The sequence below is a fragment of the Giraffa tippelskirchi genome, chromosome 1, assembly GCF_054371585.1.
Source record: "Giraffa tippelskirchi isolate mGirTip1 chromosome 1, T2T-mGirTip1v1.2.pri, whole genome shotgun sequence".
In the NCBI taxonomy this organism is placed as follows: domain Eukaryota; kingdom Metazoa; phylum Chordata; class Mammalia; order Artiodactyla; family Giraffidae; genus Giraffa; species Giraffa tippelskirchi.
In genome coordinates this window covers 54,160,342-54,212,329 of record NC_137275.1, presented here as the reverse complement: position 1 = coordinate 54,212,329, position 51,988 = coordinate 54,160,342, and the positions used below count along the sequence as shown (strand labels likewise).

General features: G+C 38.5%; 1 protein-coding gene and 1 long non-coding RNA gene across 4 annotated transcripts; one reads left to right on the top strand and one right to left on the bottom strand.

The window, feature by feature from the left end:
* Positions 1–7,245: 7,245 nt before the first annotated feature.
* On the top strand, positions 7,246–18,653 carry LOC145519891 (uncharacterized). Its single transcript, XR_014064003.1, has 4 exons — positions 7,246–7,510; positions 7,767–7,836; positions 8,669–8,885; positions 16,904–18,653. It is a non-coding gene; the product is annotated as an uncharacterized LOC145519891 (long non-coding RNA).
* TMEM156 (transmembrane protein 156) lies at positions 13,265–51,685 on the bottom strand. Of its 3 annotated transcripts, none has more exons than XM_081524615.1 (7): positions 51,521–51,685; positions 38,590–38,859; positions 35,676–35,936; positions 32,427–32,546; positions 30,412–30,495; positions 16,022–16,127; positions 13,265–13,825 (listed from the first exon to the last, which is right to left on the bottom strand). In XM_081524615.1, exons 1-7 carry the CDS (start codon positions 51,606–51,608, stop codon positions 13,813–13,815), a joined length of 942 nt encoding a protein of 313 aa, XP_081380741.1. In that variant the 5' UTR covers positions 51,609–51,685; the 3' UTR covers positions 13,265–13,812. The 3 variants fall into 3 exon arrangements, with proteins under 3 accessions (XP_081380741.1, XP_081380839.1, XP_081380923.1); XM_081524713.1 differs by having other exon boundaries at positions 16,022–16,124; XM_081524797.1 differs by lacking the exons at positions 13,265–13,825; positions 16,022–16,127 and adding an exon at positions 27,222–28,042.
* Positions 51,686–51,988: the final 303 nt, after the last annotated feature.

Sequence of the window (51,988 nt, the reverse complement as noted above, 5' to 3'; positions counted from 1 at the left end):
GGTGTCTCAATCTTCTCTCACTGCAGTGATTCAAAAATGTACTCACTGATAATCGGGAAGGAAAAAAAAAGAATTTTCCTGAGAAGTGGGTTAACCATTAATAAACCTTTTTTTTTTTTAACCCTAAGAACTTCCTAAACCTTTTCATTTACTATTGTGCATTGGAACTCTTCAAAAGGGGGCTTGAAGGTGCAGCTTCTCTCTAAGTTGAACAGGGAAGCCTATATCTGCAGCAAAAATTAACAGCCACCTTCAGTGGTGTTCCTCTGGATACAATCTCGCTTCCCTCTCTTCCAATAACTCTGTATGTAATGCATCATTCTTTCAGTTGTGCAGTAGTATTTAAGGGCTACCTGCTTAAACTTTAATTGGTTAAGCAGTTACAAGCTCAAATTATAGAGTGTGAAAAATATCACAATAGATCACAGTATTGTCAGTTTTCCCCTGCAGAACCCTGACATTCTCAAGTTTAACAAAACCCGTCTCTCTCCCACGTTAATTGCCACAGTGTCCTTGAAACAGAATAGCATGGTTATTACTATGTCAAAGAGAGCATGCTTCCATCTCCTGCATGTCAGGAGCGTGTGTGTGTGCATGTGTGTGTGTGTGTATGTTGGAGGACACGTAGATCTTAAAGTAAACCCCTCTTTTCTGTACACAACTGCCCAAGTGCCTTCATATATGTTCTTTCCACTCTATCCAACTTCTCCTCTAAGTCTCATATTGTGTCCCTTCCTCCATAAAGTATTCTCTCATTTCTTCCTCCTTGATTTCAGTGCCCTTGTCTGGGCTCCAGTAGCATTCCATTCATTAAGTTCACAAACACTGGATAATTTCTACATCAGATACCAGTACTTGTTAATGGTGCTCAGATACTAGCTTGTTTGGGGCACAGTTAGGCCAACCTGGTCCTCAGGGAGGGGGCACTATACACCCAGGGCTCATACCACCAGTTCCCAAGAGAGGCAAGACGCCTCCTCCCACTTCATTCTGCCTACTGCTCCTCCAGCACCGCCCATGCATGCAAACCAGCAAATTCTCAGGAATACAGCCTGTGTGAATTCTGCCACTAAAACATGCCATTTAAAGAGATCCTTTTTTGCTCACATTGATCAAATTATTCTATTAAAAAAGCAACAACTACTACTGAATAATGAACTTTTCTTCTAACATTAGTCTGTAATTAGTCTGTAATTAAGAGAGCTTGAATAAAATAGACAATTTTTAAAACACCCTTTTTTTCTACTGAATTTTTCACTCTGAATAAAGAATAATGTAAAAAAAACTCACTATGATGTAAACATTAAGCACTGTCAGTTTGTTTTGACATAGTGGAACTTTGTTTTGATAAATTGCTTAAAAATAAAACTTACTTTGTCTGTTTGCCAAAATAGGATGAGGAATGGAGATGATTTCCTGTTTCTCTGTAACAAATTTCAAGTAGAAAAATGTATTTTAAATCCAGTAAGCAGAAAAGGACTTTCTGGGCACTTAGTTCATAGCATTTTCTAATCAATATTTGGCTGTTTTTGCATTGTAATTAGTACTTTTCACCACAGGGGATCTTGAGATGAGTTCAAAGAATTTAACTCTTAAATAATCTATTAAATGATTCACTTTTGATCCTATTTGATGAGCATCCGGAGCAAAAAGCTTCCCTCTGTGCGATTCATCTCACAACTACCAAATAATCAAGTTCTTTAGATGTATTTGGTTGCATGGGTAGAGATAAGAAAAGCATTTGTTGTGTAGGAGTACTTGCAGTTAGTTCAATGATGTTCATAAGTGTATGATCCAAGCATCATTGGGACACAAGAGAGTCATGCTACAGAACCACCCCCCCCCAGAAGTGTGTACAAAAAAGTATTGGACAATCTACTTTTCCTAAGAAAATGAATCTACTTTTATCTCCATAGCGAGAGTTAATAATTAAGATGTAACAGAGTGTTAAGGGCATGGACTTTGAACTTAGACCACCTGGTTCAAATCTCAACTCTGCCACTTAAAGCTGTGTATCCTTAAGCAAGTTATTTAACCTCTCTGTGCCTTAATTTCTTCATCTGTAGATTGGGATCCCGATAAGAGTACTTACTTTCTGATATTGTGAGATAAACGAATTAGCTAGTACATTTTTAATGCCTGAAGTAGTGGCGGTGATAAGTTTAGTTGCTAAGGTCTTGTCCGACTCTTTGCAACCCTATGGACTGTATAGCCCTCCAGGCTCCTCAGTCCATGGGATTTCCCAAGCAAGAATACTGGAGTGAGTTGCTATTTCCTTTTCCAGGGGATCTTCCCCTTCCAGGGATTGAACATGGGTCTCCTGCATTGCAGGTGGATTCTTTACCAACTGAGCCACCAGGGAAAACCTCTTCCCAATTCCTACCCTAACATTGGGCTATTTTGGCAGCAGTTGTCTAAGCTATGGTTTCCCTAAGGTGACTGTAAAAATAGAGCATTTACATATCTTTTACTGGGAATTGAGGAAGACTTTCTCCAAATGCACACAGCTAGAAGCTAAAGTTAAAATGGGAGATAATCACTTTCAGAACCCTAACCCATATGTTTCCCTAGAGCAAACCACTTCCTTTCCAAACATGAATTTCTTTATAGATAGTTGAAAATAGTTAAGGCTCCATATAAGGAAATAAACTGATGCCTGTCTTTGCCAGATGCCAAATCTCTGAAAGGACTATCTCTGAAACAAAATTTTTAACTCCTCAAAGCAAATTATGAATTTAGGGGAGAAATGAAAATTTTAAGGTCACCATTCTGTATTAAGTATGAGCGAAAGAGGAGAAAGGCAGGCTGTGGTTTATATTAAAAAGAAATGAAAATAAAAAGCAGGCCGCACTACCCTGGGCAAAGGAGACCCTGTCTTATTCCTAGTTCTGTCACTGACAAGCTCTGTGATGTGACCTTGAGAGAAACCCTCAACCTCTGGGAGATTCAATTTCCTTAGCTATAAAATGAGGGCACTGACCAGATGATTTCTAAGATTTCTTACAGCTCAGACATCCTATGATTTTATGAAATAAAATAGATGTTAGGTGTTGTATATAGCAGGCTACTGAAGCAGGAAATGATCTTTTTGCAAGGATGTTACTGGTAGCTCGTGGAATCGAAGGGAAGGCTGGAGAACCAGACTCGGGATCAAGGCAGTTTGGAGGGGGTAGGTGGATCCTAGGGGGTCTAAAAGCAGAAATGACGCAACTGCCAGAATGAAGAACTCAAATAATATTTTCCATTCTCATGTCACTGTAAATTCAAAGTCCTGAGAAGGTGGGTCAGATTGGTCTAGCTCAGGTCACATGTCACCCCTTGGCTGATGGGCAAGAAACCTCAATTTACAGCCTTGCCAAGACATCGTTCAATGGACAAGACATAATTCCTAAGAGGAAAGTGGCATAAGATGACAAAAGAAAGATAATGACAACCATGAAACTCTTCACTACAAACACTGTGCCTGCCTTTGTACTATCACACACTGATAATCACCTTTCTATGTAGAAATAGTTGGGCTATTTTCACAGTCCATCTGAAAATAGACATATCTTTGAAGGAAATGATGCCCCTATGACAACCCTGTGGACACCCATCATGAAATGCTGGACGAGGTCACATGCTGATGAAGAGCCTTAGTGTGCCTCAAAAGGTTGTCCCAAGGGGGAAGCCTGTGTTTTGTTTTCAATCAGTTTCTCTCTGCACATCTCCTTGGGATTAGGAGCATTCCAAGAGGCACTCATCAGTCGTTTCCTCTTCTCCCAGGTTTACAGAGACCTGTTTTCATTCTGACAGTCAATTTATCTCCCTACCTAAATAACCAGGCCAATCTGAGTCCTTCTAAACCCTGGTACTCAGTTGGTAAAGAATCCACCTGCAACGCAGGTGACCCCAGCTCGATTCCTGGGTCGGAAAGATGCTCTGGAAAAGGGAACAGCTACCCACTCCAGTTTTCTTGGGCTTCTCTGGTGGCTCAGCAGTAAAGAATCCATCTGCAATGCAGGGCTCGATCCCTGGGTTGGGAAGATCCCCTGGAGAAGGGAACGGCTACCCACTCCAGTATTCTGGCCTGGAGAATTCCATGGACTGTATAGTCCATGGGGTTGCAAAGAGTCAGACACGACTGAGCGACTTTCACTTTCAAACCAATCATAATGGTCTCAATCCCCCTGTGCTGTCATCGTTGGGTTTAAGGGTATGTCTGTGACCTGATTGCCGCCTGGCCTGGAAAGACTGTGACTTAGCATGCACACTTGTGACCCAACTCTAGATACTCAGACATGAGGAGAAATCTTTCCAGAAGGGGGCTTCCTATAACAGCTTTTCACTTTTAAAAAGGACAGAGTGGTGGAAGAACACGCTTCCACCTTTGGGATCACCATTTAGTACAAACTGTCCTTGAAACTATGAGAGGGGAAGCCTGAAGACAATGCCAACAAGTAGAAGACAGCAGAGAGGAAAAGGAGGAAAGAACCAGGGTGCTCAATGAGGTGAGTTCTTGAGTTCACCAACTTGGGAAACACCCTACTCAGAATTCTATTGGGTAAGACAATATGTCTTCTTATAATTTATGTCACTTCAAGTTGGTCCTGCTATTATTTGCAGATGAAACGTATCTCAAATGATAACCTATAATATATTCTTTCAATAAGCAATAAATTTACCTCCATATTTCCCTCTGGTAACAGCCTTAACTCTCGGGGTGCGGGAGGGAATAACTCATCCAGAAGATTTTGTGAAGTATTATTTTTGCCAAAATGGACTGTTTTGCCCAATGCCCTTTCATGCACACTTCATCTTGTCCTTAAAATTAAAAAAACTTCTAGACCACTCTGTCTTTACTAAAGTAATGATTCCTAGTTCATAGAGGATTTTAAAATGCATCTGTTTGTTGTCATACCTCTCCGTTAATCAATAACATACCTATTTAGATTTTTCAAATGTAAGAACTTCCTTTCACCCATTATCCTAAGATTGCCACCCATCAGAATAACACCAATAGTTGGAAATGGTTAAGAAAGATGTAGGGACTTCCCTGGTGGTCCAGTGGCTAAGACTCTGCACTCCAAGTGCAGGGGGCCCTGGTTTGATCCTTGGTGAGGGAACTAGATCCCACACGCTGCGACTAAGAGTTTGTGTGCCACAACTGAGAGTCCACACACTGCAACTAAAGATCCTGCAAGTTGCGATTAAGACCTGGTACAGCAGTGTCCACAGGACTGGAAAAGGTCAGTTTTCATACCAATCCCAATGAAAGGCAATGCCAAAGAATGTTCAAACTACCGCACAATTGTACTCATCTCCCACGCTAGCAAAGTAATGCTCAAAATTCTCCAAGCCAGGCTTCAACAGTATGTGAACTGTGAACTTCCAGATGTTCAAGCTGGTTTTAGAAAAGGCAGAGAGGAACCAGAGATCAAATTGCCAACATCCGTTGGATCATAGAAAAAGCAAGAGAGTTCTAGAAAAACATCTACTTCTGCTTTATTGACTATTGCAAAGCCTTTAACTGTGTGGATCACAACAAACTGTGGAAAATTCTTCAAGAAATGGGAATACCAGACCACCTGACCTGCCTTCTGAGAAATCTGTATGCAGGCCAAGAAGCAACAGTTAGAATTTGACATGGAACAACAGACTGGTTCCAAACCAGGAAAGGATTATGTCAAGGCTGTATAGTGTCACCCTGTTTATTTAACTTATATGCAGAGTACATCATGAGAAACGCTGGGCTTGATGAAACACAAGCTGGAATCAAGATTGCCGGGAGAAATATCAATAAACTCAGATATGCAGATGACACCACCCTTATGGCAGAAAGTGAAGAAGAACTAAAGAGCCTCTTGATGAAAGTGAAAGAGGAGAGTGAAAAAGTTGGCCTAAAGCTCAACATTCAGAAAACTAAGATCATGGCATCTGGTCCCTCACTTCACGGCAAATAGATGGAGAGACAGCAGAAACAGTGACAGACTTTATTTTTTGGGGCTCCAAAATTACTGCAGATGGTGACTGCAGCCATGAAATGAAAAGACACTTGCTCCTTGGAAGGAAAGTTATAACCAACCTAGACAGCATATTAAAAAGCAGAGACATTACTTTGCCACAAAGGTCTGTCTAGTTAAAGCTATGGTTTTTCCATTAATCATGTATGGATGTGAGAGTTGGACTATAAAGAAAGCTGAGTGCCGAAGAATTGATGCTTTTGAACTATGGTGTTGGAGAAGACTCTTGAGAGTCCCTTGGACTGCAAGGAGATCCAACCAGTCCATCCTAAAGGAAATCAGTCCTGAATATTCACTGGAAGGACTGATGCCGAAGCTGAAACTCTCAATACTTTGGCCACCTGAGGTGAGGAACTAACTCATTGGAAAAGACCCTGATGCTGGGAAAGATTGAAGGCAGGAGAAGAAAGTGACGACAGAGGATGAGATGGTCAGATGGCATCACCAACTTGATAGACATGAGTTTGAGTAGACTCCAGGAATTGGTGATGGACAGGGAGGCCTGGGGTGCTGCAGTCCATGGAGTCACAAAGAGTTGGACATGACTGAGCAACTGAACTGAACAGCCAAACAAATAAATGTTTTTTTTTTATAAAAAGAAAGATGTAGACAGAAAAGAGAAGTAAAATAAAAATAGAGAAGGAAGTAAGCAAAATCAAATCATGAGAATCAACTGTCAGAAAATTGAGTCTGAGTCTTTATTCTAGCATATTTTATATGAAGGAAAGAAATACAGTTGGGAGAAAGATAGAGCTGTCTTCTGACAGAAGGAGCAAGGATGATGCAATTTATACAATATCTCTTTTAAAATTTGATTTTATTAAATTTCAAGTAGGTACAAAAGTGTATTTTAAAATATATGTAAGCTACATAGAATCACAACACAATGACTCCCATATATCCACTACCAAGTATACAAGAAAATATAGCGATGTGTTAGATGTCCCTGGCATGTAGATCCCCAGCCCCACTCCCTTTCCACATGCCTTCGAGGTTAACACTGTGCCAAATTTACAACCAATATCTGTCAAGCTCCATTGATGAGTAATGCAAGGGAGGAGCAGGTAGGGAGAAATGAGTACCTGTCACTGGGGACTCAGAAGCTGGAAAAGATGTAATTCCCAGTCTCCTCCCAGTCTGGTAGGGAAACAGACATGAGTACAATGGTTGTGGTGTGAGGCAGGATGTGAGAAGGACTTTGATAAGAGGACTAAGCCCTAGGGAAGCACAGAAAAGAAACATTATTCCAACTGGCATCAGCAGGGCTGCTCCATGGACATGATAGCCCGTCTGCCTTTGAAGGGTGGAGAGGATTTCTGCAGATGGAAGGAAAGGAAACAGTCAGAAAGGAAGCTGGAGGGAAAAGGTGGTCTGAAGAATGACTGCTCCATCCAGGATGACTAAGTATGCAGGGTGCAGGGAGAAGCAGAGCTTGAAACTCGGATGAAAGTAAAGCTTGAAGGGAATCCTATGGAAAATGAAAATTCTGGAAACCAAAGGCGGCAGCTGTAAGTTTGGGCAATTCTGTTTTCCACACAGAGATCCAGAAGGGTGCCCTGTGCCTCTCTTCTCTCTCTCTCTTCCCCTGCCGCACCCTCAGGCCACACCTGCATCAAATCATTGCCAAGTGCCACCAATTCTCCCCTGACACTCTCTCCTTTGTCCATCCCTCTTTCTTCCATGCTAATCCCACCGTGTCTGCTCGGTGTCTCAGCAATGTAGCCAGCCTTCCCGCCTGATGCCATGTTTCCTTGCTCCCTCCAGTTGACATCTGAATTCCTCTGGCTGGAGAGCTGGGGTCCCCGCTACTCAACAGGACACAGAGATCAAGGAGGTGAGTGTGGGGCACAGCTGGGAAGGGTCGCCTGCGGTGAGAACCTCAGACACACAGAGGATGAAGCTATAAGTCATAGGGAGGGGGCAAGAGGTGGGTCAAGGTCAGAAGTGAAACCAGTGGAAATGCAGGGTTTGCTAAAAGTCAGGCTCAGCAGTATAGATTGGAAGCCTGGAGTCACACCAGACACCCAGGAACACAGGTTCGTTTTTATTGGAGCCAAGTGGGCAGGGAGCTGAGCAGAACTGGCTGGCTGAAGGAGAGACAGGCAGGACCAACAAGCCCAGGGAAGTTCCATCAGAAGACTCCTTCAAGGTCAGAATTACTCAGGCTCCTCATACTCCCAGGAGAGAGGACACTGGTGCTCTGGGCAGGAGCCATTTTCTCAGGCACCCCCAAATGTCTTACACCCTTTGTCCCATCTTCACCCCGCAGTGTGAGTCCTGGGGGTAGCCCCAGCTTTGCAGCGCAAGAGACCTCAACTGGAGCTAGATATTAGTCCAGAGATGACATGCTAACTGGTTAGCTTCCTGGAGGTAATGATACCTCGAAAGTTTTTGTGAGGAGGAAATGAGTGTACGTGATATGTGCCTGGTGTATAGGGAGGCTCAAGAAATAGTTCTTCATCCAACAAATATTCATTAAGCGCCTACTTGTGAGCCAAGCATTCTACCAGCTGCCCGGGATAGTATGGTGAGCAGAACCAGTCTAGACAGGGAGACAGACCTTAATTAATAATCATGAAAATAATTGTAAATGACAGATATGAAAAGGGCTATGAGGGTTGAGCAAGCATAGATTTACTGAGAGATTAGGAAAACTCATCTTCCAGACCCTGCTCAGAAGTGGGCTTCTGGAGAAGCCTACCAGATCATCCTCAACTGGCAATGATTCTATTGGCCTGTTAATTCTCATCAGGAAGCATGCAGCCTATTAATGACACATTTTACCATGGCATCTAGTATTATAACTAGTGTCATGCATCTCCTGTCTCCTTCACATCATAAGCCTGCAGGCCATCTACATCTTTCAGCGCTTCACAGTTTCAGGTAAGTCTATTATTGTAATAAATAAGTGAAATCAGCTTTTAAAAGCTGCCACAATGTAACACAACTTGAAGCTTAATTTATGCTTTTTGTATGCCAAGTTCGCATTGATTTTCAAGTCATTTGTCAGAATGTAGTAGGTGATATGCAAGGAAACAATAATTTGGCTTCTCAGAAACCATATAATGTCCATACCTCAGAGAGTGTGACACACCTAAACTCCTGCTGAAATATTCCAAACCTGAGCCTGACTCACCTATTAATCAGGGAAATACAAACAAGAAAATGTATGATTAGTAGAATTCCATTTACCAAAACCTCAATCTCTAAATTTTACAATTAGAACCTCAGTTTGTGAGCTAACAACAACAACGACAACAAATAAAGTACAAAAAAAACCCTTTATGTGCTGAAACATTCATTTCTGTTAGATTGCTTAATATTGAATCAGACACTGCAGTTAAACTCTGAAAATCTACTTAGAGAAGCAATTTTAGCCATATATTGACATTAGAAGATTAAGTTCCACCTTAACTCTCTAAAGATATTTTTCTTTCCTACATTCTTTTTTATTTCCTTTCCATTATGGTTTATCTCACAATATTGAGTGTACTTGACTGAGCTACACAGTAGGACCTTGTTGCTTATCCATTCTATATGTAATAGTTTGCACCTACTAACTCCAAACTCCCAGTCCATCCCTCCCTACTCCCTCCCCTTTGTCACTCACAAGTCTGTTCTCTCTGTCTTTTTGTTTTGCAGATAAATTCGTTTGTGTCATATTTTAGATTCCACATATTACTGCTGTTGTTCAGTCACTAAGTTGTTTCCAACTCTTTGCCACCCCATGGACTGCAGCACGCCAGGCTTCCCTGTCGTTCACCATCTCCTGGAGTTTGCTCATACTCATGTCCACTGAGTCGATGGTGCCATCCAACCTTTTCATCTTCTGTTGTCCCCTTCTCTTGCCTTCAATCTTTCCCAGCATCAGGGTCTTTCCCAATGAGTCAGCTCTTTGCATCAAGTGGCCAAAATATTGGAGCTTCAGCTTCAGCATCCATCTTTCCAAGGTATATTCAGAGTTGATTTCCTTTAGGATTGACTGGTTTGATTTCCTTGCTAACCAACGAACTCTTAAGAGTCTTCTCCAGCACCACAGTTCCAAAGTAAGTGATAATATATGGTATTTGTCTTTCTCTGACTTCGCTTAGTATGATAATCTCCAGGCCCATCCATGTTGCTGCAAATGGCAATATTTCATTCTTTCTTATGGCTGAGTAGAATTCCATTGTATATATACAGCATATCTTCTTTATCCATTCATCTATTGATGGACATTTTGGTTGTTTCCATGTCTTGGCAATTGTGAGTAGAGCTGCTATGAACATTGGGGGTGCGTGTATCTTTTTGAATTGTAGTTTTGTCTGGGTGTATGCCCAGGAGTCGGATTTCTGGGTCATATGGATAGTTCTATTTTTAGTTATTTGAGGACTCTCCATACTTTTTTCCACAATGGCTGCACCAATTTACATTCCCACCAACACTGTAGGAGGATTCCTTTTTCTCTACAACCTCTCCAGCGTTTATGGTTTGTAGACTTTTTAATGATGGCCATTCTGACTGCTATGAGGAGAAACCTCATTGTAGTTTTGATTTACATTTCTCTAATAATTAGCAATGTTGAACATCTTTTCATGTGCCTATTGGCCATATGTACGCCTTCTTTGGAGAAATGTCTACCTTCTGCTCATTTTTCGATTGGGTTGTTTGTTTTTTGTTGTTGTTGAGTTGTATGAGCTGTTTGTATATTTTGGAAATTAAGCCCTTGTTGGTCACATAATTTTCAAATATTAATACTTTCTCCTATTCCATTGGTTGTCTTTTCTTTTGTTTATGCTTTTCTTTGCTGTGCAAAAGCTTATAAGTTTGATTAGGCCCCATTTATTTATTTTTGCTTTTATTTCTATTCCTTTAGGAGACCAACTTAAGAAAACATTGGTACAATTTATGTCAGAGAATATTTTGCCTATGTTCTCCTCTAGGAATTTCCATTGTGAGTTTATTTTTGTGTGTGGTATAAGGGTGTGTTCTAACTTCATTGATTTACATGCAGCTGTCCAACTTTCCCAGCATCACTTGCTGAAGAGGCTGTTTTTTTCCTATTGTGTATTCTTGCTTCCTTTATTGAAGATTAATTGACCATAGCTGTGTGAGTTTCCTTCTGGGCTGTCTATTCTGCTTCATTGATCCATATGTCTGCTTTTGTGCCAGTACCTGTTCAGTTCAGTCATTCAGTCATGTCCGACTCTTTGCAACCCCATGAATCGCTGCACACCAGACCTCCCTGTCCATCACCAACTCCCGGAGTTTACCCAAACCCATGTCCATCGAGTCGGTGATGCCATTCAACCATCTCATCCTCTGTCGTCCCCTTCTCCTCCCGCCCCCAATCCTTCCCAGCATTAGGGTCTTTTCCAATGAGTCAACTCTTCGCATGAGGTGGCCAAAGTATTGGAGTTTCAGCTTCAACATCAGCTCCTTCCAATGAACACCCAGGACTGATCTCCCTTAGGATGGACTGGTTGGATCTCCTTGCAGTCCAAGGGACTCCCAAGAGTCTTCTCCAACACCACTGTTCAAAAGCATCAATTCTTCGGCGCTCAGCTCTCTCCACTGTCCAACTCTCACATCCTTACATGACCACTGGAAAAACCATAGCCTTGACTAGATGGACCTTTGTTGGCAGAGTAATGTCTCTGCTTTTAAATATGCTATCTAGGTTGGCCATAACCTTTCTTCCAAAGAGTAAGCATCTTTTAATTTCATGGCAGCAATCACCATCAGCAGTGATTTTGGAGCCCCCAAAAATAGTCTGACACTGTTTCCACTGTTTCCCCATCTATTTCCCATGAAGTGATGGGACCAGATGCCATGATCTTAGTTTTCTGAACGTTGAGCTTTAAGCCAACTTTCTCACTCTCCTCCTTCACTTTCATCAAGAGGCTCTTTAGTTTTTCTTCACTTTCTGCCATAAGGGTGGTGTCGTCTGCGTATCTGAGGTTATTGCTATTTCTCCCACCAATCTTGATTCCAGCATTTCTCATGATGTACTCTGCATATAAGTTAAAGAAGCAGGGTGACAATATACAGCCTTGACGTACTCCTTTTCCTATTTGGAACCAGTCTGTTGTTCCATGTCCAGTTCTAACTGTTGCTTCCTGACCTGCATACAGGTTTCTCAAGAGACAGGTCAGATGGTCTGGTATTCCCATCTCTTTCAGAATTTTCCACAGTTTATTGTGATTCACACAGTCAAAGGCTTTGGCATAGTCAATAAAACAGAAATAGATGTTTTCTGGAACTCTCTTGCTTTTTCAATGATCCAGTGGATGTTGGCAATTTGATCTCTGGTTCCTTTGCCTTTTCTAAAACCAGCTTGAACATCTGGAAGTTCACGGTTCACATATTGCTTAAGCCTGGCTTGGAGAATTTTGAGCATTACTTTGCTAGCATGTGAGATGAATGCAATTGTGCGGTAGTTTGAGCATTCTTTGGCATTGCCTTTCTTTGGGATTGGAATGAAAACTGACCTTTTCTAGTCCTGTGGCCATTGCTGAGTTTTCCAGATTTGCTGGCATATTGAGTGCGTACTTTCACAGCATCATCTTTGAGGATTTGAAATAGCTCAACTGGAATTCCATCACCTCCACTAGCTTTGTTCGTAGTGATGCTTTCTAAGGCCCACTTGACTTCACATTCCAGGATGTCTGGCTCTAGGTGAGTGATCACACCATCGTGATTATCTGGGTCATGAAGATCTTTTTTGTAGAGTTCTTTTGTGTATTCTTGCCACCTCTTCTTAATATCTTCTGCTTCTGTTAGGTCCATACCATTTCTGTCCTTTATCGAGCCCATCTTTGCATGAAATGTTCCCTTGGTATCTCTAATTTTCTTGAAGAGATCTCTAGTCTTTCCCATTTTGTTGTTTTCCTTACCACACTGTTTTGATTACTGTAGCTTTATAGGGTTGTCTGAAATCTGGGAGGGTTATGCCTTCTGCTTATTTTCTTGTTTTGTTTTGTTTTTTCCCTGAGGGTTGCTTTGGCAATTCTGGGTCTTTTATGGTTCCATGTAAATTTTAGGATTATTTGTTCTAGTTCTGTGAAAAATGTCATGAGAAATTTGATAGGGATCACATTAAATCTGTAGATTGCTTTGAAAGATATTTTCCTATTTTTCAAAGTTAAGAACTGTCCTTTTGTTTATATGTAATTTTACTGTAATTAATATTTATAACTATTGACATCAGTGATAGCTATAAAAAGATGAACACCAAAAGAAACAAAGGAGACATGTTGTTATTAGATTTAAATATTCATATATTTCACTTAAATTCATTTTATTTTGGTATCTCTGAATTTTTTAAACATCTCAGTGCCGAAAAGAGGCAAGATTTATAGATGCAAGCAAATGTATAAACAACCAACCCAGATCTTCTTAAGCAATTTGTGAAATAGGAACAATCCATCTGTTTAAGAAAATACATCAAATCAGGATCTGCAATGTGGGATGGTGAGAGAAAGCATCTTCATCCTGAACCCTGTTTTTGGTATCTCAAAATCAAAATTTGGGGGCTACTGTAAGCTGTCTAATGTAGACAAATGAAGGAAGTAAGTGTTCTCTTGCTTTTTCCATGGGTGTCATCAGCTTGTTTTTCATGACTGAAAATTCCTTTCTGACAAAACTCTCATTCCTTTGAACTCCTGGGTAAAACGAGTGCTGTTGAGTTAGTTCCCATCAACCAGTCAGCGTTCCTACTGGTTCCTATTGTGCAGCCTCAGCTGTACCAAATATTTACCAGCTAACTCATTCCCAGAATAGAATTATGAGCACTCTTCAGAAGGGTTCAGTCCAAATTGCCCAGAGGAGTTCATAAGGATAATCTGAAGATTTAAGAAACAAAGGCAAATATTATTCACACAAAAATACTGTTGACCTGAAAATAATTAGTGGACAAAAATTTTAAAACCATTTATTAAAACTATGTCTTATAAGAACTCAAGAAAACTTCCTAAAGTCACTGATTAAAGGCTCTTTCCAATCCTTTGTTATGCCACAGAGCCTCCTTTATAGCCCCAAGAAGACAGTATGGTTAGTGGTAATAAACTTCTCAGCCTAGGAGCCAGGAAACCTAGGGTCTCCTCCAACCTCTGCCACTATATTTTTGGGGCTTGTTTTCCACTTCTATAAAATAAAAATGAAAGTGTTTATGCACTACTAGAGAAACACAGAAATTGGAATTTATCCATTCACTCGACAAATACTTACTGGACATCAGTTAAATACTAGGCAACATGTGAAAGGGTCTCCCCCTTACGCTCCCCAAGTTCCCTGTGAGTGCCTCTATCATGTTACTTGACACTATTAGAATTAGGGATTCCCTAATCTAATTCTTCCACTGACTGCTCTTATTTTGCCAATGAATAGCAGAAATTTTGGCACACAGTAGGTGCTCTAAAAGTATTTGGTGAGTGAACAGAGGAGAGTCTTCCTTTATATGCAAGGTTGTATATCCCAGAAGGAGGACCACAATGAGAAATATCAAGCATAACAGCCAGTAACATTTCATTAAAACATTATATGATGACACTATAGTCTCCCTAGGAATTTCTGAGCCAACTGCAGACCCTGATTGTCCTAAGACCCGAGCGTGACAGACCTGACTCTCTCTAGTCCTGAAGACAGAGGGATCCTTGGCACTTAGTTTCCCGTTTGATGCTTTGAGCCACTTATGCTGGATCCCATTGGTTGCCTCTCCCGATCTTCTCTCCCCTTTTGTCCACCTTGCTTGGTGCTTGGGAGACCAGTCTATATGAACTGTCTCAATCTAGCTCCATAGTCCTCTGGCTCTGGTTGGGTTTGGCCAGTGGGGAGTACTAGACATTGAGAAGAAAGGAGAACAGCCAAATTGGGATATTAATTCTCTCTCCTCAGGGCAACCACAGGCTCTTGGGTCCATGACCAAAGCCACAGCTCCTATCAGGCAGTCCTGCGCACATATTCTTTCTGTGTGTATATGTGTGTCCCTCTGTCCCTGTCCCTCTGAGTTCTTTGTCTCTTTGGTCTTAGGGACAATAGCAGTGCCCCACTGTTACCAGTCCTAGGCTGCCACACTGTCCTCTTTTGGTTTTCCCACATGCTGACTTAAAAGGCCCTTTATGAAACTCTCCCCAAATTATTCAATATGAGTATATTATCAGTTTCCTTCCAGGATGCAAGTATTATAAACACTGAGCACCATAAAAGAATACTAAGAAATGCTAATTTCCCATTTTGTCCCGTTACAATTTTTATACCTCTTACAGTGGTTATCAGTAGTGCCTTTCACAAAATAGCTACTTAATTTGTTGAATGAAAGAAAAAGATTTCTAGGACACTTCTGATCACAGTTTTGTATTCAAATGCATGGAAATCAATGTACATTCATCTAGGTTATAAAATACAAACTTTAGGGAAATTTTTATTTCAGTAGTTGAGGGTCAATGAGTAGTTCTACTTTACAAATTTACATTCTCTCTTTTCTCACGTTCTGAGTGAAACGATGATTAGCCTGCTGGACTTCTGACTGAATCCCAGGAAACAGTGCCAAGAGATGAGCTGACGTCTCAGGGCACATGTTGTTCAACAGACTAAGAGATTAGTTTACTGGTCTTTACTAGACCTTGGAGGAAATAGTGATTTTATTTCATGCCATCTAATTCATATGAACCAATTTTGAAAGTTCATCACATTCTATCTCCTACATGCTACATGCACAGTAAGTTGCTTCAGTCATGTCAGACTCGTAGCGACCCTACGGACTGTAGCCTGCCAGACTCCTCTGTCCATGGGATTCTTCAGGTGAATATACTGGCGTGGGTTGCCATTTCCTCCTCCAGGGGATCTTCCAAGCAATTGAACCCGTGTCTCTTATGTCTCCTGCATTGGCAGGTGGCTTCTTTACCACTGTTGCCACCTGGGAAGCCCTCTATCTGCTACATCCAGACAGAAATGCAATTTGAAGTTAACTATACCTCCTTGGATCTATTCAAGGTTATAATAAATAGCCAAACCATCGATAAAACTGAAGCATCACTCACCGTGTATATTGATCTTGCTGATGCACCACAGAAGTAACTTCTAGTTCTGGTATTGGAGGAAGCACGTCCTTGACCCGAGTCATCGGCAGCCTCCTTGTGGTCTCTGCTATATAATAAGGAGAGCTGTTCCAGTCTTTATTTAGTCAACAGCAATGCAAAAGCAGACACAGTATATTCTAATGTAGTAAGAGACCTATGCTGCTGCTGCCAAGTCGCTTCAGTCGTGTCCGACTCTGTGTGACCCCATAGATGGCAGTCCACCAGGCTCCTCCATCCATGGGATTTTCCAGGCAAGAGTACTGGAGTGGGGTGCCATTGCCTTCTCAAAGAGACCTATGCCCTGGGTCTAAACAGGACTTTGTTAGTTTCTACCACTCACTCAATTTCCTGTCTGCAACTCTGACACTTTTCACCCATTTCTCTCAACTTTGTATCTTTCCTTTCATTCCTCCTCTCCTACAGCCTTCTGGGCACAAGATCCAAAGTATAGTGAAGGAGGAGCAAAGTAAAGAAAAAACTTAAAGTACAACATCAAGTAGCAAGAAAAAAATTTTGGTTTAGAAAGTACAAACATTTCCTTCTATCGCATATTGTTTAAATATGTCCCTGAGAAGAATATTAATGACATCCTTGATTTCAGGAACAATTTTACCAAAAAGCAAATTTACAGATAATGGTGAAGTCTAGCTTGCTCTGCTATGACTCTGTGACTTGATGAAATTCTTCTGATATTATCTTCAACTGACTTCAAGTAGGAGACAAAATTTTCTGTTCATGTTCATTGGTGTCTCTCTCATTCCACTGGGGTCCTGAGTCTTGCTTTTCTAGTTTTTATATTGAAACTTGAGTTCTACATAATACATGTGATTTTTTGCTTCACAGATGTCTCCGCTTTCTATACAAAGCCCTGAACATGGATGGAAATGAGGTGACCTATAATTTAAAGAGAAATTTGGGTAGTTGTTTCTTAAGATGAAAAATCAAATGGGAAGATAAGGGTAATCAAGAATATGATGCTTTTTGTCCAAGAAGGTGATTAAACACTGATGTGATTGACTGGGAGATACCGTCAAATCTTCTCTCAGAATGTAATTGCTTTAATTAGAAAAAATTTTTGATAAGAAAAATTTATTTTGGGGATTTAATTTCCTGAATAAGGAACACATTTACATGATTTAAAGATTTTAAGCTATAAAGGGATACTGGGTGAATATTCCCTGTTAACCAATCTCTCAGACAATTACTTCCCACCATATCACATTCCTTCCCTTCTGGATAGATAGGTAGATAGATGATACATTTGTACATTTATGTTACTAAAATGTTTTTGTCCTTCTTCACACAACTGGTAGAATACTGTATATATACATCATGAATGATACATCTTGTGGATCTTTGCACATAAGTACTTCCTTATTCTTTTTTACAACTTCCTGGTATTCCACAGTATGGATGTATAACCATGCCTTTAAATAGCCTCTTGTTTAGAGGCTATACACTAGGAAATGTTGCTCATCTCTGATGAGCTGCAAAAAACTTTTCCCAATTGTTTTTGCTGTGTACATTCTTTTACACATGGTCAAATTTATTAGTGATTTAGCTGAGTTTTGCATCATGATTAGTTTTGCAGTTCGTTATAAATGAATTCTACCATTTTTTCTTTTATTTTGTGGTTTCATGTTACTGTTAAAATCATTAACCTGTTTGAAATTTACTGTAGTGTTAGTGTGAGCTCTGGATTAAGTAAATTTTTTTTTCCTAAGTGATTATTCAGTTGTCCCAGCATCATTTATTCAGTAATTTTTTTGTTTTCCTATTAATATGATAAGCCATTTTCATCATTTACCAAAGTCCTGAATTTTCTAATGTTTCACTGGCTCTTTTGTTGGTAAGGGCCAACTAGATCTATCAGCCTTATTTCTCTCACACTCAAAGTCCCCAGGGATCTGTGGGTTTTGTCTTTTTTAAACCTGTACTTCTCAAGGGTGGTTGTGGTAGGAAGAATTCTACAGCAGACCCCAAGATTCCCACTTCTGGTGTACATGCCCCCCTTTAATTCTCCTCCTTTGAGCATGGGCAGGACTGTAATAGGATCTCATTCCTGTGGCTAGGTTACACTAAGATGAAGAGCTTTTGCAGGTTAATTAACATCCCAAATCAGTTGATTTTGAGAGAATCTATCCTGAGTGGGTCTGATGTAACCAGTTGAAAGCCTTTAAAAGAGAGACTTGGCCCTCCCTGCCATCCGGGAGGATCCCTCACTGGGCTCAAAGAAGCAAGCTGCCATGTTGTGAACTGTGAATGAAAAGGGTCCTATAGCAGGGCTCTGCAGGTGGCCCCTAGGACCTGGGGGTGGTGTCTGGTGGTGAGAGCCAGGACCTTCGGTCTACATCCTCAAAGAAATGAATTCTGCCAACAACATGAACCAACTTGGAAGGAATCCCCTCAGGTGAGAATACAGGCCAGCTCACATCTTGACTTCAAGCTTGTGAGTCCCTGGAATACAGCAGAACTGTACTCAAATTTCTGACCCACAGAAACTGTGAGATAATGAAGGTGTGTGGTCTTAAGTCACTAAGCTTGTGGTAATTTGTTACACAGCAATAGAAAACAAATAAAGTGATCAACAGAGCCTTGGCCTGAAAATCCCAACAGGTGGTAATTTAAAGTGCAAGCTCTAGAACCCTGCCCCAGATCTTTTGAATTGCCATCTCCATTCTTAATGGCCCGGAGAGGGGCGGGGTGCGCTTTGATGGTTGCTTCTGATGCACATTAAAGCTTCAGAATGAATTTCCATGTGAATATTTGTTTAGGCATCTTTGACAAAGCATCTTTTTTTAAATTTTTATTTTATTATATTGGAGTATAATTAATTAACGATGTTAACATGTACGGCAAAATGATTCTGTTATACATATAGATGTATCTACTCTTTTTTCAAACTCTTTTCCCATTTAGGTTATTGAAGACTATTAAGCAGAATTCCCTGTGCTATTCAGTAGGTTCTTGTTGGTTATCTATTTTAAATAGAGCAGTGTATATACGTTAATCCCAAATGCCTAATCTATTCCTCCCCACTCCTTCCCCACTGGTAAAGCATCTCATAACTTTCCAAAATTTGAGATTTGGAGAGAATACTTTTTAAAGGTTAAAATCTCAAAAGAGCCTATTCATGAAACCAAATAATTATTGAAGAAAATTAACAGAGTCCTTTCGGTTTGAAAGTCGAACTGCTCATCATTTGCTTATTTATTTGATTTCCTGATGTTTTATAGTATGGTATAACCATAATTCAGAAAGTCATTATTTGTCAAAATGACAGCTCGTTCAAAGTAATGCTCTAGTGGTACATTATCTTCTATTTCTCCTAGTATCCAAAGTCATGTAACTTATATGCTAATAGGAAACTTCTGAAAAATTGATTAAAAGGCAAAAAGGTAGGATATCTGTCATTTTAATACCTTCTTCAGAATAGCTCAAACAGGTGCAATTTTTTCTAGTTTTACACTGAGAAATAGCTTCTTTCAAATCATATTCGTTCAGCAACACTACTTAAGGCAGTAGAAGCAGTCTGAAATATTTTAAAACTTTATGGAGGTCTTTTCATGAATTTGTCAAATCTCTGAACCAAACATTTCTTTGACTTTTTACAAGAGCCTCAAGAGCCTCAGCGGAGCCTAAAAATTTAAAAAGAACCCTGATTTGAGTTTTGACCTGACTGAATCTAGTGAACAAAATTGATTTCCAACAGTAGAAATTTTGATTAAAAATAAAACTCCATGCCTTTTGTTCTCAAATAAATCCCCTATCACTCCACCCATGACAATGGCCAGGTTGACCTCTGATGTTTCTTTTTCTCCTTTTTAAAAATTTTTATCACTTTTCGAAATGCTTCATATCTATGATATCTGTTTTCTAACCTCATCTCGTTCTTCCAAAGTAATTCTTGATTCCCACTGAGTAACAGAAACTTATGAGGTGTTTTCTTCACTTTGTTCCTGATGATTTTCATGTCAAAGACAAGGTACATCTCCCATGCTGAAGGAACACCTAAAACTTCCCCATCCTAATCAGTCTCTCTTGGCTACTAAGGGAATTTGCCACATCAATTTTTTATCTATCTTTAAAAGTACTTGTTCAGCTAAATTTTACTTGGTTACTGAATTGGAAAGCCAAAAGAAAAAGCAAGGAGAACAAAACAAATTTAGGTGTCCTATGACCTTCTGTGACCTCTACTTCCCCAAAGGAGAATGTATCCAATTTTGTTGTAATTCCTTATTTGTCTGCCTCCTTTGTAAAAAGTTTGTATTTTTTGCAGGGTTTACTCCCCAGAACTCCATCTTGGAGCATGACACATAATAGGTACTCAATAAAGACGTGTTGAATGGCTGAAAGAATGTTATTTAACTTCTTTGCGCCTGTGTTTCTTAAAAAGAAAAAAAGGCTGTGGGTTCAAGCTGAACAAAACCTATGGGGTGCCACCCAGGAATTTGGAGATAAGGAAAACAGGAGTGCCCTGTGAGAGTTAATCTATAAAATCAACCCATAATCAGAGCACAAACATGCAAAGTTATCTTCAGAAATTACCCCTAGGCTAAAACCTGTTAAATGTTAAAAGCACTGTGTGAAATGAGCCGATTAGGCTTCCTCTAAAACAGGAAATAAGGCCTCTTAAAGCCTGTTGGCAAAAGAATCCACTTGAAGACCTGGCAAACAAGCCTTGGCTGTGATTTGACTTCCCACGTGGTTCCAAGAAGAGAGAACACAAGTGTGTGCTGTCAGAAGTGTTTTGGTTCATATTTCTCTCAGTTGTGTTTTCTCTTTGGGAATTAATACTCTGGTCTTCTGGTTTTATCAACTGTTGGTGTGAGCGGGGTTACACAACCATAGATCCTGCTGCCATTGCAGGAGGCTGAGCCAAGAAGCCTGAAGGAAGGCACTGGACCAGGTAAGTTACCTCTGTGAACCTGTGTGGCCTTGTGGGCAGCAGCCCAACCAGGCTCAGGCTTCGCCTGCTGTGTTCCTTCAAAGCGGACCAGGTACTGACACCGAACTATCGAGATCATTTCCTTGTGACTCTGGCAAAGCTAGTGTGGCTGCCTTAAGGAAAATAAAGGTAAAAATGAGGCAATAAAGGTATACTTTGATGTACTTGAAAAATAGAAAGGGCTGCTAAGTGCAAAACCAAGTATTTTTACCAGCATCTTTTAAAGCCCACTGGAGGACACTGCTCAAAAGTAGTGTCAGCAGACACAGGCTGTGGGTAGCTAACCTCCAAAACGATGACCTCTGTGCTTCCTTCTCTCCTTCGCACTTGGAGAGATTCAGCCACAACTTTGTGGAGATAATGGCGATAAATGTCTAACTTGTTACCCACAGAGTACTCAGTGTCCTCAGAAGGGCCTCTCTAAAAATGGAGGAATTCAAGTTAATCCTCACAGATTACTTTGGGCAAGACAGATGTGAACGTTCTCAGATGGTTCAGTGATTCTTATTCAGTTCTCTAATCTGGCTTCGAAAAACCTTTCAGTGTTAATTATTTCTTCTAATTGTCATCAGTTCAGTTCAGTCTCTCAGTCGTGTCCGACTTTTTGTGACCCCATGGACTGCAGTACGCCAGGCTTCCCTCTCCATCACCAGCTCCCGGAGCTTACTCAAATTCATGTCCATCACGTTGGTGATGCCATCCAACCATCTCATCCTCTGTCGTCCCCTTCTCCTCCCACCTTCAATCTTTCTCAGCATCAGGGTCTTTTGCAATGAGTCAGTTCTTCCCAAAAGGTGGCCACAGTATTGGAGTTTCAGCTTCAGGATCAGTTCTTCTAATAAATACTCAGGACTGATTTCCTTTAGGATGGACTGGTTGGATCTCGTTACAGTCCAAGGGACTCTCAAGAGTCTTCTCCAACACCACAGTTCAAAAGCATCAATTCTTCGGCATTCAGCTTTCTTTATAGTCCTACTCTCACATCCATACATGGCTACCAGAAAAACCATAGCTTTGACTAGATGGACCTTTGTTGGTAAAATAATATCTCTGCTTTTTAATATGCTGTCTAGGTTGGTCATAGCTTTTTTTCCAAGGAGTAAGCGTCTTTTAATTTCATGGCTACAGTCACCATCTGCAGTGATTTTGGAGCCCCCAAAAAATAGTCTATCACTGTTTCCATTGTTTCCCCATCTATTTGCCGTGAAGTGATGGGACCGGATGCCGTGATCTCAGTTTTCTGAATGTTGAGTTTTAAGCCAACCTTTTCACTGTCATCTTTCACTTTCATCAAGAGGCTCTTTAGTTCTTTGCTTTCTGCCATAAAGGTGGTGTCACCTGCATATCTGAGTTTATTGATATTTCTCCCGGCAATCTTAATTCCAGCTTGTGCTTCATCCAGCCTGACTTTTCACATGATGTACTCTGCATGTAAGTTAAATAAGCAGGATGACAATATACATCCTTGATGTACTCCTTTCCCAATTTGGAACCAGTCTGTTGTTCCATGTCCAGTTCTAACTGAAGCTTCTTGACCTGCATACAGATTTCTCAGAAGGCAGGTCAGGTGGTCTGGTATTCCCATCTCTTTCAGAATTTTCCTCAGCTCATGGTGATCTACACAGTCAAAGGCTTTGGCCTAGTCAATAAGCAGAAGTAGATGTTTTTCTGGAACTCTCTTGCTTTTTCTATAATCCAACAGATGTTGGCAATTTGATCTCTGGTTCCTTTGCCTTTTCTAAATCCAACTTGAACATCTGGAAGTTCACAGTTCACATACTGTTGAAGCCTGGCTTGGAGAATTTTGAGCATTACTTTGGTAGCGTGTGAGATGAGTACAATTGTTTGGTAGTTTGAGCATTCTTTGGCATTGCCTTTCTTTGGGATTGGAATGAAAACTGACCTTTTCCAGTCCTGTGGCCACTTCTGAGTTTTCCAAATTTGCTGGCATATTGAGTGCAGCACTTTCACAGCATCATCTTATAGGATTTGAAATAGTTCAACTGGAATTCCATCACCTCCACTAGCTGAACTATGGACAGGTTCGTGACATTGTACAGGAGACAGGGATCAAGACCATCCCCGTGGAAAAGAAATGACAAAAAGCAAAATGGCTGTCTGAGAATGCCTTACAAATAGCTGTGAAAAGAAGACAAGCAAAAAGCAAATGAAAAAAGGAAAGATATTCCCATCTGAATGCAGAGTTCCAAAGAATAGCAAGGAGAGATAAGAAAGCCTTCCTCAGCAATCAATGCAAAGAAATAGAGGAAAACAACAGAATGAGAAAGACTAGAGATCTCTTCAAGAAAATTAGAGATATCAAGGGAACATTTCATGTAAAGCTGGGCTCGATAAAGGCCAGAAATGGTATGGACCTAACAGAAGCAGAAGATATTAAGAAGAGGTGGCAAGAATACACAAAAGAACTGTACAAAAAAGATCTTCACGACCTAGGTAATCACGATGGTTGATCACTCACCTAGAGCCAGACATCCTGGAATGTGAAGTTAAGTGGGCCTTAGAAAGCATCACTACGAACAAAGCTAGTGGAGGTGATGGAATTCCAGTTGAGCTATTTCAAATCCTCAAAGGTGATGCTGTGAAAGTGCTGCACTCAATATGCCAGCAAATTTGGAAAACTCAGAAGTGGCCACGGGACTGGAAAAGTCAGTTTTCATTCCAATCCCAAAGAAAGGCAATGCCAAAGAATGCTTGAATTACCACACAATTGCACTCATTTCACACGCCAGTAAAGTAATGTTCAAAATTCTCGAAGCTAGGCTTCAGCAATATGTGAACCATGAACTTCCAGATGTTCAAGCTCATTTTAGAAAAGGCAGAGGAACCAGAGATCAAATTGCCAACATCCGCTGGATCATCGAAAAAGCAAGAGAGTTCCAGAAAAACATCTCTTTCTGCTTTATTGACTATGCCAAAGCCTTTGACTGTGTGGATCACAATAAACTGTGGAAAATTCTGAAAGAGATGGGAATACCAGACCATCTGACCTGTCTCTTGAGAAACCTGTATGCAGGTCAGGAAGCAACAGTTAGAACTGGACATGGAACAACAGACTGGTTCCAAATAGGAAAAGGAGTATGTCAAGGCTGTATATTGTCACCCTGCTTCTTTAACTTATATGCCGAGTACATCAGGAGAAACGCTGGGCTGGAAGAAACAGAAGCTGGAATCAAGATTGCCGGGAGAAATATCAATAACCTCAGATATGCAGATGACACCACCCTTATGGCAGAAAGCGAAGAAGAACTAAAGAGCCTCTTGATGAAAGTGAAAGAGGAGAGTGAAAATGTTGGCTTAAAGCTCAACATTTAGAAAACTAAGATCATGGTATCTGGTCCCATCACTTCATGGGAAATAGATGGGGAAACAGTGGAAACAGTGTCAGACTTTATTTTTTGGGGCTCCAAAATCACTGCAGATGGTGATTGCAGCAATGAAATTAAAAGATGCTTACTCCTTGGAAGGAAGGTTATGACCAACATAGATAGCATATTTAAAAGCAGAGACATTACTTTGCTAACAAAGGTCCATCTAGTCAAGGCTACGGTTTTTCCAGTGGTCATGTATGGATGTGAGAGTTGGACGAAGAAGAAAGCTGAGCGCTGAAGAATTGATGCTTTTGAATTGTGGTGTTGGAGAAGACTCTTGAGAGTCCCTTGGACTGCAAGAAGATCCAACCAGTCCATCCTAAAGGAGATCAGTCCTGGGTGTTCATTGGAAGGACTGATATTGAAGCTGAAATTCCAATACTTTGGCCATCTTATGCGAAGAGCTGACTCACTGGAGAAGACCCTGATGCTGGGAAGGATTGGGGGCAGGAGGAGAAGGGGACAACAGAGGATGAGATGGTGGATGGCATCACCCACTCGATGGACATGGGTTTGGGTAGTCTCCCGGAGTTGGTGATGGACAGAGAGGCCTGGCATGCTGTGATTCGTGGGGTCGCAAAGAGTCGGACACAACTGAGTGACTGAACTGAACTGATGCTTCCTAAGGCCCACTTGACTTAATATTCCAGGATGTCTGACTCTAGGTGAGTAATCACACCATCGTGGTTATCTGGGTCATAAAGATCTAATTGTCATAGGAATATAGAATTTCAATATTGCTATGCATCATTCTGACCTTTCCATCACATAAAAACATGGACACTTTGGTGCAAGCCTAAGATAGCTAGCCTTTTAGGGCTAATAGAACCAATTATCATGCCTTAAAATAGATTTCCAGTTTTCAAGGTGCCAACTCCCTACTATGTTCAAAGCTTCATCTGTTTTTATTAACAGTGATCCTAAAACTACTCAACTGTTCCAAATCTGGCCAGTGAGAAAATCAAATGTAAATGGGGGAAAAAATGACTGCAGAATGATCTAGAATTAGCAATTAAAGAGGGAAAAAAGCTTCTTGAACAGACAAGTGCTAATATTCTGAGCCATTGACTCAGTGTCCGATTCATTGAAACTGCAGATATCCTTAATACTTCAAGGAATGAAACTGATGAAGTGTTTGACCATTCTCCTTTTGTTATTTTGGGTAGGCATTATCAAAAGTTATAGTGTGGGAGGGAAAGGTCTTTGTAAGATGACAGCAGCCATGCTTTCAACATAGACAACACAGGGTATTTATTTCACAAATATTTACTGGGTACCCGTTATGAGCTCTTCTATACACTGTGCTATGAGCTGGGGATGCAGTAATAAGTATTATCAGATAGTGTCTTGATCACAAGGAGCTAACTGGCTCACAGGAGAGACATCAGTAAATAATTACAGAAATGTAAAAGAACAACAGTGATAATTGCCACAAAGAAAGATGTGTTATGTTATGAGGGTGTAGTTTACTTGGTCCACCAAGTCTGAGACACTTCCCTGAGAAAGTGTTAGTTAAGTCAAGATTAACAAGATTAACTAAAGGCAGGGTTGGAGTTAATCAGACAAAGGCAGGGTGGGAAAGGAGGAGGTTTGCAAGGGAGGTGGCAACTGAGGGTAGGATGGGTCAGGCTGGTAAAGTTTGTGCAAAGATGACAATGTTTATCTGCAAAATGTTTTACCCTGTTTTTTCAGACCTGGCACAAATGGCTGTCACAAAAAATCATTCAATGAATGAATAGAATAAATCATCTTATTTAGCCTATGGATTCTTCACACTTACGAATTTCCTCCTACATGTAGAGTCACCCTCTGCATCTTGATCTGTTCTGTAACCAAGCAGATGGCTATAACCTTTACTGTTTTATGAACCCAAATCTGTATTTTAAGAGTCATAAATACTATAGTTAAGCAAGTAAAAATTAAATTTTCATGTTATCTTGCTTGGTTGCTGGACATCTGGTACCAGTAATTTATCTTCTGCATAAAATTGAAACCTACTTAATCTTTATACTGTCCTTAAGCATGTTGCAAATTATAATTTTACACTGCAATCAGTTTTATTTGGAAGTAATATATATTACAAGATCATCTGCCTCCTTTTGGCATTTAGCAATTCTCATTCATGATAAAATTCCATTTTCTTTGCTTTGTGGTTCTTCAGAACCCACCCACATTAACTGTCAATGCTGAAATGTTACTTTGAGGATGACTCACACTGTCTCATACAAGCTCCTGCTACGTTATAGAGAAAATGTTTCATCTCGGCTCCCAGCTCTTTTACATCTAAATAGTGAGAAGAGTTTTGATCTGAACCAGCAATAAACTTCCCAGTACATCATTGCCATTAAGTGATGTGCTGGAAAGTGCAACCACAGTTTGAACCCTTACCCTGCTAGGATCTGGCAGTGGGTCAATTACTTTAAACTCTCTTAGCTTCAGTTTTTCTCATCAGCAAAAAAACGTGAGGTTCTTATGAAATGATATAAAATGATGTGTGTGAAAGTACTGTGCACATCAAGGGAGGTTACTGAGTTTATATAGTTTAATTAGCTTCCCTTCTCCTAAGGAACCAGGGGTTGAATCTCCTGAATGGTGGCCTCAGCTCTGTGAAGGCAGAGACCGCACTGTGGTATGACCACTGTGTTGGCAATGCTTAGCACCGTTTCTGGCCCAGAGTACGTGTTCGATATATTTTGATTGAATATTTGAAAGTGAAGAATTTCAAGTTTTAAAGATCTCACCATTTTTGATAGATGTAGTGTGGAAAGAGATGATAGAACTCCCTTGGCTGACCCATGCAGTAGAGACTGAACTCCTAGGAACCTGCTGTTGTGCACGTAGATATTTATTTGCTGGCTATCCAGTATCAGGGGCACTCTCAAGTATCCAGGAAGTTAGAGGGGCAGACATCCTCTCTCCCTGCTTCCTGGTACCCAGAGTACCAATCTGTGCCTTCATTCGGTCAACCAGATATCCCTCCGTGGGGCTTGTAATCCTGGACAGTGATACAAAGTGGCGAGGTGGTCAAAGGGGAGCTCTGGCACCCCAGAAGGAGCATCCAGTGTGGATATCAGCAGAGGCATTCTCAACAGACCATTCCTATGGGGTAACACCAGTTGGGTTTTGGCTGTCTGTACTCCCTCAACTTCTACACAAGCTTAGATTACCTAATGTGCTTGTTGCTTCCATGGGTTCTCTACTGGTTTTCCCATAAATTTCCTTTCTTCCAAACCAGCCAAGTTGGTTTCTATTGTCTGCATCCAATGGTTCAAATACACTACCCTGGCCTTCATATCCCAAGATAGTCAACTCATTAAGCACTGTTTTTATGGATGAATCTCCAAGTTACTTTGGCATGGTTCTCAAAATTTCTTCAAAATGTTTTTTATTATCCTTTGATATCCTTAGCGGTTCTACAAAGTGCATTTTATGTTCTCTAATGAAATGAAATTACGTTCCCTTGATCACTCCGTCTCTCCATTTGTTTTCACCTTTCCCCACCCCCAAGGTTCATTTCTCATTCAACTGATCCTTTTACTCTACACTCATTTCCCCTTAGGGTTTTTGCAATTTAATAAGCTTTTATTGTGCATGAATGACATGCCAGGGACAAGAATCCAAAGATGAATAAGACAGAGCCATCACCTGTGTGAAGAGAAGATAGTCAAGTGAATAAAATGTAAAATAGATGAATGCCGAGGCAGGCAACAGAAGGCATCACACTTCCCCCAGGCAAGGGAGAAAATATTAGAGACACATAGAAGCTTGAGAATTGATTCTGTATGACATCTCTTTCTGTAGCGATGAGGCTTATTTATTTCACCTGTGTTCACCATGCCCCCAGCACGTGCCAGGCCCCGTGCAGTGCGAGGGTGTTACTTCTCTCTTATCTTCTTGAGGGTGTGAGCTATCTATATCTCTGTATGCATGTGTGTCACAATACTTGCGTTGTAATACATGAACAACTGAAGAGACCTTCTGGAACGTACAGGCAGGGCTGACAGCAAGCTGCTCTGCTGAATGTGACTATAGTCACTGCTCTCTTTGAACTACATTTTTTTTTTCTTTTTCACTCATGTTACTGCTTCTCTAGAGAACCATGCTGGCACATTTTTTCCCTCAGATTCTCACTGTTGCCTATCATCCATCATTACAAAGAGAGGCCTTAGAAACAGCACTCGGGGGAGACATTATTTCCTTCCCATTTTTCTCTCAGAAAGAGCAACTTATCATGGGGCGGGGGGGTGGGGGGGAGGACTGCATTTAGGTTAAAGGAATATTTATAACAGGAAAGCATCTGCTTCTTCCTCCCTTTAAGATGCTGAGCTTCCAAAGACCTCTTGGTTTTAAAAAAAGGCCATCACCCCTTGGCTCACTCTAAACATTAATATTATATGCTTGGTAATAAAGTCAGAGGATTTTTAATGAGAACCATTAAAGGGAAAAGATGGCCAAGGCAGATTTCTCTGGTGCATGAAAATCACAGGCTCATAAATAGAAACTGTGAGGTGAGTCTTGTGGTTAGCTAGTACTTTAAATTTGTGCTTCCCCCGATTATACGGGTTGACGGGAACTACTGACTTTTTCTCAGACAAGGCTACAAGGCTCAGAATTATGACTTAAAATGAGAAAGTACCACAATTCATAAGGCAACCCAAAGCCCAGGAGCACTGGCTTAAAACATGCCTGGCCCATGAATGGTAGGCACAGGCGCTGGGTGAGAAGGGAGAGCAGAGGCTATGCCACAAATAAACATTACTTTTGGCATTTGAAACCACCCTATGTGATCTATTACATTCATCAAACAAAATTGGCACTGACTGCATGCAGTTTTCATCAATCTTCCCCTCATTTTTGCTGTTGTTGTCCCAGTCACCCAGTCGTGTCTGACTCTTTGTGACCCCATGGACTGCTGCATGCCAGGCCTCCCTGTCCCTCACCATCTCCTGGAGTTTGCCCAAGTTCATGTACGTTGCTGATGTCAAATAATGACTTAGCTAATGCTTCTTATTCGCCATAGATTAACCATTTTACTGCTAATGATGAGAGTAGAAAGTCTAAGGTTCCTTTTAATTGAGCTCTGTAGGGGCAACCAACCCAATTTTTCCCCTCAAATTAGGGCTCTGAGTACCTCCCAGTTTAAATAGCTAAGAAAGTTCCCAGAGCATATTTCCCAGTGAAATGCTGTGGAAATCCCCATGTGGTTACAAATGCAGCTGCAGTGAGGGCTCTGGGTTTGGTTTCCTTTCATTTTTGAAAATTGTTTACACAGCAGACATGAAGCTTCCTTATCTAACTTCTCACAAAATGTGAAGGCACCTACTCCCTGGCTGTGCACAAGGGGCTGTGGTAACACCAGTCACAATTCTGTGGTTTTCCGAGTTGAGGACATTATTTCTCCCTGATGAAGAAGTTTTGCCCATGTTGTATTCTCTCTCTCTCTTTAATACGGTTTGACAATATGAATTCAGAAAGAGGCTTCACAATTAGAAGAATGAGATCGAACCACAGCATCTGTGCTCACAGCCGCCTCAGCTGCTCTAATTAGGACTCCCTTATTCTGTTTCTAGCTCTCAGGAGAGGACAGGGGACTTTTTAATTGGGGCTATTAGATGTTCTCTTTGTACAATGACACCCTCTGCTAAGTGAAGACTCCAGCAAAACCATGCCCACTCTGCAATTACTTCTTGCAATTCCAAGGAATAATGGTATCTTGTCTCATTTAAAAATAAACCTGAGGCTTATTCCTTATTGCTTTCTCTCCTCTGCCTACTCACATGAATTTCTTCTTGCCAATTAAGCTAACTTTCCATTATTTAAGGAGGTAGTTTTTATCATAACTGTCCCCTGATAATAAGACACATTAAACTGGATTTCATTTGCTCATGGCTCCTTTCTTCCAGCTACAAGACTAATTTAAATGAGCTCAGATCACTCGATCTTGTGTCTATAGTGAAATGGTGATGCGTTGGAATTTCATAGGCAGTGCTCTGTTTGGTTATCACAGAACTCACCTGAAATAACCCGCACGTTCAACGTTCGTAGTTTCTCAGAATCACTTCCTCGTAAGAGGACAGACGTAGGTTTGTATTTACGACCTATTCCAAGAAAAGATATTAAATATTTAGATGATAAGCAAGCACAGTCTTAATATATATTCCCCATGTTGGTTCCAAGGAGTACCAAGGAAAATGGGCCATTCATAGCAGAGCCTGGAGTAATAAGACATTGAGCTTTTTTATTGTTATTTTCCATTAATAAGTAGATACTTTCTAGAACGAATGGCTTCTCCACTGCCATAAATGCCATTGTGCATCTATTCTTATATGCAGAATATTATTTTGTTATATATAATAGATATATATGATATACAGAATATTTGACATATATTTAATATTTAGTGTCCTAAATGGCATGATAATTTTCACTACTTCATATGTTGGATTTGCAAGGCAAGCTTTTGAAAGCCAGTAATCCTGTCATTTAGATAGATGTTCATAAAAACTTAATGTCACTCCCCACTATTGATCTCTTTCTAGACATTTTCTCTATCTGGTTTCTATCTCTCTTTTCTAATATGTAACCATTCATAGAAAAATAGATCAAGAAACTCAAAACTATGCACTATTGCAAATGATAGGCACTTATTTAAAATAATAAAAATATTTTATTTAAAATAATAAAAACTAGAAAGACCCTGGGTCTTAATTCTAATTCTGTCATTCTATTACTGTATTACTTTGAACAACACAATCTCTCTGAGGCTCAGAGGTTTTTTCATCTATAAAATAAAAGAAGTAGAACATGTCCTGTCTATATACTCTGAGAACCTAGTAAAAAAAAAACTCATGGAAATGCTCTGCAAATGTTTATTCTACAAATGAAGACTATTGATGATATTACTGACCAATGTGTTTAGGACCTCATATACTAATGTACCAATGGCAAAACGATATGAAACTGTCCTCAGAAATATCTCCAACAGACACTTAGCCAAAATAATTAATGACACTTTCACTCAAACCTAGAGGCAACCATTTGCTCTGCCTACTAACATGGCCTTGCCTGGTAAAGAACACAAGAGTTTTGGGAAATACTACACCCCAGCACAATACTACTATCCTTGATTGAGAACTACTTCTTATGTAACCTCTTTAGTTCAATCCTTACCTCAACCCTGTGTAAGAATGGTGATTAATCTCATTTTACAGAGGTGGAAAGGAACACTCAACCATGGTAAGTAATTTTCACAAAGTCACATAAATAGTAAGTAGTAGCACTAGGATTCTAACCTAAGTCCCTGTCTCCAAAGCCTAATCTTGTAATGATATATTTTATACTATCTTTAAGAGACCAACTACTCATCAGGTTTAATATTCAGCCAGTATGTGCATGGGTACACACCAGAAGGGTCATGTATACATACTCACACAGCGGTAGGGCCAGTATATACGTGGGTACACACCATAGGACCGCAACAGTAATTGACAGTCAATGTCCGCTCTGATAAGTAGATGCCCTTGTCATACTTAATCAGTTGTTAATTCTTTTTAAATATCATCCCTACTATCCTTATTTCCAACTACACATCTTAGTGCTTCACAGTCAAAAATCTATTTTCTCCCCCACACTTATTATAGGTTGACTCTTGCTCATACTCATCACCTAGAGCCTAGAGCTCAAGACCTCCAATTCTGAAATCCTTTATCACCATTCCCTATTCTTCTGCCTGGCTTACACCAAGCTCTGCTCAATCTCCAGTCCACTAACTCCTTCCAACTAACCCAGCCTTTCCTCCCCCTCCTAATCACCTCTCTGGGCTGGAGAAAAACAAAGGAAACTCCGTGAGTGCTGGCACTTGTTTTACCTATACTTATGTCCCTTGAGTTATCTAGAATCACCACTTAAACACACAGACGCTTAGTAAGTGGTAAATTGAACCAAAAAAAGAAATGGAATCTATAGATAAGATTAGGGACTTCTGGACACTAGATAAATTATCCCAAATAATGAATTTTTCAGTACTTACTCTGCCACTTCTGCACTCTTCTGTGGCCTTCAAGTATTTTGTGGGTAATGAAGATGAGCAAAACTATAAAAACTAATAGAACTAGAACATACCAAGTGATCTTCATGGAACAGATAGAATCTGCAAAGAAAAATGTAGCAAAAATACAGTAAAATGGGATGCAGCAGATAAGAGGCACCATGGTGATACAGCTGGATTCTACTGTATATCCTGTCCATAACTGAGAAATTGAATATATAACCATCACTGTCACAGGGTCACCTGCTTTCCTGAGTTCTTTTCTAACATACTAAATGAAGAAACGTGACCAAGTAGTTTCCACGGATCTACTTATTGCTAGCTTCAAAATTCTAGAATTAATTTCACTTCCAGGTTATGTCGATGCTAGTTTTGCTGTCACTAGGTTGGAATCACAACAAGCAGAATACCAGCATCAGAGCCGCTTGTGATTGACCATTTGACCCTGGGCCAAGCAGTCAAAAAAATGTGCCCTCAAATCAAAGATGCAATGAGTAAGATGAGGATGGGGAAGAAAGGGAAAGACAAAGAAAGAGGCTGGATTGAGGCATGTAAGAGGCCTGAGTAGATGATTAATCAGACCTTCTTTCCACAGGGGCTCACATGGCAATGATCAGATCAAGTGCAGGCATTAGTTAGAAACATAGTTACCCTCGCCCAGATTGAATAAGGATACAAGTAAAAAAAATTGTTCATTCAAATGACAGTGAGGCAGCAAGGAAGGAAAATCATCATCAGTGATAGCTTAGCAAGATCTCCTTTTGTCCCATAAACACACACTGGCCAGTAGACCCAGGAATCAGTAACTTAAAGGAGAGTGACTTTCTTATGTTCAAAACGTTCTACTGACATTCTAAACCAACCTATGTACCCTCTTCCTTGCATGTAAATCACAGGTAGTATTTATTCACCTTAGCAGGATATATAACTTGTTTTTACCCTTGGGTGACTGTACTTCTGGGGCTCATGATCTGGGTATCCCTTTCACAGGCCCCTCCACTCCATGTGCATTTGTCCATTAAATAGTCAGTCAACATTTATTTAAAGAAGAGGCTGAATGGAGAAGGTAGTTGTTGACTGGGATGGCAGCACTCAGCCTCCCCAGTATCAGTCCATGCTGTTTAGTGGCCCGACTTGCATTCCTTACTCAGCAAAATAAAAGCCTTAACTGGCATAGAAGATGTACAGTACCAGCAGGCCAAGGTGGGCCCAATACCAAGGTATCATTGGGCAATGATCAGCTATGAAAAAAGAACTGTGCATTCACCAACATTATACTGCAATAGCAGAATGTACACAGTTGGGACCAAGCTAGCCAGTGTACCCACCAAAGCACCAGTGAGAACAGGCGAGTGTGTCTCCCTACACTCCATGTGGCCCCTACCCCCATCCCTGGAACCATCTTGGAGAGGAGCAAGGGGAAATGGATAGGAATCTGAAAAATATCTAGAAACAAATTAAATTATTGTTTCAGAGTAAATTTTCCAGACTAAACTAAACTTAGCTTCCCCTGCCCACTGGCAGATAGGACTTCGAAAGGAGATCAAGTTAGTCTTTGTACAGCAGAATAAAACATAAATAAATTTTCACTGTTCTACACATGGCAAGATAGGTATACTTTTCCCAAATATAAGACTACATAGTTGTATACCACTGATAACTTCCTGATTTATGTAGCCAAAAAAGCTGTCAATTACTACTTCATTTTGGAATTTATGAATTTTTTCCATTAACACAAAATTCTCAAAATAATATGGCAATGGTTATTTCTTCTTAATGTTTTAGAAAATATAAAAAGAAACTGGATAGATACATAAGTGGACATTGAAATAAATATAAGTTTTAAATATCTGTCATCCAAACCTCTCTATATTTCAGATTTCATCATAGTCACCTTCTCTATACGGCCTTTTCAGAACCTCCACCCTGATTCCCCCACCATCTGTTCAGATTTTCTCAGATCCTCTCCCACACTCCCTACACATACACAAACCTTGAAATACCCTCTAAATGCAGAGGCTTTAGGGCCTCAGGCAAACTAACTCACAGGAGAAATTTTTTTGAAGTCCTATATTTCACTTTAAAAATGCATATATATCATATGTTTGTGTTTGCTTTAAGATAAATATAACATTTAAATGGCCTCTAAAACGATTAAAGCCTTAGAAAAGCATTGGAAGGCAATTTGAAACACTTCCATATATTTGGGACATCAGAAAACAGAGTACATTATTCTAACATAGCACCTGTTACACTGATGACACTTACTTGACCATTTACATTTCTCTGTATCCTTAGTGCCTGGCACACTGCTTGGCATACAGCAAGCACTCATTAAAGCTGTATCATGAAATGCTCTTCAAGAGTAGAGTTTATGGATCAAGTAAGTGCACCTTGCTTAGTAATAAGGATCAATTGTGATACTATATATAAAATCACTAATAAGAACATACTGTATAGCACAGGGAACTTAATGAACTGTGGTGTCCTGAATGAAAAAGAAGTCCAAATGGTAGGGGATATATGCATATGTATGGCTGATTCACTTTGCTGTATAGTAGATACTAACACAACATTGTAAAGCAACTATACCTCAATAAAAATTAATTTAAAAAAGAATCAATTGTGTTAATTCAGAATAGGGTGACTAGGAAGGTAATCAACCTAATAGAATTAATATATATGTGAGTTTTATCTTCCAGACTCCTACTTTTCCCTCAGAATCCTCCAGTGACTCAAAATGCTTAATCTATACCCCACCTATCTTCACAGGAGTACATCAAAAATCCCTTTTTCTCAGGTCTGTTTCTCAGCTCTAAGAGAGGACACGTTAAATTGATTCAAAATTTAATAGCATATCACAATGTACATGTATATTTACATTTAAAAAGAAATCTCACCCTTTAATACACGAGTGTGATAGTATTACTTCAAACACAGCTAATAGGCACTCCCAGAAGTTATCCTAGGGCAGAGGGTCTTTGTAATGTTCCTCAAATAACAACCCATAGATGCCTCCTTTGCCTCTGAGTACAGCTGTGCTCCACAAAAAAAACACATTTTAAAAGAAAAATAAACAGGTAAAAGGGCTGACATTCTTTCTAGCCTTGTTATTTCATCAGTAAAATTCTTCAACTATTTGACTAAAAGTGAAGCTTACACGGTAGCCCTTACTTAATTTTGTGTCTGTATTCTACTCTCCTTTTCCCTCTAATTTCCTTAAAAACTTACTTTTTGCATCCATTCCTAAATGGAAAGAAATGTTTATACAATTATGTGGGTGTTCCATAATTCTACAAGTATGGTTTATAGATGTTGCCTTGGTTGGATCTTCCTCCTTGATTGCTGACCTTCTAGTGTGGGTTTTTAGGTTACAGGTAAGATTATATTCCTCCAAGTGGTCAACCGTAGGAGTTACAGTGAAGTTAAAATGTTGACAAGGTGAGTGAAAATCATTTGACTTCACTTCCATTGATCCTCTCATGATAAGAACTAGAAAGAGATTAAGAAAATGTTATTCACACACACAAAAAACAGTAGTACATAGTAAGAAAACACATACAACTTAAAGCTAAATCTCTTCCTTCCTATACAATAAGGAAAGAGTAGAAACAAAAAGTTATCAGCCTAAAAGTAACAATTACAGTGCTTACATTTTTTTAAGAGTGTGAAAACTAGGTGAGTTTGAAATACACTTGGAACCTCTCAAAGGAAAAAAAAACATTTCCCTGATGACTTGTAGGACAGATTATATTTACCAAAATGGTCACAGCATTATTTCCCATCCCGCATTATACTAGTTTGCTAGGGTTGTCATAACAAAGTACCATAAACTGGGTGACTTACACAACAGAAATGTATTGTCTCACAGTTCTGGAAGCTACACTTTCAAGATTAAAGTGTTGACAAGGTTGCTTCCTTCTGAAGGCTGTGAGGAAAAATCTGTCCATGCTTCCCTTCTAGCTTCTGGTGGTTTGGTGGCAGTCTTCAGTGGTCCTTGTCTTATAGAACATCACCCTGATCTCTCTCAAGTTTCACCCACCCCCCTTTTTTTTCAATCAGGATGCCGGTCATATTGAATTAGGGCCCACCCTAATGACCTTATCCATGGGTTTCCCTGGTGGCTCAGACGGTAAAGAATCTGCCTGCAATGCAGGAGACCCAGGTTCAATCCTTGGGTTGAGAAGATCCCTTAGAGAAGGGAATGGTTACCCACTTGAGTATTCTTGCCTGGAGAATTCCATGGACAGAGGAGCCTGGCAGGCTGCAGACCATAGGATAGCAAAGAGTCAGATACAACTGAGTGACTAACACTATAACACACTAAACTGAACTACTTACATCTGCAACAACCCTATTTCCAAATAATGGCACATTCTGAGATACTGGGGTTAGAACTCCAATATAATTCAACCTGTAACACACACATTAACCTAAAACTTTGCCACTCCACCATAAATAAATGGAGTCTAATACTTTTCCCCTTGAATTTCTGTGGAAGGATTTACCTGCTTGTAACCAATCAAATGCAGAGAAAATTACATTGTATGATAAGGCCAGAAAACACGAAGCAATTTCTACCTTGTTTTTTGGATCCCTGATGGTGGAGCCTTGGGCCACTAAGTAAAAACAACTTAAAGCCACCATGCTGTGAGGAAGCCCAAGCTAGCACAAATAGAAAGACCACACAGAAAAACTCTGAGACTACTTGAAGAGAGAGAAATGCCCAGCTTGCCTGTAGCTGCTCCAGCCCACTCCTGTGTTAGCTCCAGTCACTGTCTAATTCCAGCAGTATGAAATGCTTCAAGCCAGAAATGCCCAGTTATGCCCATTCTGAATTCCTGACCCAGAAAAAAGAGAGAGAAAGAGAGAGAAAGGAAGGAAAGAAGAAAGAAAAAAATTAAATGATTGCTGTTGTTAGAGCCGCTCAGTTTGGGGGTGATTGCTACACAGCCATAGCAACTAGAATAACTTATCAATGCACTGCTTTATTTTCAAGGAGGTAGAGAAGTAGAATCTGTGAGCTTCCAATTCTTAAAACACTTCATTGTTCTCTATCATGATGAAGGTATTTCCCCAAATTGTTTTCTGGCGAATTTGACCCAGAAGCCTGCAATAGTTACAGTACTACTTGAATGTGTGTGTATGTGCTTAGTCGTTCAGTCATACCTGATTCTTTGGGACCCCATGGACTGTAGCCCACCAGGCTCCTCTGTCCATAGGATTTTCCAGGCAAGAATACTGGAATGGATTGCCATTTCCTTCTCCAGGGGATCTTCCCGACCCAAGGATTGAATCACTGTCTCCTGTGTCTCCTGCATTGCAGGCAGATTCTTAGAAAAAAGATTTACCTATTGTACTTTATCTGAAGTCAATGCCAAGAAATTTTGTTCCCATTTTGAAAGAATGGGAAAAATGCCAGTATGGGGGGACCCAGCAAGCAATCTCACTGAATAGATATAAGCACTAAATTTGATGCTTGGGTTTGGGGCCACCAGTATATTTTATAGCTGTAAATTAATTATTTAATTTCTAAGTGATAATAAATGCAAGGTTTGGTTAGATATTATGGATAATACATAGTTATTCTTTTATTTATTCATTCACTAAACAAGTATCTTTTAAGTGCCTCAGTTCAGACATTATACTAAGATTTAGAAATATCATAGTGAACAAAGACAGGATTCCTGCCCTTGAGAGGTTCACCGGATAGTTAAACAAGTAAAAAGACAATTTATATACAGTGGATGAATATTAGACAGGAGTAGGTACAACTGCATTGAGGATTCAGTGACTCCTTGGGGAATGCAAGTATGATTTTATGTGAGAACCTACAAGTTTACTTAGAATTTTTTTCAGTACTTTTGAAGAGAGCATGCTAAATAATCCTTTAGCCATCAAATGTACATGAATTATAGCTGCATTTTGATGTATTTTAAAAATGGATATTTTGTTTTTGATAAATCAAAGTAAACCAAGAACAAGTTACTGTCCCAAAGCCTGCAAGTCATTCATCGAGCACCACACAGCTGAGTGTTTCAGGGCCACTGGACTTAAAATTGGAATATATTATTAATACTTTTTTTCACAGAATAAGGTTATTTATCCTTGATAAATTTTGTTCTCACTTTTCTTTCACATTTACCTTTTGATGTTTGTTCCTGAAAAATAAAATCAGTGTTTCCTTTGGACTCACAAGCCAAACATGAGAAGCACGTCTTGAATCCCCCTGTGATATCTTGGCAAATCCTGGTGAAGTTTTGAAAGCTGGAGTGATTTAGAAAGATTCCCATAATAGTCTGAGTTTCTCTTATTCGTTGTAGAAAGGTCACAAAAGAAGCATTTGTAGAGAAGAATGAATAGCTGAAATTCTGTTGTAAATATACTTCCAGACATGATAGTTCCAACATGTTTCCTACAAAGAAAAGAAAAATTTTGACTATGAAATTTTGAGGTTTTGGCATTCAGATAAATACCCAATATGCTCCTCAGTTATCTTAGGCAGATTTAGTACATTTCAGTTTATCAGCAGCAAGACTTTATTTTCACATGAAACAATAATATCTACTCCATTTAAATATTTCTTATTAACAGTTTGTCAACATTCCCTATTAATTTCCAGAGAAGAGAAGTCTTTGCTGAGAAGTTCTTGGAAATCCTAACATTTCAACCATTTTCTCTTCTAGGAAAGTTTTAATGGACAAACCTTATTTTCCTCTGAATCCATCTGTTTCAAAATAGAGTCTCACATGAATTGCATGAAGTTGAACAGGAAATGGAAAACTTGAACAGAATCTCTGTACTAGTTTCTGAGGGCTGCTGTAACAAATTATTAAATCTTGGTGGCTTAAAACAAGAGAAATTTATTCTTTTACAGTTCTGAAGGTGAAAAGTTCAATGACAGTTATACTGGTCTAAAATTCAGGAATCCCCAGGACCACACTCCCTCTGAAGACCCTAAGAAGGAATCTGTTCCTTGCACCTCTTCCAATTTGGGGAGACTGCTGGCATTCCTTTGCTTGTGACCACAACACTCATCTCTGCTTTCATGATCACATTGCCTTCTTCTCTATATCTTCATTTCTGCCCCTCTGTCTGTATCAAATCTCCCTCTGCCTCTCTCTCATACAGAAACTTGTGGTTGGATTTAGATCCCACCTGGATATGGCAGGATAATCTCCCCATCTCAAGATCCTAAAATAAACATCATCTATAGAGACCCTTTTTATTTATAAGGTAACTTTTACAGGTTCCCAGGAATTGACACCTGATATCTTGGGGCAACCATTATTCAACCGACTTGAATCTCCAAAGATGAAATTTAATAGATATCATAATTTTTATATTTTGTCTGCAGACAAGTATCAGATATGGAAGTAATGGTCTAATAGAAAGAAGACTTATTTTAAAGCAAAAGACAAAGACTCTAGTGCTGTATCTGTTATTAACTGAGATGCTTGAACAATTCACTTCATCTCCACAAGTCTCATTTTCTTATTAGCAAAATAGAGATAATAACCAGATCCTGCTAATTTTGTGGGGTTATAGTAGCATATAATGATACAGCGTATATGAAAACAAATGTATATTATTAAAATACAAGCCCATATCCCAAAGTAAAAATTAAAAATTTATCCTTTATTTATGATGGATTAAGATTTAATCCACACAAGTAATTAAAGCTCACCATGTAAAAATTGGAAATCCCTACGTAGCAGTTATGATGAACCAAGGAATAGGTAACCTCTCAGATATTCTCAGTTTGACAGTTATTTGCTAGGATGAGAAAATATTAATAACTGACATGCTCAATTCCATCTGTATGTGTCTTTCTTTACCATTTCTCATAATCATATGGGGCAAAATACATTTTTTAAATTTTCTAAATAATATGGAGCACAATGAAAGAATTGCTTCATTTTTAAGAGTGATTACTCCTAGTCATACATCCTGATTCAAACTTAAGAGAAAATGAAACTATTGATTGCCATTAAGGCACATTTTTTTACTTGTGGAATTTGTACTTTGATCATAATTTCATAATTGTTTCATTACTGATGATTATATTTTGATGATTTAATAAATTAAAGGTTCATTTACCAGCCATCTGTGTTTGAAATTGTTTCTGTAATATTTCACAGGTAATTTCCAGCTATAAACACATTTCGTACTTGAGTTGCTATAAAAGTTTTGGGAGGCGGAGATTGTATTTTACTCAAATATGCAGTTTTGTTATGTTTCAATATATTTGTAAACAAAGCTGTAATCGAATTAATAACTAATTAAAAAAAAACTGTCTTCAATAACATTGTCCCAGTAAAACTATAGGAATTCACTATCTGATGCAAATCTGTAGTCTATGGCTTTTCTGTATTACTAAAACACATGAAAAACTTATTTCTTGCCATCTTTCCATTTTCCTCACTGATGTTTTTCATCTTATGAAATTTTCAACTTCTTGAACTTATATTCTTATATTGTAACCTAGAAGGGAGATAGAGAAATTTTTACTGTCAATACTGCAGTCTTCTTATCCAATAAATGACAAACCGGGCTTTCTAGAATTGATGGTATATCCTTTATATTTGGCTATGAGGTCATTTTATGATGGATTCCTAATCTTATTTTTAAATAATTCAATTAGGAAAGAAATAAATACAGAACATATCCTTCCCCAGTATAATTTTAAGAAATAAATGAATTCTACTCAATCATTTTTGTTATTAGGGGGGTCATAATCTCATTTTCATAAACAAGGATTTATGAATTTAACTACTGCTATTAATATTGCTGAGAGTCAGACATCTAAATTCTCACTTCCAGAGATAGATAAATGCATACCAGAATTACTCTAGTACTAAGACTGCAATCTCTCAAGGTAATGATATAGAATACTAAGTAGAATTAGGAAAATAAGTTACAGTATAGGACAAAGGCCAAGTCAATTATTTTTTCTTTTTAAAGAAAAGCAAAGACTAAAGCTAAAGAAACATGAACTATCTTTATTTTCTTTTTGAACTTTTATTATAAATTTTTATCATATATGCTGCTGCTGCTTAGTCGCGTCAGTCGTGTCCAACTCTGTGCAACCCCATAGACGGCAGCCCTCCAGGCTCCCCCGTCCCTGGGATTCTCCAGGCAAGAATACTGGAGTGGGTTGCCATTTCCTCCTCCAGTGCATGACAGTGAAAAGTGAAAGTGAAGTCGCTCAGTCGTGTCCGACTCTCCGCGACCCCATGGGCTGCAGCCTACCAGGCTCCTCCGTCCATGGGGTTTCCCAGGCAAGAGTACTGGAGTGGGGTGCCATTGCCTTCTCCAGTATGTATTAATATAAAATATATTGCTCCAGTTAAAGAATAATAAAAATAAATGAACACCCATGTATCTATTACACAGATTAAGGAGCAGAATATTAGCAACATCTCTGAAGTACCCTATCCCACCCCTACACACACCTTCTTTTCCAGAGTTTAAACGCCATTATGAAAATGTGTTTATCATTCCTTTGCTTCATCTTAGAGTCTTTCCAAAATGTATATATTCCTAAATAACATGTTTCATTAGCAAATTATATACATATATAAGGACTATACTCTAGGTATTCATCTATGACTTGCTTTTTTTGCTTAATGTGTTTTAGTAGTGTTGCTGCATATTGCTGTACTAATTATTTGTGGTATCTTTGAAAGAATATACTACAATTTATGTATGTATTCTTCTGACTGAGCATTTGAGGTATTTCTATTTTTGCTGTTCTGGATAATATTGCTTTGAACCATAACTCTCATGTGTTATTGGTAGGAATGTAAAATAGTACAATCACTTTGGAAGATATTTTTATGTTCTTTAAGTGTATCTTAGCATGTGACCCACTAATTCTACTCCTAGGAATCTACAAGAGAGAAATAAAAACATATGTCCACACAAAACGTCTGTATATGAAGCTTCCTGGAACTTGTAAAATTTATAATGGTCAAGAACTGGAAACAATGCAAAATACCAACAACTAGTGAATATATAAATAATTCCTGACATATCCACATAATGAAATACTAATCAGCAACAAAAAGGAAGAATATACTGATACAAACAACAACATGGAAGAATCTCTAATGCTTTATGCCAAGGAAAAGCAGTCAGACACAATTCATTACATACTAACGTGATTCCATTTATATGAAATTCTAGAAAATGGATAACAGTATTGATAGTGGGAGAAGGGTTTTCTTACAAAGGAGAATGAGGGACATCTTGGAGACGCTGGTAAGGTTTATATCTTGATTGTAGTGGTAGTTACACTGCTGTAAAAATTTGTCAAACCTCAACTTTACACTTAAAAGTGACACATTTTATCATATGTAAATTATATCTCAATTAAGTTTATTTTAAAATAACACTACTATGAATATTCATGAACATATCTCCTAGTATGCAGTTACAGAAGTTTCTCTAGCATACACACTGAATGAATTGCCAGGTATTCAGTATGCTCATCTTTGATTTTACTAGAAAATGCCAAATCATTATACAAAGAAGTTGTACCAGTTTATCCTCCCACCTGCAGTGTATAAAGGTTCTCATTGACACATATCTTGGCCAGAGCTTTTCAAGTTTTGACAATTTGGTAAATGTTAAATGGAATATTATCATGGTTTAAAAGTTCCTACTTTTTCTATTTTTCTAGTAGATTGTTTGTCATTTTCTTATTAATGTTTAGGAGCTTTTAAACTTTTCTCTTTGAAATTTTAATAAGTTATTTACATTTTTATCAAGATATCTTCTCATAATTTGTACCTTGTTTATTCGTTTTCTTTATGATCTTTTAGTTAAAGGAAGCTCTTAATTTGAGTGTTTTAATTTATCATTTTCTTTACAAATTGTGCTTTGCATCTTGTTTAAGAAATCTCTCTTAAAAAGATTTTCATCCCCATTTTCGTCTAAAAGTTTTGAAGTTTTGCCTTTTAATGTAAGTTCTTAATCTACCTGGAATTAAGACAGTATGAAGTCAGAAACCAAGTTAATTTTTTCCGCCTGGGATAATCAATTGTACTAGCAATTATTAAGTAGTCTATCTTTTCCCCACTATCTGTAATGACATCTCTATAATCTATCAAATATCCATGTACGTATGTATGACTGTATTTCCAGGTTCCAAATTTTGTTTTTCTTCTCTTGGCAAAGACATCTGATGGACTTAATTACTTTTGCTTTATAAAGCTTTTATGTGTGCTGTGCTTAGAACCTTCAGTTGTGTCCAACTCTTTGCGACCCTATGGACTGTAGCCCACCAGGCTCCTCTGTCCATGGGGATTCTCCAGGTAAGATTACTGGGAGTGTGTTGCCATTCCCCTCTCCAGGGGATCTTCCTGACCCAGGGATGGAATCCAGGCCTCCCACATTGCAGGTGGATTCTTTACCGTCTGAGCCACCAGGGAAGTCTTTATATCTCATAGGAAAAATCCCCTAACCTTGTTCATTTTCTTTGGGAATGTCTTAGTAATTTTGATCCTTTATTCTTTCCCATAAATTTTAGAATCAGCTTATTAAGTTTGGTGGAAAACCCAGTTGTGATTCTGACTTGAATCTCAAAATCAGTTGGAGAAGAAAGATATGATACTGAGTTACTCCTATCACTCTTTTCTTCCTTTCTCTACTTTTATAGGTCTTCTTTGATATCTTCTAATAAAGTTTCCAAATTTTCACCATCATGGTCCCATACATCTTTTGCTAGATTTCCTCCTAGGTACCTTAATTTTTGTTGCTATTGGCAATAGTATTTTTTAAGAAATATCTTTTCTGTTTGTTAGCGGTATGCTGCTGCTGCTGCTAAGTCGCTTCAGTCGTGTCTGACTCTGTGCTACCCCATAGACGGCAGCCCACCAGGCTCCGCAGTCACCGGGGTTCTCCAGGCAAGAATACTGGAGTGGGTTGCCATTTCCTTCTCCAGTGCATGAAAGGGAAAAGTGAAAGTGAAGTCGCTCTATGGAGATACAATTGACTCTCAAATATAAATTTTATTTCTTATCACTTTGTAAATTTCCTTATTAATTTTAATTTTTCCTATAAATCTTTTGAATTTTCTATATAGGTATGCTTCAAGCTTGTGCTCAGTTGCTAAGTCGTGTCTGTCTCTTTGTGACCTCATGGACTGCAGCCCTCCAGGCTCCTCTGTCCCTGGGATTCTCCAGGCAAGAATACTGCAGTGGGTTGCCATTTCCCTCTCCAAGGGATCTTCCTGACCCAGGGACTGAACCTTGTCTCCTGCATTGGTAGGCGGATTCTTTACCACTGAGCCACTAGGGAAGCCCATAAATATGTTAATTTACTGCAAATAAATACAACTTATTTCTTGCTTTTCACTCCTTACACATTTTATTTCTTTTGTTTGTCTTACTGCACTGACTAGGACCTCCACTACCATGATGAACAGAAGTGTTGAGAGTGGTCATCCTTGTTTGCTCCTGATCTTAAGAAGGATACTTATGATATTCATCACCGAGACTGATATATAATCATTTTTAGATATCCCATTTCTCTTTAAGAAGGTTCTTTTCTATTCCTAGTTTGCTGAATTTTTAATTATAAAGACTGTTGAATATATTAATTGAGTGCTCTTTCAACAAGTATTGAGATGATTATATAGGCTTTCTTCTTTAATCAGTTAATATAGTGAATTACATTATTAGATTTTCTAATGCTAACTCAATCTTGCATTCCAGGAATAAATCTAATTTGATCATTTTTATACATTGCTGCAATCAGCTTCTTAATGTTTTGTTTAAAGGTTTTTAATCTATCTTTATAAATGAGATTGGATGTAAAGTTTCTCTTTTTGTACTGTCTTTGTTAGGTTTGGATACTAAGATACACTAGCCTTAAAAAATAAATTGGAGGGGCTTTCCTGGTGGCTCAGTGGTAAAGAATCCATCTGCCAATGCAGAAGACACAGGTTCAATTCCTGATTCAGGATGATCCCACCTGCCTTGGAGCAACTAAGCCAGTGCACCACACTATTAAGCCTGTGCTCTGGAACCAGGGAGCTGCGACTACCAAACCAACAAGCTGCAACTAGAGAAGCCTGAGTGCCCTAGAGCCCATGCTCCACAATGAGAAAGCAACCTCAATGAGAAGGCTGCGCACCACAAATAGAGAGTAGCCCCTGCTCACCACAACTAGAGAAAAGTCCAAGTAACAAAAGATCCAGCCCAGACAATAAATAAATAAACTTATAAAAAAATAAAAATAAATTGGAGAGCTTCTCTGGTGGCTCAGTGGCAAAGAATACACCTGCCAACGCAGGAGACATGGGTTCCATCCCTTGTCCAGGAGGATCCCACACACCACAGAACAACTAAGCCCATGTGCCAAAACTACTGAACCTGTGCTCTAGAGCCTGGGAGTGCCAACTACTGAAGCCCACCTGTGCTAGAGCCTATGCTCCACGACAAGAGACGCCACCACCATGAGAAGCCCACACACTACAACTGGAGAGTAGTCCCCACTCAGTGCAACTAGAGAAAGTCTGCATGCAGCAATGATGTGCCAGCACAGCCATAAATAAATAAAAATTTTTTAAAAATTTTAATAAATCGGAAAATGTTTCCCTTTTTGTATTTTTTGAAACGGTTTATGACAAATTGCATTTATCTGTTCAATCTATCTCTTGAAAGTTTGGCAGAACTTGCATATAAAAACATCTGAATCAAGTGATTTTTCAGGGAAAATTAAACCATTGGTCAATTTTCTTAATTGTTCTACAATTCTTGGATTTTCCATTTCTTCCCAAGTGAGTTTTGATAAGTTATCTTTTTCTAGAAATGTGTCTTTATGTTTTAAGTTTATTGACTTACAGCTATTCATAATAATCTCATTATAGTTTTAATTTCTATGTCTCTTTTTCATTCCTAAGTTAGTTATTGTGCCTTCTCTTTTTTGATTATTCAGTTTTAGCAGGCAGAATAATGGCCTCCCTAAGATATCCACATCCTCATTCCCAGAACCTGTGAATATGTTACATGCCATGGCAAAGAAGAATTGAGTCAAAAGATGGAATTCAAGTTGCTAACGAACTGTTCTTAAAATAGAGAAATTATCCTGGATTATCTGGGTAGGCATAATGTGATCATACATGTGATTCACATGTGAGAAAAACTCAACGGGCCATCACTGGCTTTGAAGGTGCGAACAAGCCATAGACCAAGGAAAGCAGATAGCTTCCAGGAGGTGGAAAAGACAAGAAAATAAAGGTATTCTTTCCTAGAGCCTCTGAGAAGAATGTAGCCCTACTAACACTTTAATTTTAGCCCAATGAGACCTCTGCTGGATTTCTACTTACAGAACTCTAAGATAATATATTTGTGCTGTTTGAAGTTACTTGTGGTCATTTGTACAGCAGCCATAAGAAACTGAAACATCAATCATTCCAGAGGTGTTTCCATTTAATTAGGCTTTCTAAAGAACTGACTTTTGACTTATTGATCCTTTCTTTCGTATCTTTTAATTTCATTGACTTTTGCTTTTGTCTTTATATTTCCTGCCTTCTACTTACCTTGGGTTTATCTCACTGTTCTTATATCAAAGAATTTAAAACTATAAATTTATACCTGCCATTTTTATCATATACCACACTATGGAATTCTCCATTGGGGGAAAAATGGCAGAAAAATGATTCAAGGTAAAGAGATGTATATCTTTTAAGTAAAAGATTCTGTGAAATAAATTTCAGAGGTTGAGCAGCCTAAAAGTTCAAGGTTTATTTTTGTGAAATTTTATGTTTCAAAAATGTAAGATGAGGGGGTGCCTTGATGGTGGTTAGGACTCTGTGCTTCCACTGCAGGTGGTTCAGCTTTCATCCCTGGTCAGGGAACTAAGATCCCATAAGCTGTGTGAAAGTGAAAGTCACTCAGTCGGTGTCTGACTCTTTGCGACCAGAATACTAGAGTGGGTAGCCCTTCCCTTGTCCAGGGGATCTTCCCAACTCAGGGATCAAACCCAGGTCTCCTGTATTGCAGGCAGATTCTTTACCGCTGTGTAGTGTGGCCCCCCAAAAAAGTAAGATGAGGATAATAATGCCTGGCCTACTTAAATCAAGAGATGGTTGTGAGGGTCTGATGAGAAATGCTTCCTTCCCGAAAGCATTTTATTTTTATTTTCTTTATAATATTTTTTTATTTCCTTTATAATATGACTCAGAAATTTCACTTAGTCACAAATACTCATTGAACGCCTTCTAATGTGGCAGATAGAAGATATTCGAGAGAACATTTATCTACAAAGGCAAATGAATGAGACAAGTAGTTAGGCAAGGTTTGTTGGTATTGTAATCTAGCCTATGAGAGAATAAGGCCAGTTCTGCCCAAGCAGTGAAAAGCATTTTTTTTTGTCATTATGTACATCAAAGATATAATATATATATGAATCCATGTCCATTAGTAGCCATTTAAAAACTGTAATGATTCAGAAAATTCAGCAAGAAATAAAATCTTACAACAAAGTAAATCTATCCATCTAGATTTATTCTTTCTTCCCAAAGATTTTCAAAATAGTCTCTCTTGAGAACAATACTTCACCATTAATGAGTTGAAGTATTTAATAAGCTAAAATAATTTATTATATGTAAAAGTATTTGGTATATAATACCTGATGCTGTGCTGTGGTAAGTCGCTTCAGTCGTGTCTAACTCTTTGTGACACCATGGACTGTAGCCCGCCAGGCTCCTCTGTCCATGGGATTTTCCTGGCAAGAATACTGGAGTGGGTTGCGATTCCCTCCTCCAGGGATAGTACTTGTATATGTATGCATAAATATGTATTTCTTAACCTTTTTTTAATGGTCATGACTGTATTCCAAACCTGATTGGGTATTGCTGATTGAAAGAGAGAACCAATAAGAAAATAAGGACCTATTTTTTAAGCACTAGGATAAAAATTTTTCAAAATAATTGCAGTTATCCTTGATTACACTGGTCTTTATAATAAAGACATAAGTAATATGAATATATGCTCATATACTTCAGGGTTTATCCTGTCCTTTATAGGTATTTAAGTTTCTTTTATCCTTTGTTTTCTTCAATTTCACTGTTCACTATACTGCCATTTCCATCAGAAAGTGTGAAATGGAAGGGAAATGAAAGCTGATAAACAGTATATGTGAGTTTGACTCCTAAAAGTAAGAGAGGAAATCAAAACAACAAATAAAATTAGGTCTGTGGTGTTTTCATCTGTGCAATTCCTGGTCCTCATCACCACAATCTGGAATATACTCACATAACTCTATAATTTCTGACTTCAAGAGTTTCTGAGATATCAGTACAAATACATTTTATTTGAAAATCAGTAACAACTCCTTTTAGAAAGTGCTTCTTAACATAGCTAAGGAGAAATATTAATTGATCATTAGAACTCTGACAGTTGTTTTGTTTTGTGAATAAAAATGAAGAAATGCCCTCCCCCAGAGAGGACTGGAAGCAACTTTTATGTTCCCATTGTGTCTTTTACATTGTTATTTTCATTATTACAGTATTGTATTTAATTATTTATCAGTCAGTCCTCCCCTTGACTGAAAACTTTTTGAAGGAAGAATTGCGTTTCATTTTTGTAGCCTTGGGACACTATTCATAAGTGAAAGAATAAATAAACAAAAGATCACTGAGATTTATATGAGTTAACCAGAGCTCTGTTTCTCTTAAACACTGTAAATCCACCCAAAGTATGTTGATAAAATGTCTCCTGTTTGGAATAACCCAGCTTCCTTAACTTCAAGAAGCTCTGAATAAAAATATACCCACTCCCTTTTGTATCTCTGTTATTTAATGCAATATAAGAGTATGAAACCATTATATTCACTACTATGTCTTAGTGTAAGATGCCTTTCCAATAAACTGAAAGCTAGAATATGCTCTCTTGCCAGTGAATACCAATGCAGAGTTATTACAAGTCCCAAATACAATTAAAGAAGTTCCCTTTCCAAAGAAGTTAGACTAAATAGCTTACACTATGTAATTATAATAACTGCATATTCTGAGTAATGATTATTCAGAGACTCAGATACATTCTTGATGAAAAATGATCAAACAGAGTGCTCTATTTTTAACTTAGGTCTTCAGAGGGCTTATTATTTTGAAATCAAATCTATTAAACCTTGTGAATACATTATTCCTCATTAAGATTCCTTTTGAATTCATTTGACATGTTAAAGACAGTGTATCAGTACATAATTTATAAGTAAAATCATTTTATAATATTTATCTTAGATATTAAAGTGAATAGAACATAAGAATGGAAAAAGAGACACAAGTAACTGATAGGGAGAGTAAGACTACAGGAGAAACTCAAGGTTAATTTTAGTACTTGAACACTCTTACCTTACCATCTAAATAATCTTACTAAATAGCTTATTTTGCAAAATACTTTGGTTAACAAGTTAACTCATTTCATAAGGAGCTATTGTTGTGGTTAAAAATTGCCACCAAAAAAAGACAAAACAATTATGCATCCTTAGTTTAATCAATATAGAACTGTATAAAATGAGTCTATATTAATTTGCTCCTGATGATCCATAAACCATTATAAAATATAAAGCATTACTATTATACTATCATATGTGTAAAACATTTTGCCTAATCAACTTTTCACTTATGGTGGCTATGTGCAAAATTACTGCTACCACAAAACGATATCAGGACAAAATGGTGGTTTTCAAATAGTTTTGTTTGTTGGCCCCAAGGAGAGTTCCTTCAAAACAAAATTCTCAAATAAATCCATCACTCCAAAAAGAGTTGGAGGAAAGTTCTACATTGCTCTTGGACCAGGGAAAGAGACATGGCTATTTTAAGTTTTAGGAGGCAGTAAATGTAGTATTTGAAAGCTACTGTAAACAATTAGGAAACTGAGAGTACAAAGTTATTATCAATGATGGTCGATTATTTGTCGAGACATCTGCCCCCAAAAGAATAATTTTTAACATGCTCTTGTACTTAACCAGTTGTCACAAAACACTAACCAGTCATTACCAAATAGATCAATTAAAATATATGCTATGATTGCTTAATCTAAGCAACATAATGTTAGAAAACCAAGAGAGATTTGAAAATTTTAATTATTCACAAAATGTACATTCATAGTGTTTATTAAGCAAAGAAATTATCTGCTACTTCACATCATGTATATGTAGTATTAAATAACCCTTGCAATATGTCACTAAATGTAATTAACAACAGTGTATTCATCAAGTCACTTACTATATGTATATACAACAATAAACAATCATTGTAAAAAGTCATCAAATACAAGCTTTTCTCTGATTTTAATCAATTCATATTTTAATTTTTTAATGACAGAATACAGCATTTTCTTGTAAATTTTTCTTCTTATAAAATGCTAGCGAGCACAATTACCATTCAAACAATCATGCTAATACATTTTCAAATCTTACTGACATATAAAAGGAGTTTAAATTTACATCTATTTCTTTTCCTACCCTAGGTTTCAGCAATATCACAATTTTCTGAAATATAAACAGAGGTAACTTTGTCCCATTCTTCTCTAATTACAAATATATACAGGTATACAGCCACTTAAATTTTTACCCATCTTATTTTAGCTGTATTTTGAAAAAAATCTTTATACTTTTTTTTCAAAAAGTAACAGTAAGCCATTCGTGTGAAATAGTTGTAATGGAAAGGAATGCAAGCATTTTTAACATAGTAAATGTTGCTTTATGTGTAAAGTAATTCCAGGATGTAAAAGCATACTTAAAGCTATTTTGAAGGAAACTTTCAAAGAGCAAAATCATATGGTGAAATTGTTGTAAATTCAATGTTTGAAAGCTAGACTACAGACTTTAAGTATTTCTTTTCATTTTTTTCATTTCATTATTGCACACAATACTTAAGTACTGTAAGTAAGGTTACTGTACCATGTAAAAGTCAACTAAAATTACAATCTCATTTTATTAGCTTTCCAGACATAGAACTTCAGCCCTCACAGCACGTATCCAAAAATAAGGCCTTTCCTGTAACCATTAACCAATATAATTTTAAAAAATTAAAAAAGGAAAAGTAAATTGTAACTACTCACCTTTTGGTGTCTTGAAATATTCTGGCAAAATTAAAATGAACATGATCACTATGACCAAAAGTAATTTAAGGAGGGCTGTTTTTGTCATGTCTCTTCACATGATACATGTGTTCCCATCAAGTATATTGATGGCATGTTTCTTCCTGGTTTACGTTTCTTCTCTGCAGCACTTTAAGTTTATGCAGTTTACCTCATGCTCACTTCCTCTTGGGTAAGACTTTGCCAAAAGGAGACCTAGAACTGAGACTTCTTCATTTTGAGTCACTTTCCGCTAAGAAGACTGTTTTGTAACAAGCACTTTCAAACTGTCTTCTAAATAAGAAAGAGTGAAGAAACAATGTCAGGAAATAAAGGGGCTTGTCCTCATCTAAATCTGAAGCTATTTTCCTATGCTTACCAATCTGTGTGAGCAAATATAAACACACAATATACTCATCAAAAATGAAATGATGAATGTCTATTATGTCA

What these genes read in the sequence shown, in the direction of transcription:
- TMEM156 (XM_081524615.1), bottom strand. Translation starts at nt 51,608, where the DNA reads ATGACAAAAACAGCCCTCCTTAAATTACTTTTGGTCATAGTGATCATG. An exon ending in ATATTTCAAGACACCAAAAG is followed by an intron (nt 38,860 to 51,520) that starts GTGAGTAGTTAC and finishes TTTTCTTTGTAG; the next exon opens with GAAACATGTTGGAACTATCA. An exon ending in TTTAGGAATGGATGCAAAAA is followed by an intron (nt 32,547 to 35,675) that starts GTAAGTTTTTAA and finishes TTTTCTTTGCAG; the next exon opens with ATTCTATCTGTTCCATGAAG.